The 72,089-nt window shown below is 40.9% G+C and overlaps 1 protein-coding gene across 3 annotated transcripts; it reads left to right on the top strand.

The window, feature by feature from the left end:
- The first annotated feature begins 19,549 nt into the window (after positions 1 to 19,549).
- CAB39 (calcium binding protein 39) lies at positions 19,550 to 66,240 on the top strand. 3 transcript variants are annotated; one of them, XM_081861638.1, is made up of 9 exons: positions 19,550 to 19,797; positions 46,144 to 46,299; positions 52,308 to 52,472; positions 56,744 to 56,862; positions 59,924 to 60,092; positions 61,410 to 61,469; positions 61,998 to 62,063; positions 62,969 to 63,112; positions 63,871 to 66,240. In XM_081861638.1, exons 2-9 carry the CDS (start codon positions 46,186 to 46,188, stop codon positions 64,057 to 64,059), a joined length of 1,026 nt encoding a protein of 341 aa, XP_081717764.1. In that variant the 5' UTR covers positions 19,550 to 19,797; positions 46,144 to 46,185; the 3' UTR covers positions 64,060 to 66,240. The 3 variants fall into 3 exon arrangements, with proteins under 3 accessions (XP_081717764.1, XP_081717765.1, XP_081717766.1); XM_081861639.1 differs by lacking the exon at positions 19,550 to 19,797 and adding an exon at positions 20,462 to 20,482; XM_081861640.1 differs by lacking the exon at positions 19,550 to 19,797 and adding an exon at positions 39,043 to 39,148.
- The last annotated feature ends 5,849 nt before the right edge of the window (positions 66,241 to 72,089 follow it).

Here is a 72,089-nt window from a genome sequence, read left to right as displayed (position 1 = left end):
CACTGTCCAACCATTTCGTCCTGTGTTGTCCCTGTCTCCTTGTGCCCTCCATCTTTCCCAACATCAGGGTCTTTTCCAGGGAGTCTTCTCTTTTCATGAGGTGGCCAAAGTATTGGAGCCTCAGCTTCAGGATCTGTCCTTCCAGTGAGCACTCAGGGCTGATTTCCTTTAGAATGGATACGTTTGATCTTCTTTTAGTCGTTTGATCTTCTTGCAGTCCCATCTTATTTAGTTTCACCTTATTATGGCGAAGCGGAGACACTGAAGTGCCTAAGGGGGAGCCGCCTCTTGCAGTTCTGCCGCCTGAGGCAGTTGCCTCAGACCACCTCATGGGCAGGCCGGCCCTGCACTCTACCTTGCAGTGTTGCTACTGCGATGAAGACCCTAAAGACTGCAAAGCACATTTAAAGTAATGTGCTATGCAAGCAATCATATGCCTGGGAACAGCCATGCATGATTAATACCTGAAATGTGCCATTGAACAATATCTATAGATTTTAAAGTACACACACACAGCTAAAGAGACACGCTGTCCAAGAATAAGCCATTAGGGTGTGGACTCTGGATGAAATCCTAATACCAAAACAACTGCAAAGGGGGCAAAGACGGACTCTGCTTACTTTATTACTCCAATGAACTTAGCCAAGACAGTGTAGCTGTTTTGTAGTAACACTGCAGCAGCCTTCACCTGATGCCATTTGGAAGTTTTGGACCCCCATCCAAAACAAGGGAAAGAATATTTCAGGCTTGCTTGATCTACTTTGGTCTGCCAGCCAGAGTTAGCTCCAAGGGCGGTTCCCTCACTGCAAGAAGTGAAGCTACAGGGAACCAGGCAGAGGGCCTTCTCGGTAGTGGCGCCCGCCCTGTGGAACACCCTCCCATCAGATGTCAAGCAAATAAACAACTATCTGACATCTGAAGGCAGCCATTTTTAGGGGAAAAATTAATGGTTGATGTTTTATCGCATTATATAACACACAAAATTGGGTGGGTGGGTGTGGACAGACTGACTGGAGCAGGCCCTGTGGTTGTCTGCTTCTGCCTCCCGCACACTTGAGGTTAGGGACGTCAGAAGGGAGCAATTTCTGTTCCAACTTTGTTTATCCCAATTTGTGCTATTTCTGTTCCGCTGCAGTTCACCCCCACAAAGTACTACATTATTCCTCTTGCTTTCCTCTATTTCTGTACCTGACATCACATACACTCATTTCAATGCAAATAAAACGTTAAAACATGCTTTTTAAAAGCCATCAATGATGCATCAACTGTGGGACTTGGAAAACCCCAACGAAGGCAATGAGAACGGATACCCATGCTTAACTGATTTCCATTTCTGGTAGCAGATGAATCCACAGACTGCAGCAGTTTCCACTTCCTTTTCGGTTTTCATCAGAATTCTCCAATCTTCCAGTTCCTGAACAAAAGTGGGTGGGGCAACAAATGTAAATATGACCTTTGTACAGGAGCCTATCTTCCATCAAAGCAAACCAGAGGGTCTGTTCAGTGACCTACTCCAGCCAGGCAAACATATTGGTAGAAGATACAGTGGTACCTCGGGTTACATACGCTTCAGGTTACATACGCTTCAGGTTACAGACTCCACTAACCCAGAAATAGTGCTTCAGGTTAAGAACTTTGCTTCAGGATGAGAACAGAAATCGTGTTAAGATTTGCAAAAATTGAGATCCAACCCAAGGTTTTATCCGACCACAACGCCATCCAAGGTATTCTGAAAGCGTATGAAGAAAAATCGTTCAGGTGGAGAATAAATGAGAATCTCTTCGATGACCAGAAGATTGTGGAAAGAGCACAGAAATGTTTAACTGACTATTTTGTGAATAATATAAATAAGGAAACAAAAATTAATATGGTCTGGGATGCTAGTAAAGCGGTCATGAGACGTTTCTTTATTCAGCAAAATGCAATAAAAAACAGATTGAGAGAAAGAGGGAAAAAAGAAATCTTAAGACAAATAATGGAGAATAAAAAAAAATGATTAACAGACCTAAGGATTAAAAAGTTAAGCAAAGTATAAAATTACTCCAGACACAATTCGCTATGATCATCAATAAAGAAGTAGAGTGGAATATAAAAAGAATGAAACAAAAGAATTTTGAATTTGCAAATAAATCCGGAAAATGGCTGGCGCGGCAACTTAAAAAAAGGAAAGAACAAAATATAATTAAAAAGATTAAAGTAGAAGACCAAGACATTGAGAACCCGAAAGGAATAAGGAAAGGATTTGTGGACTTTTATAGAGATCTATATAAAAGAAAAGAGAAATCTAAGATAAAGATGATAGAAGACTATTTAAAGAAGAAAGGGGTGCAAAAAATTTCAGTGACAAATAAAAATAAATTGAATGAACCAATTGGAATAGAAGACGTTAAAATGGCTATAAAAGAATTAAAAAGTGGGAAGACTCCGGGACCGGATGGATTTGGTGCAAGATATTATAAAGAAATGAAAGACATCTTACTTGTACCATTGGTAGAAGTTATGAACAACATTCTGAAAGAAGGACAAATACCAGAGACATGGAAAGAAGCATATATAACATTAATTCCCAAGCAGGACTCAGATTTAACTCAAGTTAAGAACTATAGGCCAATTTCGCTATTGAACAATGATTATAAAATATTTGCTAACATCTTGGCAAATAGAATGAAAAAGACATTAAAGGAATTGATCCATAAGGACCAAACAGGATTCCTGCCAGGGAGGCAGATGAAAGATAATATAAGAAACATAATAAATGTAATAGAATATCTGACTAATAAGAAAGATAAGCAAGCGATGTTGATATTTGTTGATGCGGAAAAGGCATTTGATAATATTTATTGGGAATTTATGTTAAAGAATCTGGAAGTTATGGAGATGGGTCATTCATTTGTGAATGGTGTAAAGGCAATATATTCTGAACAAAGAGCAAAATTAATTGTTAATAATGTACTGACAGATGATATTGCTAAGGGTAGAAGACAAGGGTGTCCCTTATCACCATTGTTATTCATATCGGTCTTGGAAGTCTTGTTGAGAGCGTTAAGAAGTAATGATTTGATAAAAGGTGTGACAGTTGGTTGTAAGGAATATAAGGTAAAAGCCTTCGCTGATGATTTGGTTATAACAATAGAAGACCCTATTAAAAGTGTTAAGGAAGTGTTAGAAGAGATAGAGCAATTCGGACAAGTTGCCGGATTCAAATTAAATAAGAGTAAAATGAAAATAATGGTTAAAAATATGGACCAAGAGATAATAGAAAGAATTCAGCAACAAACAGATATGGAAGTAGTTAAGAAAGTTAAATATCTTGGGATTATATTAACTCCCAAGTGTATTGATCTTTTTCAAAATAATTATGTACCAGTCTGGAACAAGATTAGGAAGGACCTGGAAGTGTGCGGAAGAATGAAGTTGTCATTTTGGGGAAGAATTGAAATGGTAAAAATGAATGTGCTACCAAAAATGTTGGTTTTATTTCAATCAATACCAATAATTAAAGGTGTTACGATATTTAAATAATGGCAAAGAGAATTATCAAGATATGTCTGGCAGGGCAAGAAGCCTAGAATAAAATTTAAGATTTTAACGGATGCAAAAGATAAAGGAGGCTTTGCCCTGCCAGACCTAAAGTTATATTTTGAGGCTGCATGTCTTTGCTGGGTGAAAGAATGGATAAAGTTGGAAAATTCAGAACTTTTGGATTTAGAAGGACATGATAATAGATTTGGTTGGCATGCATATTTATGGTATGAGAAAAAAAGAGTGCATAAAGGTTTTGAAAATCACATCTTCCGAGGTCTGCTGATTGAAGTATGGAATAGGTACAAAAATTTATTAGAGTTTAAAACTCCATTCTGGCTGTCGCCATTGGAGGTAATGAGTGTTAAGAAGATCAATATGACGGGGAGTTGGATTACATATGAGAATTTAATTATAAAAGAAGGAAATAAATGGAAATTGAAGCCATACGATGAAGTTAAAGAATATGTGTTTGATTGGTTACACTACTTCCAAGTGAATGTGATGTTTAAAAAAGAGATGCTGGAAAGAGGTTTTCAAGATGAAAAATCTAGATTTCAAAAAGAAATTGTGAATAATGATGTTAAAATTTTATCAAAAATGTATAAATTATTACTTGAGTGGCATACTAAGGATGAAGAGGTTAAAGTTGCAATGATTCAGTGGGCCAAAGACTTTGGTTATAATATTCAATTTGATGATTGGATAAGATTGTGGAAAGAAGGAATGAAATTTACTGCATGTACTACAATAAAAGAAAATGTTATGAAAATGTTATATAGATGGTATGTTACACCAGTAAAACTTGGAAAGATGTATAAAGTGAGTAATAAATGTTGGAAATGTCAGGAGAAAGAAGGAACATTCTATCATATGTGGTGGGAATGTAAAAAAATGAAAGGTTTCTGGGAAATGATTTATAATGAATTGAAAAAAATGTTGAAATATACCTTTGTTAAAAAACCAGAAACTTTTATGTTAGGAATACTAAGAAATGACATAAAAAAGAAGGATGGGAAGTTGTTTTTATATGCAGTAACAGTGGCAAGAATTTTGGTGGCACAAAAATGGAAACAGGAAGAAATCCCGACGAAAGAAGAATGGAGAATGAAGTTGATGGAATACGCAGAATTAGACAAGCTAACAGGGAGAATTCGGAACCGGCGAGACCAGAGATTTACCGAGGACTGGAATAAATTTACAGAGTATATTAAAAATATATGTGAAGGTCAATTAACGTTTGTAGGTTTTCAAGAAGCTCTGTGATAATAATGCAAAGAAATATTGTTTTATAATAATTGCTAAGATTAATTTGGTTTAAAAAAAACCAAAAACAATACAGATGCAAGAAATGTGAATAACTGTGAAAACATGAAAATTCCCAGATAGACTGAAGGAAGTCCGAAAGTGGAAAGATTAGAATTGGATGTATAATTCAAATGGAATGTTTTTCTTTTATTGTTATATTTGAAAATTTTATAAAAAAAATTTTTTAAAAAAAAGAGAACAGAAATCGTGTTCCAGCAGCGCGGCGACAGCAGGAGGCCCCATTAGCTAAAGTGGTGCTTCAGGTTAAGAACAGTTTCAGGTTAAGAACGGACCTCCGGAACGAATTAAGTACTTAACCCGAGGTACCACTGTTCTCCATAGGGCTGCTGAGGGGAGAGAGACTGGGGAGAGTCCTTAGGGCCAGATAGAGAGGCGTGGAAGACTGTGTTTGGCCCCCAGGGCCTGAGATTTCCTATCTCTGATGTAGGACATAAAAAGCTGCCTTATACTGAATCAAACCACTAGTCCACCTAGCTTAGTTTTGTCTATGTCAGGGTTGGCTAACCATTTCCAGGCTGAATTGATAGCCAAGCTCACCCCTCCAAAGGTTGCCAAAACACACTCAGGCATGTGCACACCCACTCCCATACCACACCCTCCAACATTTTGCTGATGAAAATAGGGACGTCCTAGTCAATAGTAATCATAATTTTTCATTTATACCCTGCCCATTTGACTGGGTACCTCCAGCCACTCTAGGCGGCTCCCAACATACTGTATATAAAATCATAACAAAACATTAAACATTTAAAAATGTCCCTATGCAGGCCTGCCTTCAGATGTCTTCTAAAGGATGTATGGTTGCTTATCTCCATGGCTCAGGGGTTGCATAACTCCGTACCCTCCAACACTTATCTGATGAAAATAGGGACATCCGGTGCTTTTTTTCTTTAAAAAAATGTTTAGGGGCACTCTCATTTCCCTACTCATATTGAAATACTGCCCCTCAATGAGGCCAAACTTAGATTCACAAAATGTTTAGGGGGTATGCGTCCCCCTGCATCCCCCCACCAAAAAAAGCACTGGGGATGTCCTAAGGAAAAGTGAGGCATTCTGGGATCAAATCAGAAACTGGGACTGCTTCTGTAAATCCGGGACTGTCCCTGGAAAAAAGGGAAACTTGGAGGGTCTGCTATGAAGGCCACTCACATCCACTCCCCATGCAGATAGACACGTACCCACTTAGCAGAATGGGAGGGGCAAGCAGACAGACCCAGACACTGGAAGCTGACTTAAGACTGAGTCAGACCATTGCCTCATCTAGTTCAGTATTGTCTATGGTGACTTCAGCGCTCCAGGGTTTCAGAAGCGAGACATTCCTCTCCTTACCTGGAGATGCCAGGGACTGAACCTGGGACCTTCTGAATAATATGAGCAGATGCTCTGCCACTCAGCTCTGGCCCTTCCTCTATATATGTACAGTGGTACCTCAGGTTACAGATGCTTCAGGTCACAGACGCTTCAGGTTACAGGCTCCGCTAACCCAGAAATAGTGCCTCGGGTTATGAACTTTGCTTCAGGACGAAAACAGAAATCATGTGCTGGCGGTGTGGCGGCAGTGGGAGGCCCCATTAGCTAAAGTGGTACCTCAGGTTAAGAACAGTTTCAGGTTAAGAATGGACCTCCAGAATGAATTAAGTTTTTAACCCAAGATACCACTGTATACGTACAGTAGTACCTCAGGTTACAGATGCTTCAGGTTACAGGCTCCGCTAACCCAAAAATAGTACCTCGGGTTAAGAACTTTGCTTCAGGATGAGAACAGAAATCGTGTGACGGTGGTCTGGTGGCAGCGGGAGGACCATTAGCTAAAGTGGTACCTCAGGTTAAGAACAGTTTCAGATTAAGAACGGACCTCCAGAACGAATTAAGTCCTTAACCCAAGGTACCACTGTATTAACATGCAGACAGGCAGGCATACTCTTAGCAGGGGAATATACAGGCAGGCAGGCAGGCAGGCAGACAGACAGACAGACACACTCAGCAGAGGAGGGCGTGCAGATAGACATGCACACACATTCAAGGAGCTTGCCTGATGTCAGCCGCTGCAAAATACTGCTAAATAAACAGCCAGTCACCACCACCACCACAGAATAGGAGCTTTCTTCACCTTCCTCCTTGCACAGTTCCCTCAACAAGAAAGATGCAGCTGGTTTGGGTCAGTAGAGGGTAGAGGTAGGTCGCCTTTGCAAAGCCTCACACTCGGAGATCTCTGCATCCATAAACCAACAGAAAAATCAGGTGATTGATGCAGCCCCCTAACTCAATGCACTAGGTAGTACTAAGTTTTACTTAGAGCACACCCATTGCAATGAATGGCTATGACTCAGTTTGGTTCATTAATTGCAGTAGGTCTGCAACGTAAGTGAATAGCACTCATAGATTGACTGACTGCAGCTTTCCAGGGTTTCAGCCAGGAGTCTTTCTTAGCCCTTCCTAGAGATGCTGAGGATTGAACCTCAGACCTTTTGCATGCAAAAAAGGCATGTGTTCCCCGCAAAGCTACAACCCTTTCCCAAACCACACATCAGCTGAGCGGCTCTTCTATTCCATTCAAAGCCTGGCATGGGCTGTGTAATCTGCATGGTTGGCCTTCTGCTTTGGGCACTGGGGTATCCTAGAAGGGGAGTGGGGAGAGAAGATACCTGCATTTTTGTATAAATACTTCCCATCCTCCTCTCTGAGCACTAGAGCGCTGACCGAGGAGTGCAAGAAACTGTCCTGGAGACATTCTCATGGTCTGTGTAGCTGGAACTTCTAAAGGCTGATGCTTTCCTCCAGGTTTCTTAAGTTCCTGGAAAACCGGTTTTGATAACAAAGTATGAACTATCTATTGGATGAGTAAGATGTTGTGTAAATGCTTCAGCGGCTGAGACAAGATACATCTCTGCTGTGGCCATGGTGCAACTTCCTCCACCTTCTTGGCTTGAGCACAGTCCAGTAATGCATGTGCCAATACCACATCCTGATCTCTAAAGCTGAGCGCCATGCATCACTTAGCATGTTCTCTTCCTTTGTCATGGCTTCTGGTTTTCTTGCTTTGCAAGGAAGGGTGGCATGTTTGCACGAATACCTTGAGCTCTCTCTGTGTTACTCAGCAGCAGCAACAAAAGGATTAGCAAAGCAATGTGCTTATAAATGAGCTTATTTTGAGCTTGCCCTTTCTCTCAAATGGTTCTAACAATGGTAGATTGATGAAGAAAATAAACATACTTAACGTTTCTGAGAATTCATCACACTGCTCCATTGATGTGTAACTCAAGTTCAGAGAAGCCTTTTGGCCCCACAGGCCAAATCTTTATGTCCCCTGCCCCACAGGCCAATCCAGATGTCAATCATCAGGTGTCATGATGATGTCAGGTGATAAATGGGTGGTCCCATCCAAAGTTGATACATGGGGAGGGTGCCTGCTTCACCAGCACCTCCCCCGCAGGGAACACCCTGGTGAAGCAGCACCCAGCAGGACTGAACTCTGCCCTCCTCCAGTACTGAATCAGATGGACCAATGGTCTGATTCAGCTTCCTGTGTTCCTTCCGAGGCCACACCCCTCAGGAAGCCTGCTCTACATCCCTTCAAGTGCTTTTGCATGGAGGAAATGTGTCCTTGAACTTTGATAATGGGGCAGGGCAGTTTGAGCATACAACACCGATCCTGGACTGACCAGTCAGTTTCCAGGCCTGCTTCAAAGTGCTGCTTTTGAGCTATAAAGCCTTAAATGGCTCAGGACTGCAATCCCTCAAGGACCATATGAACCAGCCCAGACCCTGTGATCATCTTCTGAGGCCCTTCTTTGTGTGCTCCCTCCACAAGAGGTCCGGGAGGTGGCAAGACAAGAGCAGGTATTTTCTGCATTCCACTTGTGGAATGCTCTCCCCAGTGAGGCTCACCTGGTGCCTTCATTGCATATCTTTAGGTACTAGACAAAAACCTTCCTCTTCACGCAGGCCTTTGGTTAATTGACCAACTGATGGTCTTTTAAACTCTGTATGGGGTGGGGGTTATTGTTTTGTTTGTTATTGTGGTTATGCACTTTTGTGTTTTATGTTGTAAACCACCCTGGATGAAGGGCAGTATATAAATTCAACAAATAAATAAAATAATGCCTGTTGCTTGCCTGAATGCAGTGTTTGCGCAGAAACATTCCTTAGAACATCTGGAGGAAAAGGGAGCAGAGGCTGGAGAAAGAACTGTAAGTGGCACCGTGTCCTTTCCCCATCCCTTTTTTTAAAAAAATCATTAGATTTTCCACAATTATAACAAAAACCACAAAGCAAAATGACACACAAAAACGGGGGGGCGGGGGGGAAATACATCAAGGAACGAAAGAAGAAAAAAGGAACAATAAACAGATAAACAATAACAACAAACTTAATTCTGTACATATCCAACCTTTTAAACATCTTGGTTGACTTCCTCTAGTCCCTCCCTTCTGAGTTTCCTTGTAGTTAAAAATCCGCTCCACTTCCCAGTGGGGAGGAATTGCGGTGGACCACGTGGCCACCCACTCCCCACTGGGGGCGGGGGACTCTGTCCCTCGTTGCCTGGGGGATCCTGGCCACGTCAGAGCCTGGCCAGCCAACCCACTGGCCAGGGCCATTTAAATGGAGGAGCGAAACAGAGGACTTCCTCTTTGGCTCACTTCCTCAATCACCCGCCCTCCCTCCCTATTTTGCAGGTTAGGCAATGGCCTTGTTATGGACTTCGGTTGGTCGCCTTGGTTGTCCGAGGGACCTGGTAGGAATTTTTCCACTTGGCAGATTGGCACTGGCCACTTGGTTTTCGCCTACCTCGTAGCAATCGTCACAACTTTGTTAGGGTTGCGGTTAGGCATTGTTTGACCTTGTGTGGGGGAGGGGAGGTGTGGCCATCACCTGCCCCTCCATGCTTAAGGGTATTCCGTTAAAGGAATCTGGGAGTGTTGATCTAGTCTGAAGCCCGGCTGGCGGGCTAAGGCCTTGACACAACTCCAACAGGAACACCAGGGGGAGCTTGAGTTGGTTCGCATCGACAGGGCTCCCCCTACCGGTGGCTTACCCTTACTGGGACTTCCTGCACAATGGGCAGGAATCAGATATAGTCAGGTCCAATCAATGCCTAAGCCAATACCGCTCACATTCTGTAATTTCAATAAAGTTGTGGCCAAAATTTGTCCAATAACATAAACCTAATATCCATGTCCTTGTGTGAGTTATTTCCAATGGGGGGGGCTGCGGGGTCTCGACACGCAAGTAACAGCCTTCCAGTATCATTATTAAACTAAAACAATTTCCAACTATAGTCCATCTTATTCACTTTTCTTAACATTCTAAATCCCATTTATTTAATTATAACTTAGTTTAATCCTAGGCCTATTTGTTTCTTTCAAGTAATTTCTAATTTTTTACATTACAATATTTATTCAAATAGTCCTTGAATTTCCTCCACTCCTCTTGAAACTCCTCTTCTTTCTGGTCGCGGATTCTTCCAGTCAGGTCAGCTAGCTCCGAAAAGTCCATCATCTTCATCTGCCAATCTTCCACTGTTGGTAGTTCTTGTGTGTCCTTTCCCCATCCTTTGGACCCCCCCTGCCAAACTCAAAAAACATATTGTACCTGGAACTGGATTTGGAGAGTGCAGCTGACAGCTTAATGGGACACAGCTGTTGGTAGCCTGAGACAACTCCACCCACCTTCCCATAGAAAAGCAAACATAGAGTAAGAGACTAGGGTGATGTCAGCAGCAACAGTTCCTTTGTGAGACTTTTGCAGGTGACCTGAGTTTGTTTGAGTCCTGGGTGAGAGCCAGGAAGCTTAGAGGGAGGGTGTGTCCAAAGGTGAAAGAATTGATACAGCAATTTGTTTATATTTATTAGTAATTTTATCTTAATATAACATTTTTATTCTGTAATTTTATGCAGTGAACCATCCTGAGATCTTCAGATGATGGGTGGTATACAAATGTAATAATAATAATAAGTAGTAGTAGTACAGTGGTACCTCAGTTTTCGAACGTCTCCGTTGTCAAATGTTTTGGTTTTCAAACGCCATAAACCCGGAAGTAAGTGCCTCGGTTTTTGAACCGCCTCAGAAGTTGAACCGCAAACATGGCTTCTGTTTTGAGCTTTCTGTATTGAGGCTTCTGTTTTGAGTTTTTGGTTTTTGAACGTTTTTGGAACTCCAACAGGCTTCCAGAACAGATTACGTTCAAAAACTGAGGTACTACTGTAGTAGTTAACTCTGTATTTTTTAAACATTTGTTGCAGACCCTCCAAGTGTCCCTCTTTTTCCAGGGACAGTCCTGGATTTACAGAAGCTGTTCTGGTTTCTGATTTGATTGTGGAATGTCCTGCTTTTCCTTAGGATGTTCCCTATTTTCATCAGAGAAATATTGGAGGGTATGTTGTTGTTTAAGTAGTCTGTTGTTGTTTTAGTTTTCTGTACACCACGCACACACGCACGCACACACACATATGTATCAGTATAGAAACGGTGTAAATAAATAAGATAAATAATAAATATAAACATAACATAATCCTGCCCCATTAATTTTAAGTGTCAGCAGGAATATGGTGGGTGAAAATTCTTCCCTTGCGTGTGTGTGGGGTGGGCAGAGAAGCTACTTGCAAGCTCAAGCTTCCCCCTTGGGATATATGATGCATCTTGTGCTACCCACTCAGACATCACTCTATTCAAAACAATAGAGCAACATGAGAGATGTGGGGAAGCCTGCAGATCCTGGTTACTCCCCTGCCCCCAAGCCCAGAAAAGCAATTTAAAAAAAAAAAAAGTAAATCGAGAACGTGCACAGAGTTTTGATGAGCTGCAACCCTGTAGTCCTGGTTCAAGCCTTTATCCGCAACAAGTCTTTCAATTTCATTTCTGTTGCTGTTCATCTATTTTTATTCCCTCACCCCTTTAAAATATTGTATGTGCATGGTTGTAAGCTGAAATATGAGGGTTTGGTGCTATTTCACACCCCCCCCCCAAGAAGCACAAAAACCCACATGGCACAGTTTGACTTTGTGCAAGGTGTCTTCTCATCTTTGCTATTACTCTTGAAATTTATTTCCCAGCCCCCCCCCCCATTCCTGGCTGATTTCTATAAAACCTATAAAAAGAAATCCCACAAAGCCCCCCTTCCTTCCTTTCTTCCTTCTTTCCATCCTTCCTCAAAACCGCTGAGGAATTAGCATACATTTGCATTGCATTATTCTTGTTGATCTGCCTTTTTGTGCCTCTCTTTCCCATCTAGAGTGGGGTTCCGATTGTCTTATTCCTCATTTCCCTGAAGTGGTGAGTACAATAGTTCTGCAGTACTTCAGCTGGTTGCTAAGCACAGCTGCAATAAACTCGCCCATAAACAACAGCCAGAACAATGAATCCAAGGTCTGCAGCAAATCATGTAGCTACATACATAGATGAGGTTTAAATGGCACACCAGAAGTGGATATTATCTTGGAACGTTAATGGACATTGCACATGGTTTCCTCTTGAGGCTGGATGCTTTGGGGGGTGTCGCAGTTATCCCATAATATTCTCCATGACTGCAGCATAAACATGGTGGCTGTGTAGTGCAGCTTTATCATAGCTTTCCTAAGAAATACATATGGATCTATTCTACTTATAGCAAAGCAGAGCGAGTTCTTCCATTTAACTCATCGGTTTGGCATTCCACTTGTTTGCCTCGGAAAAGCCCTGCTAGATGAGACAAACTGGTCCATCCCATTTCCCAAAGTAACCAATCAGATGCCTCTCGGAAGTCCACACAAATAGGGCAAGAGGACAATAGCCCTCTCCTGCTACTGCTCACCAGCAACTTAGTGGTGAATTGTCGCTGAACATAGTTGCTGCATATATCCACTGGGCTGGAGTGAAATTCCATTCATGGAACCTCTTGGTTATGGGATGAGGCAAACCATGTTCTCCTGTTGCTCTTTCCCCTTTCAGCTTGCAGCAAATCTGCCCTAGGAGATTGGAAAGCCCCTGGAACAGCATAGGAAGTGGGACAGGAGGCCAGAGTGGAAAGTGAGAATCAGTGAAAATAACATCCTCTCTGCCCTTTTTGTGGGCAGAAGCAGCCTTCACTGGATCACCAGCCCATCCACAAATGCAAGAAACCCTTCTGCATTTCTCTAGATCCAAGCCACAATGACTAATAGCTAGTGATAAGCATATCCTTTGCAGCCATCCAAGGCCCAGAAATGTCTGTGCCTGAAATGAAGGGTAGGCTGGTGTTTCTGTTCCACATACAATTGAATCTTACTGGCAATTGGACAGGGGTCTCCACTGCAAGCGAAGGCAACAGGCTAGCTTAGAAGAATCAGGAGGAATAGGGTGTTACTGCCACCCCACTCAATATCTGATGCCCAAGCCAGAAACCTCACTCTGCTTAACACTTGGACAGGCCCTGACATCATATAAATTAGCGAGTATCGCAGCGTCTTGCAGCGGTGAATTTTGTGAATAAACTATGAATTGTGTGAAGGAATGTTTTCTTTCATCTGCCTTGAATCTCATGCCCATCAGTTTCCTTGTGTAATGATACGCCAACTGACTACTGCAGAAATTGGAGGTGTATCCTTGAGGTGGTGGTGGGGGGGCATCAAATAATCACCCAAGGAATGAGTTACTCTTCTAAAGAACTCTTTCTTCTTTTCCTTTCTCGTAATGTGATCGCTCCTTGAGCATCAAAACATCAGAATGAAATTTGCTATACTCATGCTAGATTGCAAATTCAAATGCCAACTTGATCCCTGTGCCTGCTCTCAAATGGAGGAGTGAAATGAATGTAATCTCTCCTTTGGAAAATGTGAGATTGTCAGATTGGGATCATGCAAGTTCAGGACAGCATTGTGTATTCAGAGAACAAGCCAGCACCCATTTCCCTCAGGGACTAGAAGCACACAACACACAGTGCAATGCAATCCCCCTTGAAGACGATAAAAAATTGTGTGCATGTTCAGAATAATTCAGAATATGAGTCTATGGGGGCCAGACTCCCCTAAATTCCTGGATCCAGTAAAATGTTCGAATTTCATCAAGGACTGACGTGATAAACTAGGTGCCAGACCTTTCTAAAGTTTTAAAATATAAGCCAGGCTAGCTTCCTCATGAGGTAATGCGCCAGAGAGGTCAGCCATTAAAGGTAATGGCCCATTAAGAAAGCCAAGGAGAGGCGGTTGTGTTGCAAGATGGCAAATAACTGATAGAAGACAAAGCCAGAGTTCAACGCAGAGTTTTAGAGTTGGTTGTGGAGGGGGAAAAGGTTGCAGGAAGGTAAAGGCAGCAAGCTGGAGAGGGGTTCAAAGCATGAGGATTGATTTCTGTTTGAATCCGAGGCTGTGGTTATGGGAGAAACAAGCCCCTTTTGGGGTGTTTAATGTTGGTCTTCATGGAGTGTCCTCTCACTGGGGAATAAGGAGCACAGCCAGCTTAAACCAAAATCTAGCCTTCTCTTTCTTAATAATGGACATTTCTTGGTTTGTAAGCAAATGGCTGTTTATTTTAAATATTTGCTTTGTCATAGTTTAATGAAATTCACTTTCAAATGAATGGAATCTCAGGGTTCTGCGAATGTTCTCTAAAGGTTTATGTACACACTGGTATGATGAATGCTTTTTTGCTTTGCTGCCATAGGAAAGATCAGTCACATAGTTCAAGGCAACAAGTCTGACTTTCCTTCTGCTTTGTAGGTTATATTTACACTAAAAACTAGGAAGCTGAACAAGCTCAACCAGTCAGTCAAATAGCTTTTCCAGAGTACCTATTTACCGAGCATTCAAATTCCATCTGAAAATAATGATAGCCGAGAAGCAGAGTATGCTGTATGCACCACTGAATTTAGTAGGACTTCTGAGCAGACACAGTTAGGATTCTCAGGGTCACACGTTAATGAAGCTCTGTAGGAGTGCTTTCCTACAGAGTCATTTGATATGAACAATGCAGTCCTTTGCATCTTCTTCCCCACCACTACTGCACAAACTGGAGTTTTGCTTACCTGTGTTTTCAAATGAAAACAGTCTGTTAACGCTTTTTCTCTGGTTATTTCTTTAATGTTTTTGTGTAAGAAATATTTATGTGTGCATAATGTAAAATAACTGCTTCAGCTATTCTACTTTTGCTTAAACAGAAAAAAAGCTGTGCAAAATGGCCATTGCTGTGTGATAAATTGAGGTGTACTGACATGTATCTTTCAGAGGACTTTTCACTTGTTCTTTCAAGGCAGGCGTCACCTGCTGCTAGTCATATTTCAGTGTGACTTTGTCTAGGCTGCAAACCTGATTTTACATGGCACTTCATTCATGCAATTTCACAAAGCAACTGCTTCGGCTGAACAAAAACATCACTGTAATTTACACATTGTATTGCTCTGGGAATATTATTTAATTAAAACCAGCATGTGACAGAGGGAGTGTCTCGAAGAACAATTCCCCAACTGATGCTGTGGGATGGCAAAGCAGCAAGAATGTCATCTTGGCAAGAAAAAAGCACATGAAGAGTGGGGGGGGGGGAGCCTTCTGATTCAGTGTTTCCAGAGATCAGTCATTTTAGTGTATCTCTGGTTTTTATGGAAGCCGCCCAGAGTGGCTGGGGAAACCCAGCCAGATGGGCGGGGTACAAATAATAAATTATTATTATTATTATTATTCCTTTCTGGTCCTAGCTGACACCATTTCAATCTGTAGCTTTTCCCCAAAACCTAGTACAGAGAGCACATAATGATTCCACATAAGCATTAAAGCAGAAGCAGGGAAACATTTTGAGCCCATGGGCCACATTTCCTCATGGGCAACCTTCTGCAGGCAGCATGCCAGGTGTGTATGAAGCCAGATGCAGAAGTGGGTGGAACAGCAGGTGTGACTCTTACATATTTGCACAGAAGGCTATATTCCACCTATGCAAACAGAGGGTTTTCCATATAGTCACACACCTCTCCCTATCCTGCATCCAGAGAGAGCAGAGCAGAGCTGTGGAGCAGTGTAACCTGCTGATGGGTCTGGTCTGAGAAGAGTCCCAGAGGCCAGATTGGGAGACCTGGAGGTCCACAGTCACACCCACCACCTGTGCCAGAGGTTTAATACCCTGGCATTAAAATTGCTTGATCTGTTGCAGCAGCAGCACCACTCCTCCCTTGTGATTTGCATCGGTCTCTCTCAACTTTTGGGATAAATTTTAAAACATCCCCATTTCCCCAGGCATTAAATTATTTATTTAGAGCCTTCATTACCCCGCTCTTCAGCCAGGAAGCCTCCCAGAGTGGCTGGTCGTTCCTCTTAAGCCTTTCTTGTTTATTTCTTCATCCATCCATCCATTCATTCCACAGTGGTTTATGCACAATCTAAACAGGACAGTCCCCACCTACAGGCTTGCAGTCTTAAAAATTGCAACATGTAAGGGAAAAGGGACAGGCATGAAATCAAAGCTCAGGCACTGATTTTTGAACGGTTTTTAAGCAGATGTTGGGTGGCCATTTGTCATGTATGATCTAGTTGAGATTCCCACATTGCAGGAGGTTGGATCAGATAACCCTTAGGATCCCTCCTACTGTTCTAACGCATTTTTAATTCTTTTTAATAAACATGGGGAGAGGGCGATGACAGCTGAATGTTTGAAAGTCAAGACTCTGAAAATGAATCACCCCTGTTTCTCTTTGACTCTAGTACGTGCTTCACCCATTAAATTCCAAGTAAATTATCTGTTTAAACTTGAAAGTTTTAACATAATTACAAGCTAGTGTAGTTTTCAATCATGCATCCACACCCTTTGCAACGTTGCCTTTGAAAGCATTTGCCACTCTCTCACAAACAGAGCGAATAAAGTGGTAGGTTAAAAACAACAGTCTGAGCCCCACATGGCTTAAACACACCTGGTTAGTAATGTCCTCCTAGAGGCTAAAACGTATTTTTCACTTTATTTGGGGGGGCCATTGAAAGTGAACTCCCTAGTTGCCTTTTCTTTCAGCAAGGAAATCATTTAAATATATACATATATATATGGGCATTGTTATGTACTGAGTTGAATAGGATCCAAACTGCAGCAGTCTGATTGGTCCTAGAACAATAGGATCCAAATTGCAGCAGTCTGATTGGTCCTAGAACAATAGGATTCAGAATGCAGCAGTCTGATTGGTTCTAGAACAATGCAGCAGTATGACTGGTTGGCAGGAACCACCCAATCATGCTCCAGATATAAGTGAATCCACAACCTGATTGGCTTACAGTAGAATTCCAGAATTAGCCAATCACGTGCAGCCCATTGTGTAAATAATGTATATAAAGCAGATACTTTGAGGGGACTTTCATTCATTCCTCCTCACCACTATGAGCTGAATAAAGAGCATGAAATCACTTTGCGACTCTGAGTATATTTCAGGCATGATCCAAGCAATGTGAAGCCATAGCTCATTGTAGACTGCCTGCTGTGCATGTAGATGATCCCAGGTTCAATTGCTGCCATTTCCAGGTAGGGCTGGGAATGTCCCCTGATGAGCCTCTGACAGTCAGTGTAGACAATCTCCACTGAACCCTATGGGACTTACTTTCAAGTAGGCATGTATAGCATTGCACTGTTCGCCTTCCTGTTGAAACCAGTGGGATTTAAGAGGCTGGAACATGCCCTCTGGGGTTTGCCCTTGTATTCAGAAGCCAACAGTGAGAATGATAACAACCCACAAATCCAAATTTAGCACAAAGCAGTTTGAGCAGATGCAGGAAATGCAATCTCTTTGAAAACATGTATCTAGTTTGGCCCTGGTGTCCTTTGAGTTCTGCTGGCTCTCAGCAGGGGAACACAGACAGAATTAAAAAAAACATATTTCATGTGCTTTCATAAGGAGTTCCACAGTAGCCATGTGCTGCAAGGAATAACCCTTCCTTACAAAGACAACTCTACGTAGTTCCTTATAGATATCACAGTCTGCATACACACCATCCATTTAAAGTACACACACCCAAGAATCCTGGGAACTATCGTTGGTTAAAGGTACTGGGAAGTGAAGTTTATTACCGTATTTTTCGCTCTATAACACGCACCCGACCATAACACGCACGTAGTTTTTAGAGGAGGAAAATCCGTAGGCATGCCACCCGTAGGCATTCCCTCCATAACACGCACAGACATTTCCCCTTACTTTTTAGGAGGAAAAAAGTGAGTGTTATGGTGCAAAAAATACGGTAACTGCTTTGGGTTTTGTTTTTTTACAATCAAGCAGAATTTAACTCTGTGAGGGTTAAACTACAGTTCCCAGGATTCTTTGGGGACATGGCAGATATGTCTTAAATGTACAGTGTGTGAGCAGTCATAGAATTTGTTGTGGACCATGACTGGTTTGCTTAAAAAACCACCACCCCAAAACAGTTTATATTGTCCTTCCCTGCTGCACATTAAATTGGTTACAAATCTGGGTGGGTGGGGGAGAATAGCTATAGGTGTAGGCTGTTAAAATAAAAGGAAGAGGGGTCTCCTAGACCAGTAAACACTCCCTTATGTGAGCTTCAGCAGGTTTTTAAACCCCTGTTCATTTCCCCCAAGCCTCTTTTGATTGTACCACACCTGTTCTTACATTCTGTGTGCTGGATAGCTTTTCAGAGACTGGAAGGCATTATGTTAGAACCGTCACTGCCTCAGGCACACAACTTAAAACTTCTGACCTAATGCAGGTTTCTGCAGCATTACTAAACCTGTAAAACAGATTTGTCCAGAGACCATAGATGGATAGAAATACGGGCGTACCATTGGTGAACATAGGGCTATCATGCTACTTTAAGTATCTGGAAACTCACCAGCCTCCTCCTTTCAGTCTTGGATTGAAGGAAAACCTCTCCCAAGTCACAAAAAGTATCTGCTCTTTCCTGCAACTGAATGCACATTTGACCTGGGAGTAAGACACTTCGAACGCAGTAGGGTTTACTTTCGCATTGGAGCAGACTGCACACACCGGGGGAAATGCTCTTTATATATGCTCAGAGGCCCTGCTATTTTTTTTCAAACAGGATGACGGGTTGAGATGTGTCACTGAAAATTGCTGCTGAATTTCCAGGGTCTGCTGCTGCTTTCTGAATTTTTATTGCAGATGCGATTTAACAGTTAAAGCATTGCTAATCGCTGATTAGAGACTAATGTGTCTAAGCCCGTACAGAAACTGTTCAATAAAGCCGTGTTCAGTGAGGGAGAGTTCTTTCGACTACGTAAACGCTAAGAATTTTGAAATCTGACGAAATCCCACCTAATCCAGCATTCTTTGCAAAGAGAGCCAGCAAGCACCAGGTAGAGCACCGTAAAATGTTCAACGATCTCACTGTGACCTAGAGCATGTGTAGATTTCAATCTCGCATAGCACATGTATCTTTGGGGATATTATTATTATTATTAGGTCAAGAGCCTGGAAAGGCTTTCACATAGCTTAACCACGCCCTACGATTTCCGAAGGAAAGGCCGCGCCCGCCCCCTCCCCCGGCGTCTGCCCATGCTCAGAGGCATTCCTTTCCCCCATTGTCCCCGATCTCCTTCGCGTTCCGAGAACATTGGCCGGCGTTGAAGGGCGCCTGGCAGGCCCGAGGGCTGCGGCGTCGGCTGCGCGGATCCCGCCAGGCCGCAGGGGGCAGCCGCGAGTCGCCTGCCGAGCTGGGCGCGGGGCTTTCTCCTGCTCCGCCGCAGCTGCTCGTCGGGTCAGTAGTATCCGCCGCCGGGCTGGGAAGGGAAGAGGAGAGCGAGAGCGAGCGAGAAGGGAAAGGAAGAGCAGGGGCCGCTGCGCAGCCAGGACCGCGGGGCGGGGGAGGGGCCAGCCAGGCCGACACCGAGCGAGCCGAAGGCCGCAGGCGAACCCAGCCGGGGAGAGGAGCGCCGGCCGAGGCCCACACCGAGAGCCGCCGAAGCACCACCACGACGCCGACTGGGTGGGGGTAGCCGCCGCTGCCGCCGCCGCCCGCCTGCTTGCCAGCCAGCCACCCGGCCCGCCGCGGAGCGAAGGTACTGCCGGGGCCTTGAGGGCCGCAGCTCGCCGTGTTGCGGCGCCTGAGGAGGCCTTTCCGAGGGAGCCTTGGCGCTTCGGCTTCCCGGGCGCGGGAGGCGTTGGCGGCCAGGAGGAGGGGGGGCGGGTCCTCTGCCTGTGGAGCTCGGGGCCCGGGGCCCTTGAGGCCTCCTCGGCCCCCGCTGGGTGGCTGCGGCCGCTTGACCCTCAGGGTGTGTCCTCGGGATGCCTCGACACGGGTTCGGCGGCCCCTGACGTGCCCTGCTGGATGGAGGCGGATTTCTTCCCCTCTCCGCCCCGCCTTCTTCCTCTCTCCTTTATTATACCTTCCGCGCCCGCGGCTGAAGTGCGCGGCTCCAGCCGACCTTTGTGACTGTGGCCGCCGAGCCGGGAGTCGGTTAGGGGAGGGACGGAGGGAGGGCGGAGGTCGGGGGTGGGAAGCAAAGGGGTCCCTGCGAGGCGCCTTGGCGGCTCCTGCTCGGGGGGGGGGGGCGGCGGCATTGTTGTCCTTGTGGGGCTCCAGGAAAACTTTGCTTCGCCTTGGGGATCCTCCATCGGCGCTGGGAGAGGGAGGAAAGGAGGGACCTCCTCGAATCCGGAACTGCTGCTAGTTTGTTCTCTTTCTTTCTTATTTTTTTTAAAGGCAGCCTTTTGGGGCTTTGAGCGGCCAGAGTCTGTCGTCAGGTTAGTTAAGCCGGTTTCTTGGTGGTGCAGGAATGAAAGCGTATTTGCTTTTCTCTTGCAAAATTGCCCTGTACGCAAAGGGCCCCGGTTCGCGTTCATGCAGCTACTACATAAATCAATTTAGCGCTTCTTGGTTGTTAGGTTGTTTTAATAAATACCGTAGATGAGTAGGCCTGTGCCTATTTTTTTAAAGCCGGAATATCGCAGTAGTAAATAATGAGATTGAGGGTGAATCACAAGGTTCTTTGTATACAGCAATTATCCTTCCTCTGGTAAACTGATTTGATCTGGTCTAATGCATCCCTCTTGAAAACTCGGACAAATGGTGCTAGCTGCTCTGCAAAAAATATGTACCTATATGTATCCTGTACATACAGGGTGTTTCTTTTTAAAGAATTTTTTTGAGTTTTGCACAGAGTGATATTTTTTATCTGTTTTGCAGTTTGTAAACCTGGAGTTTCTGAAAATATACTGCTAAGTAACATTGGGTCTAAAGTCCCATATAAGATTTGTTTCTGGAGAAAATGCAGCTACTTTAGACAACATTTCTGTTCCAAATGGTAATAAGAGAAATGAACCAATATGATGGACAGAAGTAGTATTTTAGGTTGGCATGTTCATAATCTGGTCTACAGCCAAATTGGTTTAAAGTACTTGGGTCAACTGATTCCATTTTATAGAAGAGTTCTCTGGATTGGGTTATACTATAAAATTTTAAAGACGTAAAATGCTCTTGTGGAAAAGTGTGAAGCATCAGATGCCTCCCATTAGGTCACCTGGAATATGTTTGGAATATGTTTCCTCTTTCGTTTTGAAGTGCATGAATCAACTTAAGAGTATAAACATGACTCAAACTCTCTAGTCCAGGTATCATCAACCTTTTCAGTTCCAGGGTCCGCTTTTAACATATACATGCATTTGGGGACCTATTTCTTAACCTTTTACCATATATTTGAATGGTAGCAGTGCTCCTGTTGTGACCCACATGATTAGGTCCCAGTCCACTGGTGGGTCCTGACCCACCAGTTGAAGACCAGTGCTGTAGACCCTGCAAAAGTGACCATAAGGCCCAGGAGTTGGGGACATTTTTTTGATACTGGCTGAGGGTCCAGCATGACAAATAATTGCACCTGGTAGTAATGAGAGACTGATAACATAGCTTGTTGAATGTTCATTATAATTACTTGGGGAGTGGACAAAAGCATTTCCAACACTGGGCTCTTATACATTTTTATCAATCAAGCTTATGTACTGGTTTATATTTATAGTAGAATAATGTTTTTTTAAATAATAATCCGTTAATGATGGAATTCATGCTCTGGAGAAAATTTAACTGAATTGTTGAGGAAATTGTTGCTTTTGGCTCTTCTTAAAAAAAACCTAAATTACTAATTTCTTTAATCTGTGGAATTTTAACAGAAGAGAACAGTTTCTGCACAGACAGATCAGTTGTTATAAACAGGTATATTTGAAACCACCTGTTTTTTTAACACAGTCCTATTAAGTTGTCCATAGCAGCTGTTGAGAATAGTAGCCTTAAATTTGACTCTGCTGAAATAATTTTATCAGGAACATCTTTTATACTGTACTTGGTTGAGGTTCATGTTGTCAGTCTTTGGGAAGAACACAATGTAATATTGTAGCTTTGGAATATAGGCTCCTAGTGTTACATTTATGGGTTCCATTTCTGCACAGAGTTAGGTGCTTAAATTTCTTTGACTTCAGCAAGATTCAGGCGAATCCATAGGATAGTAACTTTGCGAATTATAGCAGAACCACATAACAGTTGCTTGTTATTATTGAAGATGAATTTTGTCATTGTTTTTTTAGTGTTTGTATTTGAGTACAGATCCTGAAATGTTAAAGTGATGTCTTTCTGACGTGTTCAGTAAGTTCTCAAATTTGCTAAGTGGAAATGAAAAACATCCAACTTTATGTTCCTTTAACATTGGCTGGGATCTGTAGATCCCTATGTGTACACCCTTCTAGCCTCATGGAAAGCTGTTCTGGATAATCTGATGACCTTTTGGTGCAACTTTTCAGGGGATAGCCTTTGGATCTCAACCATTATTTGTTCTGTTTCTGTACATGTCTGTTTTCCAATATACACAAATTATACAGTGAACAACAGTTAAATGTTGTGCTTTGTTCAAAAGAAGTTTAACCTATATGTTCATTGGTTATTCCTGTGTTACATGAAAATACGGTTTCTTAAGAGTGTTTTTCTTATTATCACTTTCAAACCCAGGGCTACACCTTCTGTGAAGTTATGTCAAGAATGCCCCACCTCTGAAATGTCTAGATTCCTAATGTGTTTCATTGAAAGTGGAAATGCAGTTATTTTTCACATTATAAAATGGCTTACATTTTAAATGTTGGGTCCCTATTAAATTGTGCTAATAAAACTATTGCTTTACCTTTAAACTGACTGTGTAATAATTTCTGTTTTAGTTCTTTAAGAATCCTAGTAGCATCCTCACAAGCTTATTCATGATCCAAACATTACTACTGATTAAAAGGAGTAGTAAGGTTTGATTTTGTATGACATTATAAACTTGCTCAAGGGCTCTGGAAGATTCAAGTCCTGTGACAAATCAATTCTAATTTCAAGTCACATTGAAACTAGATCTCATTGATGTTGAGAGTACATGCTACTGCTGCAGGTATTAGTAATGATGGTTCATTACTTTAGGTTTTGTGGCCTGGTAGGGAAACACAAATCACATTTTTCAATAGAGAGAGATACCAGTATGGTTAAGATTGTATGATCAACTTTCCTTCAACCAAAGCAGTGTTATAAACTCAGGTACTGTATATAAGCTAGGCACTAAAAGGCTCCTTAAATAAAGGTTACATTTGCCAAAATGGAATGTCTAGTTGCCATTTGGGGGCAAGGCAGCTCTAAAGTTGTATTTTCCAATATGGCTTTTTGGTTCCTGAAATTCATTCTGATTGTGCAGATAAAAATATAACTGATAGAATTCTATAGGATGTGGTATTAGTGTGTGAAAACAGTCAAGGTCCAATGATCCCCAGGCATGCATATCCAGATGGTGGTGTCAGGCGCCATCCTGGCTCTCAGACATCTTCATTTGGTCACAAGTGGTCAGTAAGCCAGGTGCAAAATTATCCTGGCTCATTTCTAGAACTGATGCAGAGAACATCACCACTGAGGATTGTGGCATTTTAAAGACTAATAGTCGCATCCTATGTTAGCTGCCCGCAACCAAAATGGACTTCTGCTGGTGCAGGACTTCCTCACTTCCCTGCAGTCCCCTTCCCCCCAAATCTACTCTTAGGGCACTCACTGGAGCAGATATGGAGAGGGTCTCGGAAGCAAAGAGGGAATTTTGTTGCATGAGCACTAGTTTGCTTATTGAACGTTGGCTGTCACTCTAAAACAGTATTGAATAACTTGGTGCCTTGCAGATGTTTTGAACTGCAACTTTTACTAGCCCCATCCAGTATGGTTCTGCTGGTTAAGACTGATGGGAGTTGTAGTTCAAAACATCTGCAGGATACCTGGATGGCCATGTCCTACCCCAGGCATAAGCAAACTCGGCCCTCCAGATGTTTTGAGACTACAACTCCCACCACCCTAGCTAACAGGACCAGTGGTCGGGGATGATGGGAATTGTAGTCTCAAAACATCTGGAGGGCCGAGTTTGTCTATGCCTGTCCTACCCTAACAGATTCATTGTGGCATCGGATCAGATGACATATGATGCAGTGTCACAAGACTGTTTTTGCTCCCGTAGCTGAACACTGATACCTCTCAGGAATTTTTCCAGAAAATAGCTGTCCTGAGTTGTATGTGTGTGTGTTTTCTTCTTTGCTTATGTTCCCACTTGTTAGTGTTGTAACAAGATTAATAATTGTTGAAGAGCCAGAAATAACCTGCTGCTGTGCAGTAATTCTTTGATTTGTCTTTTAAAGGGGGGGAGCTTTAAAAAGAAAATCAAAGATAGCAACATTTAGAACTTATTTTAAAAACAGCACACATCTTTTGTTCAGGAAATAATTGCAGAATAAATAAAGCTGTCTTAAGTAGTTAGTAATGAATTCACTCATTGCTATTTTTCACAACTACTTAGGATACTTAAGCTGCCCCTTCTTAGAATCGGGCAACATTTGCTGCATCTATAAATAAGCGTGTTGAATACAATATGGCAAGTGCAGCCCTAGCACTAGGCCGCAGAGTATGAAGTTACAGGCAGACACACCAGTGCAAATGTTTAGGATATAGTTGCCAGTTTCCCTAACCATCCTTAAATAATTTTAAGACAGTCTTACTATGAATAGCACCACTCACTCCTTTTAGTAATTTCGTTTAAAACATCCATTGTGACCCTCAATCTCCTAGAAGGAGATTTTAAGCTTGGCAGTAGAATATCTTACTTGATTGCATAGAGCTGGCTGATGCAAGGTGTGCCATACTATTGTTGCTCTCTGGTTTATAACTGTAAAACGCAGATGTGCATGCAGTTTAAAATTGCCTCTGAATTCCTTGGGGCATGTCCTCAAACAGAACAGTTTTGAAAAGTTCCTCTCTAATTAGATTTCAAACTCAGTGTTAGACCTTGTATAATCTTGTTGTTGCACCAGAATGGATGAGGGTGTGGGTAGATTAATGTGCTGCACGTGCAGCATGCTTAAATTTATTAATAACAATAAATTTCCCTTGAGTGGGAAAGAGGCTGGCATTTATACCACAATAAAAGTGGAATGTGAAAAAGAATATAGGAAGTTGAGTTGGAAATGGCAAGTTATTTAATTTTTAAAAATTCATAGGTTAGGGCCTAAGAATTGCTCCCCTGCATCTTCTGGAAAGCCACTCTGTAAGAGCCAAGGGATAGTATTAAATATATGGAGGGGGTATATCTGGAAGTTTGAAACCACCATTCATTAAGTGCTAACAAAATTGTTGTTCTTTTATGCAAGCAACCCTTAGGATATTACTGAATTTTGACATTTCAGTCCTGGATGTGCTTATTGAAATGTTTGAGTAAGCACATTTAGGGGCTGTTTTACAATCTGAACCTCGAAGTCACTGCAGTAATGTAAGTTTGGGACTAGTAGTGCTATGTTGTAGTAGCTAACAGATGTGCCCTGTGTAAGAAGAGCAAAAGGATGGGGCTTTGCCACAGTTCCAGCAATATCCAGAAAAACTAATATGGGTGCTGTCGGTTAAGACTGGAAACAATTCAAATTACATACAGCCAACTATGTGAGTCCAGCCCCTTGTGAAGTATTAAAATGGGACAGAGCAAAGCAGGATAGATTCCCATTTGCATAGGATTCTATTATAAATATATCAGGAGTAAGCTATGTTTTTGCTGTCACAGAGGCACATAACTTGGTACTTTCTGTGAGTGACAAAGGCTGGCTCAGGTACTCTGAATTTCAGCACATTGCTATTCAGTAATTAATACAGTGGTACCTCGGGTTACATACGCTTCGGGTTACAGACTCCGCTAACCCAGAAATAGTGCTTCAGGTTAAGAACTTTGCTTCAGGACGAGGACAGAAATTGTGCTCTGGCGGCGTGGCAGCAGCAGGAGGCCCCATTAGCTAAATGGTGCTTCAGGTTAAGAACAGTTTCAGGTTAAGTACAGACCTCCAGAACGAATGAAGTACTTAAGTACACTACCACTGTAGTGTGTTACAGGGGACATGTGAATTGAATCACATTGTACAATACAAATATACATATTTATTTTCTCTTTTAAATCCTTATATTTAAATTTTTGTTCCATGACTTGTAGTACATTATTTTAAAGCTAGTTTCATGCATTGTGATATGAATATAATTTTAGTACAGGCAACTCCCGTTTTTCACACCTTCAAAGAATGTGTGACTGCACATGTGCGCATTGCCTGTATATCATCGAAATATGTTGCATCTCATGAGCATTATCAGGCAAAGAAAAGACTATTCTCTACATTTAAGTGTTGTCAGAAGAATCTCTCAACTACTCAGTGTCATGTCTATACTAACATTATGCAGCCCCATAAATCTTAATTGTTTTTTTGATTGGACTGGCTGTTATTGACAGTTATTGGGAATAGGTTTCCTCTTTTACCCTCACTAGCCAGCCGATACTTCTCTGGATTAGGATAATACTTCTCTGGATTAGGTTAATACTGACTAGATCTGAAACCAAAGATTGAAGCTGGTAAGCAAATCCTGATCATTTAAGAGGGAATCTGGTTAGAATTAACCAAAGTTAATGTTGCTGTAAGGGCATGGAAATGTTTTTCTTTTCTTTTCTGGAGGAGGAACGGGGGGAAAGGAGCATGTGATCTAGTGGCCCATTCTAGATCACTTAACTATGGGGCCATGCCGAGGCACACACACCAATACATAATATTTTAGGGCTTTGGTGCTATGCATCAGTTATTAAAAAGCTAAAATGCACGATAAATGAAATATTTCACGAATGTGTATATAGTTGGTGTGCCCTCCTAGTTAGCAAATATGAACAAAATATAGTGCAGAGGTCCTATTTAACTTGTAAATCAATGTTCTTTATTATCATTACTGAAGTATAAATAGAATGCTGGACCAACATCAACATTTTAAGCTGAGGTTTTCCACTTGGTGATTTAAATCTTGATTTATATTGCTAGCTTAAATCAGTCCCCCAATGTTGTATAAATGAACAGATTCAGAATTAAGCCCAAAGGGGAGCAGCCAACTAGTTCATACAGAAATAACTACAGCACTTTCTCAAACATATGTGATCTATTTTGGAGGCATCAAGATGTAATTTTCTCTCATACCAGTCATACCCTACTTCAGCTTTAAAATGTGAGGAAGCAGATTAAGCTTTGTAACCTACTGCATAATTTTAACAAAAACATATGTAACATTAAAAGTACTTGGGCTGTATATAAGCTAGCTAAGACTGCAATACTAAGCATAGTTTCTAAGGAGTAAACTCCACTGCGATTTACTTCTGAGCTAATATGCACAGGAATACTCTGCATAAAAAGGGCCTTTTCAGTCTTTAGACATCGCTAAAAAGTTGTAATAGAAAAGTATATATTGCACCATGAAAAGCAAAATATGTGGTAATTTAACTTACTCTTTCCAGGAGGAAAAGTAATTGATGTTGAAAACAAATGTATAGATTTGGGCTGTGCCCAAATTAAAGAAATTTAACGACTTAATCTTATGGGTTTCAGCCTATTCATTGATTAAACTTGCACAAGAGTAAAACATATCTGAGGTCAGAAATAATGGAGTTGTAGGAGGCATCATCTGATAATCTTACAGATTAATCTATTAAGCATTGCATCACTAATGCAGGTATGTTTTAGCACTACTGGGGGAGGAGTAGAGGGGATTCCTTTCCCCAAGAGTTCTTAAGTGATTCTTAAGGCTGCTACACTTTTTAAAAAAGAAGACTTAAGAAGCACTCTGCACATGTGCAGAACCTTCCATTCTGAACTGCAGAAAAATTTCTTAGCAAAACAACATCAATTTATCTTGCACCTGAACCTGGGAAAATTCATAATTTGAACCTGGTAATTACATGGTTGATACTGTCTCTAGTCGATTATTAGACTGTGGAATGGCAGCAGCACAACATAGCCAAGCCCAAGGGCCCTCCTTATCTCTGAGTGTCACAAACTTGGTCTTGCCTGTGCTACTTGTCCTGCAGGTTGGTCATCCATTCTTTGTGTCATATGACATACATCCACATTATTTTGCTGCTGTTAGAGCACTGTTTCATACTGTAATAAAGAATCTCTCTTGTGTGTCTTTGATGCTGTACAGGTGTTTTAAGAAACGAGGTAGATTATCAGAGAGAGACTGGGATGAGTGAAGAGATTCAGGCTGCAATCCTACCCCAATAATAAGTTCAATAGGACTTACTTTCTGGGCTGACAGGGATTGTCCTTTGAAATACAGTCATACCTTGGGTTACAGGTGCTTCAGGTTGCACGTTTTCGGGTTGCACACCGCTCCGAACCCAGAAGTGCCGGAACGGGTTACTTCCGGGTTTCGGTGCTTGTGCATGCGGAGAAGCGCTAAATTGCACTATGCGCAGAAGCGCTGAATTGCGACCCGCACGTGCGCAGACACAGCGCTGCGGGTTGCGAACGTGCCTCCCACCCGGATCACGTTCGCAACCTGAGCGTCCACTGTACACAAATCTTAACAGAAATGGAGAACCTTTGGACCCATTATCTCCAGCCATTGGCCATGCTACCTGGAGCTGATGGAAGCTGTAGTCTGGAGGGCCACATATTTTGCTTCAGAATGTAATATTTTTAAAGAACCCCCCCCCAGTGGATATTGTGCTTCGATCCATCTTTACATTTTGCACTAGTATTTCTATATATAGTGCCACTGAAAGCCTGTATGGCCAGTGTAGTGGAATGCCAGTTTGCCCAGTCAGGAAAACTGCCCTGTGGTTGGTTACATGTCTGAGTGATCCTGAGTTGTACCATATGATTCTGTTATGAGCCATTTGAGCAACTTCTCTAATGTGTTGGTTGGCTTGGATATTGATAATATAGTAGTTCTGAATACCGAACACTAACGGCTATAGTATTCAGCTTGGCAACAGACTTGGAGCTATTGTCCATCAGTTGCTTTGCTCGCCTGTATCTATTCTTCTGCTGTTACATTCCAGACAGACAGACAGACAGACAGACAGACAGACAGACAAACAGACAACCAGACAACAACAACAACAACAACAACAACAACAACAACAACAACAACAACAACAACGTTGTTACCTACTCCCCTCCTGAGGGGCTGTTGAAGGTGCCTGTCAAGCATGGGTGGCAGTGGAGCCACAGTGAGGATGTCAGCACTTCTGTAACACACATGGCAATGGCTTAATTTATGGTGTCAGTAATTGTGATATCAGTGTAGATACACCTGTAGCCTAGAGTCAATTGTTTGCCATAGGTAGTGAGAAAAATGCTGAATTATAAGGCAGTGTGACATAACTAAAGCAGTGATGTGTTGTTGGGATGGCAGTGTGTATTTCTTTGCTTTGAAATGAGCAGTGTTTGCAGTTTAGACATCTGGCTCCAGGATGTCTAAGGAAGCTGAGAAATTCTGCCTCATGTCCAAAACTTGAAAGATGCACTGTGTAACTCAACAACAGGGGGTACTTTTGAAGCAACCTGTCTAATTCTGGCACATAGACTTTTAAAAATAACAAATACTTGAAACAATGTGGAATTTGTGGCATCTTCTTTGGCACCAAAGACTCCCAAGTTGTCCTTTTGCTCCCTGAATGCAGAGAAAGATCAATTTGCATTTACCTATTTAGTTGGACTCTGGCCTCAGCAGTTACAAGGAAACTTTTCTTCTTGCATCCCTCCCCAACCCTGACATGTAGCTCCATTAGATCTTCATGGCACATCCATAACCTGAAAGAAAACAAACCAAAAAACTAACTCATTTTTCTTGTTTGTTTTAAGTTCTGTTTCCTTTGCCGTTACACAATAACCACTTGGGAGAATTCAAATTATTATGAAACTACATCTTGTACTTCCTTTCCACAATATTTCTGATATCAGGCATGTCAGTGGGAAACTGCCTCTTCTCTGTAGTTAATAGGGTTGGAAGAATGTCTTAGGAACTTGCAAAGTATTTCAATTTCTAGATAACATTCCATTTTTTCTGCCCCAGGGGAGTTCAATTTCTAATATTATTGAGGCAGTTTTACTAATATATTCTAAAAGGGATTTGGGGAATTGAAGACAGTAAGTGTTAGACCATTAATTCTACTATTTGGGGACTCTGGAATGCTTTTTCCTGTGAATGGGATAGCTTGAGTAGTCATATTATAGAAGAATCCCATTTCAAAGTTAGAATGATTTTTTTTTAATCTGCACTTTCTACAGTTGATAATGTGAGTGCTTAACCTTCATTGGCCAAGTGCATCTTTGCTTTTTCTTCCAAGTACACAACTGTCAGGTGTTAATTTCTGTTGGCCAAGGCATCTGGTACCTTCATTTTGCAACTTCTGGTGAATGCTGAAGATGCACCTTTTTGCCCTGGCTTTTGACACTTAAAGTGTATGTTTTTAGGATCCTCTGTAATTATAAGTTGTTTTAAACTGTTTTTAATGTTGTGCTTTAATGTTTTACCTGCCCTTGGACCTTGGTGTAAACGGTGGGCAATAAATTAAAAAATACTACTAGTAGTAGTCTCACCCTAGGGTTGAGCCTCATCATGGTGGTTATAAATTGAGAGGAGTTGGCACCCCTGGCCCCATTACTCCTCCAAGGGATGACTCTTTGGAGGTGGTGATGTGTCACCCATGGCAGGACTTACTCTTATGGGCAGATACCTGAAGAAGCTTCCTTAAACTGCCCCCTGCCATGTCTCATTCAGCAGTCAAACCAGCTTTATTTCAAACACCCAGTTCCAGGCTACATTGGCCTTAAAGTGTTTCCCAGAAGGACGAATGTCCGAAAGGGCTCCCTCAGCGCACAGTTCTTTCTGCGGCCTCTGCACACCTCTTCCAGCTGTGTAATGGGTGCTGGTTACCCAAATTGCAAGTGTGTAGGATGGCAGGGATAAAATATGTATATTTATAAGAATGCGCCTCATGATGATTCATAAAAAGGCTGTAGAATTTTTCATTCAGAAATTACCACACACCGCGTAACACACCTTGAGTTCACCTGACTGGATCTTCTAGATCCCCCTGGCTTTTTGATCTTACTGAGTGAGACCTATGCTATCCAGCATTTGAAAGATCAGAGCTAGTTCCTTGAATAGTGCTGGGAACCAAATTGGCACATGTAATTTCCGTAAGTTGAATGCTGTACTGCAAATGTCATTATCCCACAGATTACTTCCTTGTCTGCCAATATATGCTTGTGCTGCTTGTCTGTATCATATCAGTGGTGGGGTGGGTAGGGGGGAGAGAAACCTAATTTACAAAAGCTTCCTGAGTTGCCTAGAGTTGATTCTTGCATGCCACAGGCAAAGAAAGTGAATGGCTTTTACAGGCTAGAGCTGACTGTGTTGATTTGTCCTTACCTTGGGCATGTTGAAGCTTCTGAACAGGATGACAGCCCCGCATAGAATACACTCGGCTTCTAAGGTTACACATGTATGGGTGGTGGTTGGTAAACTGGCCGCATCCCTTCTTATCAGATGAAACTGATAGAATAAGTCGTGACTGTAGCTGCCACTTGAGCATTAATTGGCTGTGCCAGGTCTAAGCCCTTTCCCAGACTGTAAATCTGATATATCAAACAAAATGAAAGTAGTATGTTACTGGTTCAGGATCCAAATTGTTGCTTGTTGTTTGCTAAGGACTCTGTAAAGTACAGTAGTCTCATTTACGTACATCTCTTATGCATACATTTTTTTCTAGTTCAAAAAATAACCTTCCAAAGCTGGTATTCTGTGCTTGTACCTTATAATACTTTGCTTAGCACACCACCTGCTACTCCAAAAACAGCTGGAGATTTGGAAGATTTTGAAGGATAGGTGAGTTGAAAAGCTTAGAGGAGATTGCTTCACAGTGGTACCTCGGTTTATGATCTTACTCTGTTCCAGAAGTCCATTCTTAAACCGAAACCATTCAGGTGCGCTTTCCCTAATGAGGCCTCCCACTGCCAGTGCCCTTCCACCGTAAGGTTTCTGTTCTTAGACCGAGGTAAAGTTTGTAGACTGAGGTAAGCCTCCGGTTTTGTGGAAGTTTGTAACCCGAATCGTTCGTAAACAGGGCTGTTCTTAAACTGAGGTACCACTGTATTTGTAAATATGGATTCCAAATGCCAAGGCTTCTGCAACAGTAGCAGTGGCAAAAACAAAGCGGCAACACCCTATGCAATATTAGTAAATGCAGGTGTTATTTATTTTGTTAGAAAGAAGCCTTTTTTAAAGACACACACAGGGGTGCACATTTTGCTTCTGGTGTTTGCTGGATGAGAATGCAAATATAAATTGTTATAGGCAACATAAGTTTTTATCGCATCATGTCACTAGTTCTGCTTTTAAGATTAATTCTGCCATTTTACTATGTGTTTTTGTTGTTTTGATATAAATAAATCAAGATGCACAAGCTTAGGTGCATGTGGTAGGAGCATTCTTTTCTCAGCTTCCACTTTATGCAGAAGTGGTACAGTCCCTTTTGCCCTTGGGGAAAGATAATAATAATAATAATAATAAATTTTATTTATATCCCGCCCTCCCCAGCCGAAGCCGGGCTCAGGGCGGCTAACAATAATCAAGGACTCTATGCCTTAAGTTACAGTTCACCTTGTGGCGCATTCCAGTTCTGTGATCTTGCAGTTCTGTATTTCTGAGTTCCTTTGGACTAGTGTCTCTTGCTTTCTGTTCCTGATGCTTGACTGTATCATCCAAAATAGAACTTTTGCATCACTCCCTGTTGTGAGATATACAGGTTTCCCAAGTGAGGACAGCTTACGTGTCACGTGGGAACAGAGGCGGGGCAGGAAGAGAGATGTAAAAAATTATTTTAGGTGATAAGGGAAGTGGGGGGGAACAAAAAGCATAAAAATAAGGCTGTGAAGTGATCCTAACAGTTCTAAGCTTTGTTCCGTGCTTGAGTACCCATTTTCCCCTGAATGTCAGATTCTCCTTTTTTATTGGCACCAATCCCCATTTTGCTCCTACCTAAGCAAGGTCAGTCTCTCAGATTAGTTAGAAATGTTGTGTAACTGGAAGAACTTGCAAGTTATCAGTGAATTGCACCTGCTTGCAATTCCATCACCAAAAAACAAAAAGCATGTAAGATTTCGGTAAATGTTTCCTAGTCCATGTCCAGTGCAAATGAATATTTGTGAACATTTCTGCTGGTTGGTCTTTTTAGCTGGTAAAACGAGTTCTGGACCTGGGCACGAGGTAGCAAGGTACCCAGAGGTTGATCTGAACTCTCCTTACAGTTAGAATGGGCTATATCTGTCATTGGGACTACTCTTCAACCAAAGAAAGGACCGGTATCTATCATTTAACTTCTTTCAGTAGAAACAAACTCAGATTTGTCAATGGCCTGGTTAAATGATTAATGATTATTCCACAACTGGTTCTAGCAGTAATGGTTTGGTTGCAATTTGTGCTAGAGCCTTCATGTCTGATTCCTTAGTTCTTAAGTAAAAAATAAACAAACATCAATTTTTTTTAATAGCCTGCCTCTCAAAGCTATTTTTTACTCTGTAGTGGTTGAAGTACTAAACGCAACCTAATGAAATACACATGTATAATTAAGAAGTTTAACACCCCCATTTGCTCTAGATTAGAGTGTGATCATCTAGTTCACTGCACTATGTATGCTTACCTAGGAGTAAGTCATAGTGAACTTAATGCTGCTTACTTCTGAGTAGACTTGCACTGTGAATTAGTGTTTAAACCTGAGAAATTATTTTTACTTGCATTCAGAACCCAAGGAGAGATTGACATGGTATAGTTCCTTAGGGAAAGAATTCCAGAGAACCACCATCTTATGGACAGCCTCTTAATGTACCTCTGCAAGATCTTGGTAGTTCAGACAAGTTTGAGACATTAAAAGTTAATCCATATTTGTGATTTGTTCATAGTTTTCAACTTCACATTTTGAAGTAGGTCTACAGCTCTCAAGCTACTATCTAGTAATGCTTTTTAAAGAGATATTTTTGGTCATACCAAGGCCAATATAATCAGTATATTATGTATTTCAATTTAGTTGTCCTTTAAGTATTAGTTATTGGATTACTTTAAAATATTGTTTTCTACAGTTTCATTCAGTTTACATTTTGAGCCAATTAAGATATTGAGTTTGAAACTTGTAGTTGACAGTCTGCTTTTAATTAGTCGTGTGAAGAATTTGATAAGATCACATGAATGTCTATACCATTTTGTGAAGATTGAAAAACATATGGGAGAAGTCATGATAAGATACTGAGTCATAATAGTACAATAGACCTGTCAAACTTTGGGTCAGATTATGCACATAATTTTTATACAGCTGATGACTTATATATGTCACAAAATGTTCTTATCATACTAAAATCCCATTAAATCTAAATGGTGCTTCCACCATTATGCCCATGATATTACATTTATGTCATGTATTTGTTAGATCCTTAGTTCATACATGTTTTTTTCTGTTCCGAAATGTCATATTCACTGGTCAAGTAAAAGTAGACTAGAAGCTGCTCTAACTTCAAATGCTATAAAAGCCAAAGCAGATTCAATGCAAAAGATGGTAATTCACAAATGGCAGATTTTATTACATAAATAACTATGTCCTAAACAATATAATCTTTGATATATGGTTATCTTTCCACTGTTCAAATGGCCAATTTTGTTCTGTGCCCAGCACATAAATTTGATGCCATCAAATGAGGGTTAGGCTATCATTTGATGTAGAAAATTATGGCTCTGTAACTTCTAGCAAGGTCAAAGTGATCTTGTCATAGTCTAGATTAGTTGGCTCAATGCAGCTATGGTTGTTAGTCACCAGTCTTTGCATTATTTGCATTCCTGCATGACAGGTGCCACATCAGTTCACACTTCCTGATGAGAATATCAGGTAGGTGTGCTTTGTGACAACCACAGGCTATGGTACATGTGGGAAGTATACCCAGAGCTACCTAATTTGAGAGCAGAACTTCTTGGAAGCATCTGGTTTATGTGTTGGCAGGAGCAGTGTTAACTTGCATTTCCACTAGCTTGGTTGCAGAGTCACCACAGATTACAGCTGCACTTGAAGACGAACCCTGAATATGTGCTGTGCAGTTATCAGAAGTTGTGTTAGGATTCTCATGTCAAACATGGATATTTCTTGTTTACTGTTGGGAGGCAGCATGCTTCTGAACACCAGTTGTTGAAAACCACTGAGGGGAGAGTTCTTTTGCACTCAGGTCTGCTTGTAGGCTTTCCGTAGGCATTGCATTGACCACTGTGAGAACAGGATGCTGGACTAAATGGGCCACTAGGCCTTATCCAGCAGACTCTTCTTATGTTCAAACTTCACATATTGGAAGTCGCTTGTTAGGCAGTTTCTGAATTTATTTAAGCACTCTTGACTGTGCACTGATGTTGTATCACACTTGGTGAGTGGGAACACTTTCTCCCTATTCCTATTTTTTGTGATTAAAAGCTACACATGGCAGTCTGGCATTTTGTTTCTTTCAGGCTTCAATAGGAAAGTTCCTTGTTTTGGACCTGCATGTGTTAACTGCATGCAAAACAATGCAAGTGGGTCTGTATCCTCGCCAACAATGGCCACATGATAACCATGACCAGCAATCTCAAAGGCACTGAATACCATCATTGTGTCAGCATCACCATCTGCCAGCTTAACATTTGAAGCTGAATGAGTAGCTGCTGTAGTTGTTCAGTGGTGTTGTGCGTGCATTTTTCTTCAGCAGTGCCACTTTGTTTTAACTTTGATCACCACTTCGGTGATCAGTCATTACGTGTTGGCAACAGTGCGAGTGCTGCCAATCCACATTTCCTCACCTGGTCACTTACTGTAAATACGTACAAAGGTCCACAAATTTTGTGTGGCTCCCAAGGGGAATGATGGGTCTCAGTTGTGAGTTTGGGGGATGCTTGAAGTGCCTCTGCAGCTCAGTGCAGCCGTGAGGCAAGTGCTGCTTTCTGCCCCCGTCCTAAACTGATAGGTGGAAAACCAGCAAGTTCTCCGATTCATTATGAAGTTAGTGTGAGGTCTTTGCTGTTTTCCAGGCTGGATAGGAGTGAGATGAAACTCACCAGAAGTAAAACTGTTCACCAGTGGCAAGCCCATTTGTAGCCCCTGAATATATACTATTGATTATGTGAAGGAATAGCATATCACAGCTGCAGTTTAACACTTTTGTGGCATGAAATATATTAAAAAATTGTCCAGTAGCACCTTAGAGACCAACTAAGTTTGTTCTTGGTATAAGCTTTCATGTGCATGCACACTTCTTCAGATACACAAATTGGTTCATTCTGGCAACAAAGTTGATCAAACAATTTTGGCACCTGTACTTGCTTCTTGTAAAATCATACAGCAAGGGGAAAGCATCTTATTTGTCAGGCTCTTGCAGATGACCAGATGGGAGTGTAATGGGGACTGGTACTCTCTTGTTTATTCTGAGTCCTTTTCGAGAGACAGTAGAGAGCGCCTCTAGGGTGAAGTCAAACCACTGTGTTAGTAGCACCAAAGTGACCTCCTTGGGGCACAAGCCATGGCAGTGTGTATGAATGACGAGACCCCCCTCTTGGCCTCACTGTGGTCCAAAGGAAAGCAGAGCAATCGTTTGGCACCAGATTGGCTGCAGGAGTTCCAGAAGGAGGTGTACAAGGCACCATCCAACTGTCTTAGGGACTCTACTTAGATTTGTGTAGGGTTTGCTCCTTAGCTTTTTCTTCTCCTGAAGATATCCTGCAAGGCAGCAGAGGTTTAGGACCAGAGTTTTTCTTCTCCTAGATGGACTACCTTTCCAGGTTGACGAGCCCCATCTGCCCCTCATTTCCCTCTACAGCACATGCTGTAACTGCATCCTTGACCATTGTACCCACTATATCTTCGCATTCAGGGGAAGTTCCTAACTCACCAAGGGTTTGAGACCCATCTGCAACCTTCACCTTGGTTTAGCCCAGTGTATGGGGTGTTAGGGAACACATGCTCCTTCTGGGATAGTTTTTCACCTTTGGTTTCCACCCTGCACTCAGCTCTCACCTGTGGCTCCTAAAGGCTGTCAGCATGTGACAGAGGCCACAATCCTGTGTACATACTATTATAAGAATAATGCTATAGAAAATAGAAGCTCTCAAGTGTAAGTAATTGTTATCTTAAAGTTTCCCATGGATTTAGTTGTTGGTACTTTATTTGTATGCCATGTTTCCATTTTATAATAATTACTTGAATCTTCTTTTAACCATTCTACTGGGCTTGAAGAAAGGATTCTAGGTTTAGATTTAACTGTATTATTTTGTTTAGATGGAATGTAATGTGGAGTTGCTTCCCACAATGTCATTCTTAGAACTAAAAATAAAGCAGTTGGAGACAGATTATTTAAAATTTAGCCCAGCACTAAGAATTAGTCACACTCAGTGTACTTACACTTCAGGTGTAAAAATGTTTAGAAATGAAAAATGTTAGAACTAGCAATGCTGAATGGGAGTTAGTTTTCTGTTTCATTGTTACCTAGAATATGGGTTTCAAAGTAGGGTTTATGCAGTCAAATGCCATAGTCTAGTGAATACAATCACCAACTATTCCTGAGATTAACAGTACTTTTTTCCAGTATGCCATTGTCCATTGCATTAAAAAAATTACTCTGAGCTAATATTTCATTGGGGGCTAATTTAAATAGTGTTGTATGGGAGTAAAATGCATTACTTGCCATAACAGGTTTCAGTATAACTGAGTTGCTTTATGATGTACTGCAGTAAAGCCATGATCCTGCAAAGGCTTAAATCACATGCTTCACTGTGATCACACTAGCTCCTCTGGCTTCAATTACTGGATGAGTCATTCCTGAAAAAAGTACTGAATCCCACCAAGGCTGTTGCTAGCAATCTTGAATATATTGCTGTCATGTTAACATGTTTAAGCAGGGATGGAGAGCCCGTGGCCCTCCATATATTGTTATGAATCCAGTATGCATCAGCCCTAGCCAGCACAGCTAATGGTCATTGATGATGGGAGCTGTAGTTGGCAACACACTTGGAAGACCAAGGTCCCCATCCCTATTTTTTTAAAGGATGAAAGGGGCCCTCCTAGTGACAGAACTTTAAAAATCGTAACCAGCATTCAAAGACATGCACAAGTAGTTATGCATAGTCAAATGTTATTTGGGTTTCTGTTTCTCAGGTAGCAGTCCTCATGTAACATGACAGGCTGCCTTAAAATGGAGAGTTTGAAAAGCAATTTTGGACTGGGTTGAGGACATAAATCAATCCCCTTCACACAATTAAGAAGCAGGATCATACCTGCCACCGTACCACACACTGAGGTAATGTTTGAACAGTGGTACCTCGGGTTAAGTACTTAATTCATTCCGGAGGTCCGTTCTTAACCTGAAACTGTTCTTAACCTGAAGCACCACTTTAGCTAATGGGGCCTCCTGCTGCCGCCATGTTGCTGGAGCACGATTTCTTATCCTGAAGCAAAGTTCTTAACCTGAAGCACTATTTCTGGGTTAGTGGAGTCTGTAACCTGAAGCGTATGTAAGCTTAAGTGTATGTAACCCGAGGTACGTAGAGCCTGCTCTGCACGTGTAGGCTCACCCTGTGATGTGGCTCCTCTCTGACACTGTCACTTCCACGCAGGGAGGGTATAATGCATGAAGGTGACTGTAGGGTCTCCTGTACCAAGAGGACAAGTAGCAATTCCACTGTGGAAGTCCTTGGGTACAACTATAACAAATTCTTTAAAATCCAGGATCTTATCAAGAAATTTCTGTGTGCTCTTTCATAGTTATCCACAAATTTTTGAATGGCCTTTTTAGACAAAATATTTGGTAGTTAGGACACTGCATGTCTCACAATAAGGTAGGGGAGTGTTTGCTGATGTCACACTGAGTTGCATGAGAAAAGTCAGCATGAGCTCAGGAATTATCCCCTTCCCCATCAGGATGACACTTAAAGGGCAGTTGCAGCAATGAGCCATGAATCTCTGAGCCCCTGCTCATTTGAGAACTTACCCGTTGGAGTTGATCAGTCATGAATTCAGGGTTTGGATAGTATTGTCCTTCAAAATGTTGAAATGTGAATGAGGGTGTCTGATTCAAGTGCTGTATTGGCTTGAACATGAACTCTCTGTGGCTTTTTGCAGATTTATGGCTTTATGTGACTTTATGACTGTCTGCTAGCTTTACCCTCTTCTAACAAAACCAGGCAGGGGCAATGGAGGGATGGAAACTGTAGTTTAGAAGTTCTGTTTGGAACCCTGGCTGAAGCTTTTGGTGCTCAACATTTCAAGGTCTCTGGGCCAGGATTGTTGACATTTTTCAGTTACTCTAACACACTGTTGCTCTTTCCTAACTTAACATTTGGATGCAAGTGGGGAAAAGTACATTGTTTTCATGCTTGATGAAACCAGTTTTGAAACCCATTTAGGAGGGCACTCCCAACTTTCAGTGTTCTTATGTTCTGCTGTGAGCTAAGGCAAACCTTTTGTGTGTTTAATTTTTGAAATCTTTGCAGACGAACACTTTTCCAACACTTGTCCCTTGCCACATTGATCTACTAGGTGATGGTCCCAGGAGAAGTTTTAGTTTTGATATTTTACCCATGAGATTGCCATTAAGTTTGTAAAACTCAATACCACCTTACAGATGGGTATGTCATTTCATTTCTGTGCAGCTGCCTTTGGGTACCTATAGCCTGCCACATTATAAACAACCATTGTAGGACAACCATGTCTAACATGGTTGATGAAAATGGGTCAGTAGATAAAAATATACCAGTGTGTAAAATTCCAGCAGCACAAGAGAAACAGCTGCATAAGCCCTGTGTCTAGCTAATCTATGTTAAGCATTAAAGTTAGCTGTTGAACATTTTTAGTTTTCAGTGTCTCAGCACTTGTTTACCTTCTCATTTGTCTCTGCTGACATTGTGAAAAAGTTACTACTTAAATGGGGAATAAAAGAGAGAGCCCCATTAGTGATAGGATAGCTTTGAGAGCCTGTGCATACTGACTCTATTTTAGCTATATCAGTGCTACCACTTTCCCCACCCCCCCGACTGAATGTGCTAATTATTCATCTGAGGATTGAATATCAGATCTGTTCTTTTCTTTTCTTTTTACTTTGGATTTGCAGGTCAACCACAAGTTTATGTACAATAATCTTAAGATATTGGATAAATCACTATTTCAGAGGTTAAAAATAAATTTAAAATATTTTACTGATTGGTTTACAGGTCACCTTGTAATGGAGTTTTCAGAGTGTTTTGCAACAAGAAGATAGACAATAGACATAGTGTTCTTGCATTGGCAACAAATTTCCTTTTTGTAATTTGATTTACGTCAACAATAGAGCCAATAAGATGTAATGATACAATATGTGTGTTGAACTAGTTTGTAATAAGAATGCCAAAATACAAACAGTGCTTTGGAAAGTCAATTTATTGTTTAAATGTAATGGAATTTTAAAATTTAAAAATTTTAAAATTGCCTATCTACACCAGATAATCTTAAAAAGGCATATCAAAGTTTTTAAAACAAACAAATCAGGTGGAGACCAGTGTTGTGATAAACATGGACCAAGGATTTTGTCACATGAACCAGTGACTTGGCTTTTTATGGGTTAGTAGAAAATATTTACCCAAGTCAAATGTTTAATTGAACTTTGTTATCCTTAGTGTATCAAGCATTGTGGAATCCCAAGGCTTCTGTCTGGTATGACTGTTTTTATAAGATGTGATTTTTATGTAACATTCTTTCTCTCAACCCGTTTCATTTTTATTCATGGAGTTAGAAAAGACAGTGTAATACTGCAGGTAGGTTGGCATTTCACATACCGTATTTTTCGCTCTATAAGACACACCAGACCATAAGACACACCAGACCATAAGACGCACCTAGTTTTGGGAGGAGGAAAACAAGAAAAAAAATATTCTGAATCTCAGAAGCCAGAACAGCAAGAGGGATCGCTGTGCGGCGAAAGCAGCGATCCCTCTTGCTGTTCTGGCTTCTGGGATAGCTGCACAGCCTGCATGCGCTCCATAAGACGCACACACACATTTCCCCTTACTTTTTAGGAGGGAAAAATTGAGTCTTATAGAGCAAAAAATACGGTAAGTACTACAGTACTTTTAAATACTGGCTTGGATCCCAAGATAAGTTAACCTAGATCAGGGGTGCCCAAACTTTTTTCAAAGAGGGCCAGATTTGATGAAGTGAACATGTGTCAGGGCCAACCAGAGTTGCTGAGCTTTTTAAAGGCTTTTACCCCATAATTAGTGACCAGATGACAGATCACCTAGAGACCCCATATGTTGAGTGGTGAAAGAAAGGCATGATATAAATGTACTAAATGATGAATGAGAAAGCCACTTCAAATACAATGGGTTAATACTTTTTTAAAAACCCACAACTTCTCTTAGTTTTCAAGATGATCGGTCAGTGCTGACTTGCATTCCATATAATCACACCCCAAACATTGTTCTGTACAAACAATTTACTACTTGTTAAAGAAAAAATGCTAGAACATGGATGAAGGACAGACCTGTTTTCCAGTTGTTGTTTTTTGGGGAATTTAGTACATGGTCGAAGATTTGATGTTCATATAATATGATTTTAATCCTCTTTTAGTGGGTTCATGACCTGTATGCTAAATTGTTCCAGAAGTATGTACTTTTCCTGGATAAGAGCCTTGATTTTATGTGAACAGGCCCTGGGGCAGAAGTAAGATAATGTGAAAGGGAATATTGACACAAGAAAAGAGACAGGAAGTGGTTGAAGGTTGGTTTACTAAACCAGGGATTAAGAGGATAAACAAGGGCCTTGTTCCAGGCAGTATTCCATTCCCCTGTGGTGCAGCTGAGGAATTTTCATCTTGATATGATTGGATGAAAAATTGAAGTTTCATTCCGTATAATTTTTTAACAAAAGGAATGGTAGGGAATGTTCCTTCCCTCCATTTTTTAAATTGCAAGGTGATTTTGGATCAGGGAGGGCATCTGTCAGGCACCACCTTAGCAGGAGTTTACCCAAAGATAGTTACAATAGACTGCCACCATTAAGACTAAACGTCCTGACAAAAACTATGCTTTTTCAAAGCTCATAGGATGACTAACCTTAGCAGAACCCTGTGGACTATCATTAGAATATAAAGGGTAGCGTAACCATTTAGTTCAACACCTGTGGAAGATATTTGATGGGGACCGAAGCATTTTGATAGACTAGCACGTTCCTAAAAATGGTCGTGTTGCCTACACACACACACTCTGTCCTTACAGTGTTTAGTCTTAAGGATCTGAGTGAACAGTTTCCTGTCCCCAGTAAGACATCACTTGGTGTGGGTTGCTTGTCATTATCTCTTCGTAGATCATGATTTGGCATTTTCCACCTGCAGCAAAGGTAGTAGCAATCTGCTAAATAGGTATTTCCCCCTATTCCCCCCCACCCTATCATTCACAATTCCAGCTACAGAGAACTAAGCAGTCTTTTGAAGTTGAAATCTTTTCAACTGCTTCATCAGATGAAAAACGTTTGCAAACATCCCAGTTTAGCGCATGTGGAGTTACCTAGCATGCATATCTGAGAAATTCATAATGGCAGCTGGCTTGGAATAGAAGTATTTCTCCAGCTCTGGAAAAATTGCATTTTAATTAAAACACTAAACCGCTTACTATTCTGAGAAAAGGAGGACAGGGACAGTCCTTCACCTTATTTTTATATATTTTCTTCCTGCTGCTATACTTATTTGTACTATAAACTAGTTTCTATAGGTGGCCTAAATTGCCTTAATGACAGAGGGTGGAAGCCAACATGGTGCAAGCAGGCCGGCTCATGCATTGAGACACCTCCCTCTTCTCCCCTGCATCCATCTGTATGCACCTAAAATGTGCTTTGCAGGGTCCATCAACCCTACAGAAATGTTCTTGTGGAATTGTGGGTGACAGAAAGAGTGACCCCCTATTGCACGAGTAGAAGTCTGTTCCACTTGTGCATGGACAGTTTTGGATACAACTGAAATATTTACTGGTTTTACTGTGCATTGTAGGAAGATAAGTACTGTAGTACATGGGAATAGTGGATCTATACTTTTATTTTATTTTATTCTACTATTCTGTTTGTAACAAATGGATTAATATAGTCCAATTGATGGCTGAAGCGTATTGATTATCTCAATGTTTATAGAATTATAGAGTTGGAAGGGACTCCGAGGGTCATCTAGTCCAACCCCCTGCAATTCAGGAATATCAACTAAAGCATCCATGACAGATGGGCCTCCAAACTCTGCTTAAAAACCTCAAAGGAAGGAGAGCCCACCACCTCCTGAGGGAGTCTGTTCCATTGTCTAACAGCTCTTACTGTCAAAAGTTCTTCCTGATGTTTAGTCGGAATCTCCTTTATTGTAAATTGAATCCATTGGTTCAGGTTCCGCCTTCTGGAGCAGGAGAAAACAAATTTACTTCAGTTTCCATGTGACAGCCCTTAAGATACTTGAAAATGTCTATCATATCTCCACTCAGACTCCTCTTTTCCCGGCTAAACATTCTCAACTCCCTCAACCCTTAGTTTCCATGTAAATTATGTTGGTGTTTTACTCAGTTTTGTTGTGGTGGTGGTGGTGGTGTGTGTGTGTGTGTGCGCGCGCGCACATTCATTTTAGTGATAAAATGTCAAAAGTGCCATCACTAACTCCTTGAGCCATCAGATGTAGAAATAATGAAATCATGCAGCTCTAAGTAGAGAATTAGCCATTCTAACATCTTCTCTAAGATTCTGAGCATAAATATATCCTTCAGGTTTTTTATGTATCAGACTGATAGGACTAGTGGTGATATTATTGTGAATTGCAACCCAAAACTTGTGGATTGTATCTAACATAAGTCATTCTTGGAGTAGGCTCTTTGAAATTAATGAACATAACTAACATGGCTCCAATAATTTCAAGGGGTGTTATCTTGATATGACTAATATTGGCTACAACCCTATGTTTATTTGTAGGCTGTGGCCCAGATCCAAAGATAACATTGTTCCTTGAGCCCAAATCAAGAGTGACTTGCACTTGATTTTCTTGAACAGCAGCCCTCTGCCATTGTAAACTGCTTATGTATTGCTGGGGGTTTTAAATTCATGATATGGCATAGTAGTCTGCTGCTCCAAGTAAAAGGGAAAAAATGAGCTGGGTGCAGGCCCCCTCCATTTGTCTATGTAGCTTTTAGAATCCTGGCCAGAGTTTCAGGAGTAAATAAAAACTTCAAAAAAACCAGATATTTCGGTGTATAGATTAATTTGTTCTCCTTTCAGTTCACTTCATATTCACAAAAAGCAGGCACACTTCTTGTATTATTGGTGTAACATCTGAAAGGACAACATGCACATCTCCGCTGTGACAGACTGTGCACATTCCAAATGTGTGTGTTTATGTGCATTGCCTCCCACAGGTGAGATGTGCAATTTTCCCATGCTACATACAACATGCAGTAAGAATAGAGGCATAAGTAAGCCTTGCCTCCTTGCACACTGTGCTGTAATGTCTAAAGCATAGGTCACCAACCTAAGGCCCATGGGCCGGAAGCAGCCCGGCCCATGAGCTGCCCCCTAACTGAGCATAGTTTGTGGTGATTCTCAGGCCTTTTTAAAAAAAAATACCTGTAGCTTCTACTGCCTAACTTGTTTCCAGTTATATATTTGCATTATTTGCAGATTAAAGCCACTGCTGGCTGTAATTTGCAGATAATGGCGTTAGAACAGCTGAAATCTATGAATGGCCTGACTGATGGAAATATTCAGGCTTGAAGTTGTGAGCCCATAGAATTGTGCCAAGTTTCACTGTCCATCCCCACATTGTTCCAATGAAGGTTTTTATTTACGTTTGTTGTAAACTGAGCAGTAGCGATTTGCTTCCTGACCCAGACTGTGGGCTATTTTCATTTGTGTCAGGTGGGGACAGGCATTCTTTGTCATGACATTGTGACCTCTGCTCTGTCAGCTTCAACTGTCCTTTTGTTTGCGGCAGGAGTAACCAACCCATCAGCATTTTTTAAGCACAGGCTTTTCTGTTGTATCCTATCGAGAACGCTGGAAGTCCAGTCATGAAGTAATTTAAGGAAACATTTATTAATTAGCACATACATATTTGATGGCTAGGCTGCTAAAGCATTTGTTGTTACCCCGTTTTGTATTTGAATAAGTAAACTGTAAATATTGCTTGAAAAGGTTTACTGAGTTACAGAATGCTACTCATATTTTAAATACCTTCAGGTCTGTACCTCAAGCACTTTACCTACAGGTGGCTTGTGTTACTTCTATCAGAGGTTGTTGACCAAACTACTAATGAGAGTTGGATCCTTTTTAAAACCATAGAGTATTCATCATAGAACTACTGGAAAAATACAATGTAAAAATAAACTGATCCTAATCTCTGGAGTTCAGTTGTGCACTGAGATCCCACATGAGTACTGTTAACTTCAGTGTGGGGGGCCAAAAGATAAGAGAATGTTTCCTCTGCATGGTTAGATCTCTCTTTATCATTTGTAATTACATATACATGACAGTTTAGTTTTACCAGGACAAGCTTCAACAAGGCTACATTCTGCCTCTCCTGTGGCCCAATGGCAATGAAAAGTTTCAAAGTGGCTCCATTTTTTATTAGCCGCAGACCAAAAACTCACTAATTTTCACTATTGTTAGCAAAAATGAGCCATTTTCATAAACTATGATATGAACTTGGCTTGCTTCCACTAATTACAGTTTGTCTTGGGTTTATACATCACAGCAACCTGCACTTTGTCTAAAATGGAAGCAGATACTTCTGACCTCCTCACAGCAGTGTCAGAGGCAGACATGAGTGGCTCAGGAACAGGATTTTGACTCTGAATACAAGTTGCAAAGTTTCTTGCTAAAAAAAGTGAGATGATAGTAGGAAGTAGGATAGTAGAAAGCACTGTAAAGTCTTGTTCAATTGTGGTGCCTGCTTGCTTAGGCTAAGCAGTCCTAAGCTTTGTTTTATTGCTCCTAACTACAGACTCTCTCTTTTAAACTTTTTTACAGGTGAAGGAATTGTAGAAGAAGAGGCGTGCTTAGGTTGCAACCATGCCATTTCCTTTTGGCAAATCACACAAGTCTCCTGCAGACATAGTGAAGAATCTGAAGGAGAGTATGGCAGTGCTAGAAAAGCAAGATATTTCTGACAAGAAAGTAGAAAAGGTATGTTTTTGCATTTGCTTCTTTGGGGATCTGTTTTAATACAAATATGTGCTCTTCATGCTGGAGAATAATGTACTGGCTATGTATTAGTTTTGTAGAGAGCTTGTGTCTTCTCTCCCTTTTCTAGAGTAACGTTTCCATGAACCCATTACCATTCCTCTTTGTTGATGCTGGCACCCAAATGCTTCAAATCTTTGTAAGCAGCCTATGTGGACATGGACAACTCCCCAGTGCTGATGCTGTTTCCAACCTACACTAATTTATTTTCTGTCACTACTACCATCATGCCATCTCAAACCTACTCTTTCCTGAGCCTAGCCTGTATTCTCACCTGATTCTTTCCTATCTCTGACCCACTACTCAGTAATCAGTCGCTTGAGATTGCCCACCGGTATGAGATGTAAGTCTACAGTGGTGCCTCGCAAGACGAAATTAATCCGTTCCGCGAGTCTCTTCGTCTTGCAGTTTTTTCGTCTTGCGAAGCACCCCTATTAGCGGCTTAGCGGCTTAGAAAAAGGGGGGGGAGGGGAAAAACTCGCAAGACGTTTTCGTCTTGCAAAGCAAGCCCATAGGGAAATTCGTCTTGCGAAGCACCTTGAAAAACGGAAAACCCTTTCGTCTAGCGAGTTTTTCGTCTTGCGGGGCACCACTGTATTAACAACTTTGATGAGTGTAGTCATCTTCTCAAGCCATCAGACTATAGGACATCTCAGCATAAATGTTCTTGAAATTGCTTAGTGCAAGTGTTAGTCTGAAGTTTCTCCCTTATGTTGAATGCAGTACTTGAAAAACTTAGAAGTCCTTAGTCTGTGCAACAGTTAAAGGAATGGCCGAAACATGGATCTTCACAACCCGGTTTGTAAATATGTATATTCAGTTGCTGAAAAATACCCATAGTCTCACTGATGCAGAGGAGAAACTAGTTATAGCATAGTTAAGGGATGAAAGGTTTCTCTCCAAAACATTTTCAGTTAACTTCAAATATATGTAGTGTCTTATCCACCCCCACTGCAAAAATAATAATAAATTCATTGTGTCTCCCTTGGAGAGATGGACAGATAGTTTTGAAACAGGTGCTTAAGCCAGAAATACTCCCATGCCGGATGACTGAATCAGAGGAAACATTACTTTGAAATTAGCTGTATGGCACAACTTTTTGAAGACCAACTTGGGGACACCAACTAGGAACATGAAAGCACCAAAAGTCTCTTTGGTAATAAGCATAAAGAGCCACATTTAACATTTCCCAAAGTCAAAGGAGTCAAGATCTGGACAGCTTGGAGCCCAGTTACACCAGGGGAGAGGAAGTAGTATATATTCAGGCAACTGTAGAGAACTGGGGTGCCAATGGTGGATGCATTCAGGAACTTAAGTAACTGTTCTGGAAGGAGTGGCACAGAAAATGTAGCAGCTATAGAAGTATATCAAATGAAACACTGCTTTTTTGTTGGGGAGGGGATAAGGGGTGTGTGGCAGAAATAAGAATGATGATGGTGATGTTTTAATATACAGTGGTACCTCAGGTTAAGTACTTAATTTGTACCGGAGGTCTGTACTTAACCTGAAACTGTTCTTAACCTGAAGACCACTTTAGCTAATGGGGCCTCCTGCTTCTGCCGCGCCGCTGGAGCACGATTTCTGTTCTCAACCTGAAGCAAAGTACTTAACCCGAGGTAATATTTCTGGGTTAGCGGAGTCTCCCAACTCCATTAGTCCCAGCTGGCATGTTAGTGGTAAGGGTGTTAGGAATTGTAGTCCAAAACATCTGGAGGGCACCATGTTGGGGAAGGCTGATAGTAAATCAAAGCAAACTTTAAATAATTTGTGGTCAATCATTGAGGATGGGTTGGAAAAGCTATTTTTAAAATGCAGAATTAAAAAGGCACATCAGAGACCAGCCTTTTAGCAATCACAGCCCAATCTGCAGTCCTGTCACATAATTATGGGCTGAGCTGTTAGTTTTATTTTAATTTGTTTGCTTTAGAAGGCTTTTAAATGTGGCCCAGTTGGTTAAATAGCTGTTTTCTGGGATGTTGTAGGAAAATATTTACACAGCAATGTTCACGCGCAGGTCAGTTTTCTCTCAGTCAACCAGTACAGTTTATAAGCCTAAAATCCCACTTTTCTACACCTTGTTGTGGTGTTCTATACTTCCAAATCTACAGGGAAACGTGGCTCTGGTTTGCACAACAGAATGTGTGGAACTTTGTTGCCCAGATAGCACTGCAGGTTGTGCCTGCAAAAAGAAATTGTAACACCCTACAAAATAATATGCCTCTTATAAGTAGTATTGGGGGTTGGGGATGCACAGACTGCAATAAATTAAAAGACTGGTGTTAATATAGCCATGCAAGTATAAACATGAATGGCATTTCCCTTTATAATGTGCCTATTCCCTAGTGCTCTTAACTTCTTGGAGTTTACCGTGTGAAGCTGTTGGATGAAAGTTACTACCCTAGCGGCGGCTAATTGTTTTATCTCTTGGGTGGTTGGAGCAAATTAAATTATCTTGAAGCTGATGTCACTTGCTTCTGGAACCAGAACTAAAATCACTGTGGGAATTAGGCATTCAGATTCAGGCAAGGGTTTAGTCCGTTGGTTGTTTATTCTCTTCACAATAGGATAACTATTGTTCCACCTGGAATTTTAATTAGTAATGGTGGGAAGAGTGTTGTGCCATTCCTTTCTGGCTGCAAGGAGCTTGATCTTTCTAGCTGCTGCCTTGGGAATCCAAAAAACAATATGGACTTATTTGTCTGGGTGGCAGAAGCTTCTGTGGAAAAGAATTGAGCTAACTACACAGTTCCTTCTATTTCTAACGAAGCTATAACTCTTCTCATTACAATTTTTCCTCTCTTCTCAATTGGCAAAATACGATATAATTTTCAGTGTATCTAAAGTACTACTCTTAGAAATAAGCTGTGCTATTGAGAAGATAGATACCATGTTTAAAGTTTTGAAGCAGATGTAAATCATCCATTTTATGGAGGATCATGTTAAGGAAACAATCTTCATGGTTGTGTCGTGTTTTATAAATGGTACTGTCTACCGCACTACCTGATATGCTGCCTCTTAAGCTTCCTTTCATTTTTTTTATAAAGAAGGGTATTCTGTTTCACATTTTATATACGCCTTAATATGTGAAATGTGATACACAAATGCACTTAAAGATTTCATATACAATCTTCTGATCATCTTCTGAGGCCCTTCTTCGTGTGCTTCCTCCATGAGACGTCTGGAGGCTGGCAACACAAGAACTGTCCTTTTTTCAGTGGCTCCCCACTTGTGGAATGCTCTCCCCAGGGGGGTTCACCTGGCGCCTTCATTATACACCCATAGGTGCCAGGCAAAAACTTTTTTCTTTAACCAGACCTTTGGTTTATTGTCATCCAGTGCCCTTTTAAAATGTGTGTGTGTGTGTGGATTTTTTTTGGGGGGGGGTGTTATTCGGTGGTTTCTGTTTTTATTTTGATTATATATTTTGTGTTTTTATATTGTGATTTTATCTTGTGAACCACCCCAAGACCTGCAGGTGTAGGGCAGTATATTATTATTATTAATAATAATAATAATAAGCATTTTCCATAAGAATTATTTATTAACTTGGGTGTCACAAGAAAACTGTCACTGGAAAGTAACATGTGGTAGATAGTGGCTTCAAATTTTTAAAAGTTCTCTCTTTCCTATATGGTTGATACACACAGCTTCCAGTTTTTTACTCAAGGGGTACAATAAGTACTCAAAATAACAAATGAGCAGCTGTTTCTGGTGTTACCCCATTCTTCTTTTCACCAGAGTAGCATATTGTTGCCTCCCCACTGACCTCAGTGAATGTGTATTGCAGAAGTTTGTAGCACTGAAACTCACACGAATTGCTCAGTTTAGGATTCTCCATATATGTGCATATCTTCTGTACAGTGTGCAACCCTGCACATTGACGTGCACATATGCAACGGAACTACTTCAGATTTGCAGTGATCTCAAAACTACTATTTACCTGGCAAGAGGTTGAACAACCCTTCTGTAAGCTAAGCATTTTTGATTGAATAGAGACCAAATGCTCTCCACCCTGCAGTGCTCACAAAGTTCCCGTTTATAAGCCCTGTGCATTAAACAGCCCTGGTCCCAATTGGGGCTGGAAAGCAAGATTGTGCAGCCTGTAGAACTGATTGCTATTTGTAACAGGGCAGGCAAGAGGGATTTGACGGTTTCTTAAATACCTGTTTTTCCTGCTTAATATAGCGCTGCTTATGGTCTTTAACAGCTGTTTTTCATGTTATGCCAAAGAACCTGTTGAAACAATAGGAAATGCCAGATCATTAATCCTACGTCCTCTTAACCAATTTGATGCTGACAGCATATGTAAGTGTGCACTAAATCTTTTCAAATGTGAGTTGCAATTTCCTACTCATTGGCAGCCTCCCTGCTGTATCAGAAATCCTTTTGACCAGATCAACTCCTGTTTTGAGTTTCTGGAAAGGCTGATAATCTCATGGCTTAAAAATACTGTGGGTATTTGAATTTTGGGACAGTTCAGTATTGAATTCTCCCTATTTTTGAGCTCAGAATGACATTTCTTCCACAACTTTACCCTTCCAAAGCAAACAAACCTTGTTTTTTGTTTTTGTGTGTGTGGTTGTTTTTTAGAAGAGAGAGTGATTAATCAGCATGAAGGCAATGATTCTCCTAAATATCCTCAGGAATATCACTTCCTCCTAGGGAGCATGGAATGAATAGTTTTCTCTACCTAGAGCTATTATTATAGAAAAAGAGGTGCCAGAACTCACCATGAACACCTCCCTTTTTCTCTTATGATGGCAATGCCATCCATCTGAGAGGTGCCAGAACTGAGTTCTGGCAAGCTCCAGCTGAAAAAAAAGTCCTGCTTCCTGATTGAGTTCTAGGAACAGAGAACACCTCAAATTTCATGTTTCTCGATGAAATGATGCCATTACAAATAGTGAGAGATTGGAAAGCCCTTTCTCTCACTTGCAAGCTGTCCCTACTGGCCCATCTCTCCTCTCCTCAAACAGATGGCCTTGGGAGGCGGCATGCTTCACCTATTCGTTTAGGGTGGCATTTTCTTGTGATATTGATTGCAGGTAAATTTGGCAATGGTGGTTTCTTGGGTGAGGTTGGAAAAACAATCAACATCCTTAGGTTTTAGATGTCTTCCCTGCATGGTGTGGATTTTACTTGCAATAATGTAGGAGTGAGGAAATAATATTAGGGTTTTTTTGTTCTTCAGCATGTCACTTTGTGTTAGGCTATCTCTGGACAATTTTGTGTATGTTGATCTATTTCCAGCTTCTTGGTTTACCTCAGCTTTATTTTTAAACTGCCACTGTGCTGGTTTGTGGCATATATAATTGCTCTTGGTGCAGTAAATATTTACTTAGTCATAGAACAGACCTTGTTAGCACTCTGACTCCCTCCCCCCCCCCTTTCTCTCTCTAACCTTTATTCAGTGTGTAACATCCTTGACTTTCAGCTAAAGTATGGCATTCATGGTCCTTTTGTGGAATATGTTCAAATGACAGCTAGCTTCCCCCACCCCAACTAAATCGTCCCAATTTCCCCCCATTGTAGAGTGTCATGGGATTACCAGATATTCTGTAGCTTAGTCACTCTCCCCTGGTTGTGGGAATGTGGCACACTGAACTCTCATCACCACCCCAGGATTTTGTGATCTGGCTGAACTACACCAGTGAAATTGTGTATTTAAAAAATGTATTGCACTTTAGCCATCTGAAGCTCTCTGTGTTTTCAGCACATAACAAACACCACTTAACCAATTAGGAATAATTTTATTCTTTCAGTGTATAACCAGGAGGTAGGTATGCATAGGTGGGCAGAAGTTGGGGCTGTAATTGTATCAGTGAAATATGTGTTGATGTTCATTGTTCATTTTGATATCTGTTGCATGTTTTGGTCTCAAGCACATACTAATGAGTAGCTTGGTTTTGGCATTTGAAACAATTACAGCTTTTATGTTTTTCCATGCTCAGGCTACTGAAGAAGTTTCCAAAAATTTAGTTGCCATGAAAGAAATCTTGTATGGCACAAATGAGAAGGAGCCTCAGACAGAAGCTGTTGCTCAGCTTGCTCAGGAGCTATACAACAGTGGTCTTCTTAGCACCCTAGTAGCTGACCTACAACTCATTGATTTTGAGGTAAGAAAATGTTACACAGACTCATTGCAGCTTCCGTTTCAAATTCATGTTGCTTTAGAAAACCATGTTCCCCAAAGAGATCTTCCTAATCTGTAGTTTGGAAAGTGATGGAGAATATATGCTCACACATAAAATTTCTGGATTTATTAATTATTAAGGAACATTTAATACTTTGACAGTTGTTTGACTGTAACATCAAAAGAACTATATTGTCATAGCACATTTTATACCCAACCTATTACTGCAGTTTAACTCCTAGTCCTGGAAAGGTAAAGCACACAGGATCCCTCATGTTCAAAGAGAAGTAAAACCGCTCAAGGCATCCTGGGTCATGATCCTGGGGCCACAGTTTTGTGGATCCACTCCTAATTTTTGCTGCTGCCCTAGATCAGGGATGGGAAAATATGCTATGTGATTGGTAGGATTTAGAAGAACATCAGAAGAGCCTTACTTATCTAGTTCAGGATACTGTTTTCACAGTGTCCAACCAGATGTCTATGCAAAGCCTGAAATTCATGATTCTAAATGAGACAAACTTCGTAGAGGGAGGGGGACACCCAGCTCATCACATGCCTGCAGACTTTTGCGGAGAGGTAGTATTGAGCCTGGTGATCTGGGGAGAGTGAAATTTCAGCAGTAATTTCTGTAAAAGGAGAAGCTGTGTGTGCATTGTAATGTTTCACTTGAGCAAAATGGCTCCTTTTTTAATGGCATTGCAACAGAAGCCCTGCAGGTGGTGTATCTGCATGTGTGCATTTGGAACCTTTGTGGCTGCAAAGGATTGCTAGATTTTGGTGAACTTGCTCAAGGCACGTTAGCTATGCTTATTGGTACTGAGGTGACAACTCTTTTGTCATTTTGATTATCTGAATAGTGCATGAATGTAAATTGGATAAAGGCTTCTGGTATTCCAAGAATTTTCCTTTTAATTCTCTGTGAAACAGAGTTGTTTGTCCTTTCAATGGATCCTGGTATGATGAATTTACTTTGGAATGTCAACTCTCTCTGGTCTCTTCTGCTTATTGTCATACCTGACACTGTTATGAATGATATTTTCCCCTTGGAGGTGCATTCCAGAATAGATTAATCAGGAAGTCCACAAAGCCACTGTGATGTCTTATAAAACTAGATCCTTGTGATCTGTTAAGGGAAATTTTAAAGTCGAAATTACATTGTATAAAGTTCTAGAAAACACTCATATGCTACAAAACCTTATTTCTTTTTAAACAAATGACTTTCTTAAACTACATTCATTCTGTTAACCAGTTATTTCTGTACTGTCTCCTTTGAGATTGCCTTTTCCATATATGCTTACTGAGAAACCCAGGTATAGCATAGCAAGAGTTTTTGTTTGTTTGTTGTTTTATTTTAATTTTTGTAAGTCCCCCGTGTGTCCAGGTTCTGAGGAAAAGGTGGGATATAAATTGTTTTTGTTTATTAAACTTATATTCCGAAGGGCAGTTTACAATACAAAAAACACAAAATTCACAACATAAAAGCACAACAACAACATCAACAACATTTTAAGGCCATAGATTGTTTAATCATCCCAAGGCATGGTCAAAGAGGAATGATTTTGCCTGGCATGTCTGCCTGGGGAGAGAGTGTGTTCACAAACAGGGACTTACTGCAGAAAAGGCATATTCTTGTTTTCCTACTCCCCAGACATCTCATGGAAGAGGCACACAAATAAGGGCCTCAGATGATGATCACAGGGTCAGGGTCTGTTCATATGGGGAGATGTTGTCTTGAAGTATTGCAGTCCTGAGCTGTTTAAGGCTTTATAGGTCAAAACCATCACTTAGAATTGGACCTTGAAACCAACTGGAGGCCAATGCTGTCAGGCCAGAATTGGCATTACATGCTCAGACCATCTTGCTGCACCCTCTGAAGTTTCTGAACTGTTCACAGGCAGCGCCACGTATAACGCATTGCAGTCATTTAACCTAGAGGTTAGCAGAGCATAGACAACAGAAGTTAGGCTATCCCTGTCCAGATAGGTGTGTAGCTGGGCCACCAGCCAAACTGTTGGAAAGCACTTTGCACCACCAAGGTGGTCTAAGCCTCCTGTGATACGAATGGATCCAGAAGTACCCCTAAGCTGCATACTTGGTCCTTCAGAGGCAGTGTAACTGCATCAAGAGCAAACCACCTCCCATCCATCCACTAACAGTGCCTCAATCTTACCTACAATAAGCTTCAGCTTGTTGGCTCTCATCCAGTCCACTAATAATAAACATAATTACTTTCCAGAGGTATTGTTTGCTTATGGAAGGGATATTAGGTGTTCTAGGTTTGAGGTGTGCATTTACTCTTCTTCAATAGATGTCCAGTGGTTTGTGGGCAGACAGATCTTCAGGGTGTTGCGTGTGGACCACAAAATACCTTTCATATCTATTAAAACAAATGCCCCCAGGGAGTTACTTCAATTACTGGAGTGCTTTTTTTTTCTTGGTTTCTTCTGAAAACTGTTTGTTAAATGCCTTCTTCTGCTTGGGTCAGTACTAGTAGCTTTTAGTCTTCACCTCTGCCTGTGAAGGACGTGTGTTTATCATCATAGTGACAAAGTTACATCATTGGAAGTGGTAAATAGTTCAAACAATGATGTAATTGTGTATTATTGTGAACCATCACCAAGTTCATTATGCAGCTAACAAGGAAATACTGTTACTAATGGCAAGTCCGGAAAGAATAATGAGACCCTAGGCAAAATTGGCTGAGCTGGTGAATGACGCTTGACTGTTGTGATACGTGGGGTTTGGGTGAGGCTGCTTCCAGAAACACTGTCCTACTCATTGCCAGAACAAAGAGCTCTGGTGCTGCTTTGGGCCAGCTTACAATGGAATTGGAATTTAGAAAATCTTTTGTCTTTTAAATACTTAGCATTTATATTCAGCAGCTCAACATCCAACTATTCGTGCAGGTGGGTGGGTAGAAAACTTCAAGCACCCCCCCCCCCTTTGCAGCTTCCATTTGGTGTGGATAATGTTTACAGACAGGTGGCATGGGCATCTTTCCATGATAACAGCACTTCTGCCTTGGCTGGATGCCATTTCTCCAGTTTGAGCCCATGTGATTGTTCTCACCCATATTGTTTGAGACTCAGCTGCATGGGAGCTTCTCATAGTAAAATGGCTCCCTTATACTCCAGAGTAACATTGAAAGCGAAGGTAGCCAACACACTGCCTCCAGGTGTTGTTGAACTACAGCATGGGTAGGCAAACTAAGGCCCGGGGGCCGGATCCAGCCCAGTCACCTTCTCAATACAGACCGCAGACTATCCGGGAATCAGCATGTTTTTACATGAGTAGAATGTGTCCTTTTATTTGAAATGCATCTCTGGGTTATTTGTGGGGCCTGCCTGGTGTTTTAACATGAGTAGAATGTGTGCTTTTATTTAAAATGCATCTCTGGGTTATTTGTGGGGCATAGGAATTCGTTGATATTTTTTTTCAAAATATAGTCCAGCCCCCCCTCCCCGGAGGTCTGAGGGACAGTAGACTGGCCCCCTGCTGTAAAAGCTTCAATCATCCCTCACCATTGGCCATGTTGGCTGGTGCTAATGTAGTTCAGCAACAACCGGAAGACAGTATGTTGGTTACCCCTGGTTTAAACCACCTTGAATTAGCAAAGAAACACTGTCAACAACATGATCTTCCTAGATAAATGTTTTAAGGCATTGCTTGTGGCCTTTTTCCTGCTGCTTGTAGTAATATCTACTAACTACAAGCAAATGAATTAACAGTTCTGAGGAAATTGATATAAAGAAAGGAGTAGTCATGAACACAAGTGTAACTCATCTTGAGGTACATGAAACAAGATACTGTTCCTTTTTCAAATGCCTCATAGTCAATTCAGAACATGAAGTTTACCTGCTAAGAGTGTGTCACAGATTAAGTCAAACTTCACATGGGATGGAAACTTCAGGTATGGTAGTTTGGTTTCATTCTTAAAGTACACAAATCATGACTGGATAAGGGGGATTCCTAGCAGCAACCAGTGATATATATAACTGTGATAAATTTTATTCTAGGACTAAATAAAACCATAACTCCTAAACTTGTGTCATTGGTTAAACTGTACTCTGTGCTTTATATATTAAAATTGGCATCGCAATAGCAAATGTTTTGGGAATTCTTGGGCAATAATAAGTGCAAGTCTTGGACAATTCAGTTTGCAGCTTTAAAGGCATGAAGTTATGGTCTCTTCATGTTATCCCTTTTTATATTCACCACTGATTCTCTATGCTGTATGGCTTGTGTTTTTTTCAGGGCAAAAAGGATGTGGCTCAGATATTCAACAACATTCTGAGGAGGCAAATTGGTACAAGAACCCCCACAGTCGAATACATCTGCACTCAGCAAAATATACTGTTCATGCTGTTAAAAGGGTGTGTATAGTATGTTGTATAAACAAACATAAACTGCTGTAATTCCAGCTTAAGACTAGGTCACCCCCCACCCCCTTTCTCCTGCTCTCTTCAGTCAGGTACGCTATCGGTGATTGGAAGTCGAACTGAGCTGTGAAAAACAGACGGCTGAAGTTGCTTGCATGGTCATAGGTCTTTGCTAGAAAAAGTCAACCAAAATTATGAAAGTGACTGCTGACTGTATGTGGAAGAGACCTTAAAGGGCAATGGAGACACTTTTTGAAGCTCATGCGTTCATAAAGGATATGAATTCCATGTTTGGTTTCTCTTTGAATGAACTGAATCATTACTCTTCCAAGGGAGTAACTAATACTTAAAACACATTGGACAGCAAATCACCTCCTGTGTTCCTTTGAGATCATCTCTCCTTTTGTTCTTGCATTTGGTGCCTTCCCTTCTTTCCTCAGTTGTATTTGACCTGGTTCACACTTAATGCTAAGCCATACCATGGTTTAACACAAATGTGTAGGCTACTGAAAAGGAGATTGCAGCCGTTTTTCTACTCTTCTGGTCCCCACTGCTGTGACTTAAGGCATGGTTTGGCTTAGCATAGAGGTGACTAACCTTTTAAAAGGACATACTTTGGCATCACAACAAGGAACCTACAGGAGTTTTCAGTCATTATATTTTAAAATAGTAGCAAGACTACAGGAGAAATGATGCAGTCACAATCTCCCTATCATGCCTTCATACTAAGCCATAGTTTGCCTTAGTGCTATGCGATAACTGAGCCTTTTTGCTTAGAAATGTTCACCTTAAAGTTTCCCTATAGGATCGCAGTTTGGCAGCAGTTTTGCACATAGAATTATCTGACTTTGCAAACTGGGCCAAGACATTTGACCCTGTGCCTTTTGTTCACAGAGCAGAACTTCAAACTGAAGTCATGCGCCACAATTCACCCTGTGGCTTGTGATACACAATCCATATCCTTGTAATTAGGATACACCGTTGGCTCAGGCTTGCCCAGACAAGGGCTAATTCATTATGTGCACTCCCTGCCATATTGCTGTTTCCGCTTCTTATATTAATTGCATTGTTTCATTGAAGCATCATGCTTGGTTTTTTTAACATTCTAACAATGAAACAAATGTGACACTTTACACCAAATTAATGCGTAATGTAAGTGTTGGTGCTGTTTGAAACAGAGGGGTATTTGAGATTGTTTTCTTCCGTACTTAAGGAAATGACATCTCTTCCTTTTTTAAAAAAGAAAAAAAACCTATGAAAACGGTTAATTGAGAGCTTGCCAACCTTAAAACACTTTGGAAGCCTTTCACACAACAGAACCCAGTTATTTTTCTTTGCTATTTTTTCTCCTGATGATGATCTCAATTGCATTTGGCCAAATGTTTAGGGTAGCTTCTGTTTTCCTTTCTTACACCAGCTAGTACTTGGGGGAAAGCAGTATAGCATATTTTTGAGGTGCTTAGTTTTGCATGCATAAATAGCTTGATGTTCTCAGAATGAGATGCTGTGTTCCTTAACTAGGAAGATAGATAATCTTAAAATATTAGGGAGGCCACATTCATCCCACATTTCCAGACCAATCCACTCTGTACATCACCGAATGCAGCAGGAAATCCCAAACAAGCAATGTGTTCTGAACACATTAAACTATACTTACTTATTCCAATCTTGCCCATCCAAGTGTAGGTAACAGTGCATTAATCGCCACTAAATGTTAAGATCACTTTAATAGCTAAGGTGCAGTCTAGGTAAGTTAAAGTTCGAACTATTGAGAGCTTTTTCAGTCAAACCAACACAAATATGGTAAGAAGCCTTTGCAGATACTAGAGTATCAGTGTAAATGCTCCTGACATTCCATCTCCATGAGGAAGCTTTGAAACCCCTTTCTACTTTATTTGGCGCTTCCAAACAATTAAATTCAGCTTTGTGTTCAGTGCATTTTAAAGGTGTGAATGAGGGTCATTAAGTCTGAAAGACTAAAGGGACACAGCTTTCTAATCATAAGAAGTTTGTGATAAGTATTCCTGACCTCTGTTGCAACCTAAGCCTTTGGAGATTAGCAGCATTTGAGGTTATGAACCTGACTGTCATAGAGAGGGGAAAGTAGTTCCAGAGCCAAATTATCTGAAGAATCAATCTCTCATACCAGTGGGCATATATGTTATGATTGTCTGCAGAGGCCTTGCTAGAAATGCCTCTAGCATCAGAAGGTAAACAAGGAGTGACAGAGGCCTTCTCTGGAATGCAGACTTATCCTTTTGAACTACCTCCCAGACTAGATTCACGCAGCATCCTTTCTTGGCTATTTCATTATTTGCTGTTGCTGCTGCCACCACCGCAACGTAGTATCTTTAAAAAATATTTGCCAATATAATCTACAAACAGAGATGGTGAGGAGGTTCAATATTTGTATTAGTGAATGTTGCTGCATCAATCCCTTCAAAGGTATTAGAGTGTAATCCATTGAAAGAGCAAAATTCTAATCTAGAATCTAGAATCTGCTATTTCCATAGGCCAAGATCTAACTCGCATCACTGTGTACAAGTGGAAAGCCAACCTGTGCATGTAAAAGGAGGAAGGAGATTGGCAGTGTTCAGTTGCTGCTCTATCTCTTCACATTGCTCCAGGGGATCTCCACACCTTTTGGATGTATCCTGACAACCATATATTAAATGGCAGTTCAGCTATTTGTGGTAGATCTTCCTGACGGCCAGGCAATTTGAAAAAATTGAACTGGTGCACAATATTGAATATAAAATTAATAGGACATTGATCAGTGTAGTTGTAGATAGATGAACTGTGAAAGTGTTTTGAAAGTGCAGATGTCGATTCCTAGATTACTTATCAAGATCAGAGAGCATCAGTGCCACCCTAGTGAGAGTGTTGCCATTGAAGAGTGGCACAGAAAATGTTAAAATAGTTTCACTGAAATTGTAGTATTTATTTTACTAATAAATATTATATACAGTAGTTGCTGAAACTTTAAGGAGGTAAAAAGTTTGCTGTGATCATATTTCTCTTTCTGAGTTAATTATGTTGATGTCTCACTTTGCAGTTACGAATCCCCAGAAATTGCTCTGAATTGTGGAATCATGTTAAGAGAGTGCATCAGACATGAACCACTGGCGAAAATAATCTTGTGGTCAGAGCAGTTTTACGACTTCTTCAGATATGTGGAAATGTCAACATTTGACATCGCTTCAGATGCTTTTGCAACTTTCAAGGTAACACATTCTGAATTTTGACAGCTACTTCATATCTAGCTATCTATCTCACACCTTCCCCATGAAATTTCAGAAAAACATACAACACATAACAAATATATAAAATCTCATTACAACAATCTGATATCAGCAGCTAACAACCATAGAACAGCATTAACGAAATCACAACAATATCAGCAGTAAAAATACCCTTTAATTTTTTTTAACTGCTGCAGGAGCAGACGAGCCTTGCATAACTTCCTGAAAGCAAATATAAACTGTTGCATTCTTCACATTAATTGTGTGACTTCAAAATATCTGCAGAGGTGGTAGGTTGTATCCACCTGCTACTCAGAGTAGACCCATCAAAATTAATGGACCTTAATCATGTCAAACCTAGCTGGCTATGTAGCATACAGACAAAATTCCTTCCGTTATGTGATCTATAATTGGCTGTAGTAACCCATATACAGTCATACCTCGGGTTGCGAACATGATCCATGCAGGAGGCATGTTCGCAACCCACAGCGCCGCATCTGTGCACGTGTGTGATGTGATTCGGCGCATGCGCGTGATGTCATTTTGTGGTTTTGCGCATGTGCGAGCACCGGAACCCGGAAGTAACCCATTACAGTACTTCCTGGTTCGGCACAGTCTGCAACCCAAAAACCCGCAACCCGCAACGTTCATAACCCAAGGTATGACTGTAAATAATTGAGGAAGATTACATAGTATGGTTATGATAAAGTAATTAGCACCAAACAGAAAGGAAAAGGTGAATATTTTCAAGACTACAGGATTTTTAAGGAAAGCATTTTCCCAGAGCCAAAAACACTACTTCTGACCTGAAACAAAATGGCAGAACATTGGGTACTGTCCAAAAGCAAGTGAATTCATTGTTCCACATTGAATTAAAGTGTGAGGGCCTCTGTCATTGAAAGACAGAGAATTGCAATCAATGTTAGTCCTACTCAAAATAGATCCATTTAAATTGACATGACTAAGGTCCATGAGTCTGACCAAACTGCGGGAGGCAGTGGAAGACAGAAGTGCCTGGCGTGCTCTGGTTCGTGGGGTCACGAAGAGTCGGACACGACTAAACGACTAAACAACAACAACAAGGTCCATCTTGGCTGCCATTTAGGAGAGGAATTGCCCCAAAAGAGTGAAATATTGTCATTTCTAAAAGTGTGGCTTAAGAAAACCAGAGAAGCATATGAAAAAAGCTGCATATAACAACCGGGGTAAAGGGGAATACAGTGAAGAACTGTTGCACCCTGAACTATAGGGTAGGAATGGAAATGCCATTTAAATAACCGTGTAATCTCTTGTTTTCAGGACTTACTAACAAGGCACAAGTTGCTCAGTGCAGAGTTCTTGGAACAGCATTATGATAGGGTATGTACTTTTTTATTTTTATTTTTAATTATGTTGCTACTTAATAATGCTAATTATATCCTAATAGAATTTTCAAGCTGTCCCTTCACAATGTTGCCCAACTGCTATCTGTTCAGTTTTTATTATTATTATTTCCATATCAATGCAAGTTCAATGTTTGACAGCAAACTCTTGCAACTGCACAGTTCTAAAAACGCTGGGAATGAAATTGTATATTAAGAAACCTGTTTCCTTGGTGTGGCAGAATAATCACAAGGGCATGTGTGACAACCGTGCTCCATCTGCTGGTCACATCTGATAATGAAAATGTAAATCTGCTTGTGTTCCCTGTCATGTTGTTGCCTAAAGAATTGCCTGAAAATTTCCTTCAGCCTTTCCACTTGATCATACAGAAATTGGAGCAAAATACTTGAAATGTTTAAATCTTTACATTATTTCTGTGTTTTATATTTGTGCTTCCAGTTCATTGAAATCATTTGGAATCAGAGTGCTTGTGATAGTTAGATTTTTCTTTCTTTCTCCATTCAGTTCTTCAGTGAATACGAGAAGTTACTCCATTCAGAAAACTACGTGACAAAACGACAGTCGCTTAAGGTAGAGAGACCTTACTGACTTTAATTATTTTGACATTAGAAAATATTATGAAGAACTTAATTTCAGCAGGTAGGACCAAGCTAGCTATTCATTCTATGTTGTCTCCTGATCAGTTAAGAAAGTTTTGAAGCATGAGGTTATATGCTTTAGGAAACCAATATTCTAACATTTAATGGTTAGTACAGGTTCTATAACTGCAAGACTCAAACATTTTGCAAATGTTGAGTAAAAACCTGGAAAGTTTTTGTTTCCTAAGGTGCCTCATCAGTATATCAATATATTAAAATACACATGGACACATACACAACCTTTTCCCCCAAACCTTGATTCATATCAACAGTTTCACTATAAAAACAAACAGCATGATCTAACATTCTGCACTCATGAAGTTCAAAGTGCAGAAATTTCTATGTACACTGGATGACCCCAAGGATCAAGTCTTTATGCCCCCCCTAGAGCTCATGCTTTGCCATAATAACCAATGCTGAACTTGACTAGCCCATTGAGGTCCTCAAAATCTTACAAGTGGCCGTAGTGTGTTTTCTCCTTGTGCTGTAAGTCAGAAGACTTGTCAGGATTTTGTTGGCCACACTCCCCATACAGTATCCTTTAAACTCTGGTTTAATTTGGCACAAGATTGCTTGCACATATTCTCCTGTGTTACCTGCAACATACAACAAATAACAATGGATTGCATCCAATTTTTCCTGAAGTCGTCCAAATTATGCAGACTCAGTAATGCTAGTTTAGGTAGCACTAGAATAGAGTTGTAATAGAATATAATACCAGAAATTCTGGCTCTTGAAAAAAATCATTGTGGCTAAAGAACAAAAAACAGTTGATTGAGTTTTATAGCCCTAATGGAAAACTTCACCATTTCCCTCCCCCCCCCCCTTGTTTTTTAGCTGCTTGGTGAACTACTGTTGGATAGGCACAACTTCACAATTATGACAAAATACATCAGTAAACCTGAAAATCTCAAACTTATGATGAACCTTCTAAGAGACAAGAGTCGCAACATTCAGTTTGAAGCCTTTCATGTCTTTAAGGTAGAAACAGCTTTTAAATGTTGTTGATAATGGTATTCAACACTTCCTGTAAACAGAAGGTATCTAATCTTACATTGATCTAATACCACACCAGAGTGGCTTGACATAACTGAATGAGAAGTATTGGATAAGTATTGGAAAGGGTGGGTGGGGTATGTTGTACAAAGCAAATTCTGTTTCAAAGTCAAATTTATTTTTTAATTGAATCCATCTCCGAGACTGGCTTATCATTTTTCCTAAAACATTCAAATAAATATATCACATGCAGCTATTTTGAAACAAACAGATCCCCTACATTTTTCGGAAAAGAAGCCCCTTAATTTTGCATGTAATATTTGTTTTTAATATCCTGTGACAAACAAAAGTTTCTGCATGAATTATTTCATTAATTGCACTAATGAGTATTTTTCAACCCAACCCTTTGTAAGCAGTTTTGCTTGGTGCTACTCGGATTGCGAATATGCATATTCAAATGCACTAAATCATTTTGAAAATAGTATCTAGGAACATTTGTTCCATTAATAGGTTAAACTAATGAATTCCAGGAGGGAATAATCCATTCTGTTGTTTTAAGTGATGCTTGGTCCTTGTCACTAAGAAGACAGATGCTAATAATTGCACAAACATTGCCTGTGGGCTTTTAGCACCTTGTAGACTTGGCTCATACTTTACATAAATGTAAATATTCCTTGGAGAGTTAATATTTTCTGATATATTAACTGAACTTTTCCTATACTGACCATCTTCTTTCATTGCAGGTGTTCGTAGCCAACCCTAACAAGACGCAGCCTATATTAGATATCCTCCTAAAGAACCAGACCAAACTTATTGAGTTCCTCAGCAAGTTTCAGAACGACAGGACCGAGGATGAACAATTTAATGATGAGAAGACCTATTTAGTTAAACAGATCAGGGATTTGAAAAGACCAGCACAGCAAGAAGCTTAATCTCCTATAAACCCCTAAAATATTAAATCCAAATTCAGCATTTGCTGTTAGATATTCAGCATCAGGCACTCTTATCAATTCATGAGGAACATTACTGCTAATCTGCTGTTCAGTGAACAGTGTTTGTTTTTCTCTCTTTTTTTTTAGTCCAAGTTGACAAACCTAGCTGCTGCTTTCTTGCACAATGTGGACTTTCTTGGTATTTGTGTCTGAATTCAAGCACACTGCTTGTTTTTAGAAGTTTGGGGGGCGGGGGGAGATTGTTGGTTCATGAAAGCAAACATATAGAAGATAGTTTGGGATAGGAAAAGAAGGTATTAGAGTAGTTTAAGTGACGGGGTGCATGCTTGCAAATCTGATTCAATCCGTACGTTTGCACTTAACCTTGTATGAGATGCGAGCACAATGTTATCTGTGCATACTTGGCACCATAGTATAAGATTGTATGCCTTGATTTAAAAAAAAATGTGCAGTGCTTTATGTGTAATCAAAGGGGAAATGTGAGCTTACTGGGATGAACAGTTGTCTTGCAAATAAAACTGATACTGAAACATAGCAACTTCTAAAGAGTGAAATCTCAGAGTTCATAAGGAAAATGTATATATGCCTTTCACTGCTTTGTAGGTTTTTTGTTTTATTTTTTGGAGAGAGAGTGTGTGTGTGATTTTGTTGAAAATTGAGTTGTAGACTTGGAAATACATTCTAAGGGTTTTTGTTAATTTTACTTTGAAGGTATTTCAGACCGTAGAGCTTAGCAGTGACACTTTGCATTTCATTTCAACAATGCTTGTTGGTTTCTTTTGTATATAACTCCTAGGCTGCTCATTTCTTTAAAAAGGATTTAATTTGTACAGCAGAGGAATGTTAATGTATTAGTCTGTATCTTTTACCTGATACTGAGTTTTGCAAAATGAAAGCTCATCTGTAATGAATACTTAGGATCACATGGAAATGCTCATTTCACATTTCTTAAATACAGCAGCATTAAAAAGAAGAAAATCCAATTTCTCTGTATTCACTGGTTTAATGGGGTGCCATCAGTTAGGGTAGACTAAAATATAGTTCTGGAACCCACTAACCTATATCCTTCAATGTCGGCCTTATCCATCTATATTAGTGCTGTGTTCAGCCAATTGCAAAATTATAAAGATTATGCTAAATTAATATCAATTTGTTTTTCCTTGTGGGTACATAGAGAATCTCTATTCCTTTCATATCGTTAACATTCGGTATGGTAGTTGTGATGGTAAATAACTAAATAATTCCCCTTTACTTCAAAAAGCATAATTTCATAACTGTCCTAGTGTCAATATCTTGTTTGTTAATGCTGCAAACTATCAGTATTTATTTTTTAAGAAAGACTGATGTTGCACCACTTTTTGTTACTGTGATCATAACAAAAAAAAAATCTGCTAAATATATCTCAACTATGTTATCAAAATACTATCTATTCATCTTAATAGTAGTACTGAGATCACAACCAGCCAGCCAACTTTATGGATTAGGAGTATGGAAGTTCAAATTCTGCATGATTGAACCTGAATGAGAATGCTCTAAAATTATTTATTGCTTTCTAGCTTCTTTCTGGTTAAATTATTTCACAAATGATTAAACTAATCTCCTGATTGACACCTTAGCTAATTTTTACAGCTTTCATGAAGGAAGTAGGAAAGTAAATCTAGCAAATAGGATTCTAGTAATATTGGCCATCTCAGCATTGTCATGCTTCCTTTAGTGGTCATAACCTGTCCTTTGCAAAGTGATTCATAATGTCTACTGAAAGAAGAAAAAGTAATCATTAAGCCTTTATTAAATCATTTATATAGACAGGCAAAACTGGCCACGAGATGATATTATAGTTCAGTACTCTGTCCTTTTTTATATTTTGGTTAATCGTAGTTAAGAAAAGGAAAATATTACTTGGCAAGTTATTCTCCATTATGCATAAGGCTTCCACTTTAGGGGGGAAATGTAGAAATGCTAAAAAGTTATGTACGTGTATATATAAAGAAGTTCAAAGATGGATTTGGATATTGGTTTTGCTTCTCTACTATTTGGCATGGGAGAAAGTGGCTCTAACTTTTTTCAAACATTAATCCTTGGAGTGTTGGCATTCAAAAAAAGTTGTATTTAAGACCATTTGATGTGCTATTCATATTAAAAAAAACTATTGTACTGGAAGTGGTTTCTTATCTGTGTGAAGGCTTAAAGATATTACTAAAAGTTATTTAATGTGAGAAGTGTTTTTAAACAAAAAAGATGTATACAATTGTAATTCTACTTCCACAAAAGCATTTCATTTCTTCAGATGAATGCATTTCTTAGAAGATCTGGCTGGCCCCATAATTTAAATAGAAATAAAATTTTGAAGAAACACAATTGTGTGTTTTATAATATTTATAGAGGGGGGAAGAACCCACCTGAATTGGATTATTTCTTTTAAGAGGTATATATTCTGCACTTCTTGTGAATGCAGTTGAAACCTTAATGCAATATATATACAGTATATATAAATAGCCATCTACACTTGCAACAACATATAATACTTCTCCAACCTTTGCATGTTAGGTTTATTTCTATCTTACGCAGAATTTAAATTTTGCTAATAGAAACTCTGTTTTTCCCACATATAGGTAACATCTCCTGGACTGATCTAAATCACAAACTTAACTACCCTGTCTTTCTTCAAAGTTCCATGGAAATTTATCATTTGGTGAACATGCATATTTGGGTGAAGATGCTGAGAATTCAGTTAAGACACTCAACTGCAGCTCCACGAGAGAGGAAATGACTTAAGCCCATTTTAATATGGATTTGTTCCCCAATTCCCACAAGCCACTTGGAGAGGTGGATGAGTTTGCCCACCTGTCAATCAACATGACATCTGATGCAATCATACCATGCAGGCAAAGGAAGAGCCCAGAGTATTATGCATAAGATACTATATTGCATCCTAGGTTGCCTTGGCTATTTCCAATCTAAGGGAGCTTCACACACCTAACTTTGGGGGTCCCCCCTCCCCATTAATCAGAGGTTCATTTACAACCTTAAAAAAGAGCAGTAAAGAGCAATTTTTTCCAGTCTCTTTATGTATATCATATTAAAACTAGCTATGGTCTTCCTCTTCCTTGTTATACACTTAAATTGTGTATCTTGAAGCCTGACTCAAAGATTAGAATGTAAAACTTAATGCACCTTTAAATAACATATTTGTTGAAGTACAGTTCTCATAATTTCTGCAAGATTCTTGACATCCCCTTGTATCTTTTACCGCTGCTCCCACCAGAATCAAACAGACTGCCAAAATAGCAGAGTGTCCTTTGGGCTTAGCTGCAAAGCAAGATAAGTCAGGTGTTAAGTTGATCCTCACCTCTGTACAAAGGTGCAAATTATATTTAAATCTTCTTAGCGGTAAACCAAATTGGGCTACTCTAGGAGGGAACATTTAAATTGCTTTAAATTAGGATCTTTCTGAGTGTTCTTAACTTCTTAACCTAGGAGTGGGTAAGGGGGTATCATTAGAAGTCATATATGGATATCTGGTTTTCCCAGCTTTACTCCTAACCTAAAATACCCTGTGAATCAGCAGGTGCCTTCATTTAGTGAATTATTTCAACACCTTGCCTTCATTTAGTGAATTGCCACTCCATTTTGGTAGGAATAGATCTTACTTGGGGTACTAAGTCATCATCTCTCAGTTCCCAATCTCTGCATATACAACTCCTTTCCCTGCTTCTCACCCTTTATTTATTTATATCCCGCCTTTCTTCCAGTACAGAACCCAAGGACTTTGTGGGCAATCTTAGAGGGCTGGGGCCATCATAACATGGCAGTGGTGGCCCAAGTGGACAGGGCAATGGTGGGCAGCTCTTAGCTTTAATTGTATGGTAGAACACATTCCACCCACACAAAGTCAGAGGTTTTTACACACAGACGCACCCCTACACCTTCTCCCATCTCATATCTAGGCAAGCATGAGGCATTATCGCAGTTCAATGACACAATCTGGTCAAGCCAAACCACTCAAGGGTGCAAAGAAGAACTGATGAGAAAATCCTGAGGCAAGAAAAAGTGCTGGAACCAAACTATACTTGACTATCACTGCTTGGTCTCCGCAGGCACCATCACATTTGTTTGTGGGTGTTACAGAGCCTGTAGGCACTGCACTGGTGACGTCCCCAATAGCACTTTGGTCCTGTTTCACACTAGTCATTTTCAATTACAAACAGCCTCACTATCTGTGGCATTGCACCTGCTTGGATAACAACTGAATAACCTTCGGGTACAGTTTGGCAGCAGTTCCCTTGATCATGGTGACATTTTGCCCAGTAGCTTTGAACATGAGAATTGTTTCTTGTTTCATCCATGATTGCCTAGTTCATACCTGGCAAGCTATACAGAAACAAATTCCTGTGTCAAGTGTCCTTTGAAGGAGAATGGACAGGGTGTATAAAATTTCTCCCTTTTTAGCCACTCCTCTTCTTCGCGACATAAATTCATCGTTAGTCTGCCCATCTCCTGAATCTTTGGGGTCTTGCAGCATTATTCTTTTCAAAAAGCTCAGCAATCTGGCAGGTGCTCTCAGCCATGTTTGAGTCTTATCCAACAGCCTCCTCAGACATGTTTTGTTAAAACATCCAGACATGTTTGTTTGTTTTTTAATATAATTTTTATTGATTTTTGCACAAATTTTCCAACATAACAACTCCAAAACATCCAGACATGTATTCTACAAAGTGCTTGACACTCATAGTGCGTTAGTGATGGAGTTAATTCTGTTTTATTAGTTCTGAAATGTTCCCCCAATGCTAACACATCATTTCCTTGCATCACTGCCAAACTTTTGGAGGCACAGACGGTGTTGAAAGCAGGATCGCACACAACCAATAGCATCATGAGTGCAAATAAACATGAATGCACAATAAAAAGGAGATCTGGAGGAGACCCAAAGCTGGCTCCTTGTCTTCCTTCAAGACCTTGTGAATTGTTACCCAATTACTGGCCCAGAGAAGAAAATGTATGTCTGACTAAAATCTGGGAAAATGGGCAACTGTGTAAAACATACAGTCTATGGCAGGCTTCCTCAACCTTGGCCCTCCAGGTGTTTTTGGCCTACAACTCCCATGATCCCTAGCTAGCAGGACCAGTGGTCAGGGATGATGGGAATTGTAGTCTCAAAACATTTGGAGGGCCGAGGTTGAGGAAGCCTGGTCTGTGATGTTACCTGGCCTAGCTGCTGCTGCTCTACCACTAAACTGCAAATCTAGCTGCCTACCTAGCAGAGGCAATAATTTCAGTTGCTAGCACCTCCAATCCAAGGAGCCATATCTCTTACAATCCTACTGTGTACACACGCTGGAGGTGTTCGCAGTTGCTGGGTGTCTGCTGTGCAGTTGAGATGTATTTCCTTCTAAGTTCACAGCTCTAACCTTCAAATGTTTCTTCTTTGCACTTTGGTGCCAAGAAAATCGCTAGGAAATGAGGCAACAATTTTATACCTCTGTGGCATTAGAATAAGCATGACCCTTGAGAGTTGGTTTTGGTTTTAACCCAGTGTCTCCCAAAGTACCCCCTGCTTTTTTTAAACACTGGTGGATATTAATTCAGCATATGAATGTACATCAATTATGCTATCTATATTTGAAAATAAAATAGGGTGGGAGGTGGACAACAAAATGCTAAGCAGTATGGGTAGATGTAGAACACTTAACAGACTATGAAGGAGGACTGGTACTGTGTTTGCAGTGATGTAGTGGTAAACTTTGAAGTCCAGGAGCTCATCCTAACAGTCGCCGTATCCACGCAGCCCCCCTCAAGAGTTCAAAACTGCAAGCCACAGTATCGACCAGCTTATTATACACACAAACCACACACCAAAGAAGGCAGAACCCACAGGGCCAGCAAGTTCAGCCTGTGATGCAATGATGATAATAATTAATAGCATAAGAAAATACAAAAGGACTTAACCGGTCACAGTCTCCTTGTGCTGATCTCACATCAACAGAGCGGCTGCATTCTTCACCACTTGCTTCTTTCCCAAATACCAGTGAACAACTATCAGGAAGGGATTGCGGCCCCATTTACAAATGTTAAAACTGCCGCATCTGCAACCCTCCCTTCATAGGCGAGTATTTTGGTGCAGGCTCATGTCTCCCATATCTGGGACCCAACTCTTGAGGGCACCCCCTGGGGCATGGTGCAGCTCTCAAATGACAATACTTTGTCGCTGGAAAAATACAGTTTCACTGTCCGGCAAAACCTGTGGTTGACTGGAATGCGGTGTGACAAGTGTCATGGGGCATGTATTGGTTAGCACTTATGAAATCAGTGGTGACCAGTGGTAGTCTTCCTGTGTCATTTTGCGAGCACATTTTAATATGCCTTAAGGTAATTTTTGAGAGCTTTCAGCTGAAGCATTCCAGCAGAAGCAGGATGTAGCATTTAAAAGAGATTGGAAATGGGGTGAGAGAGAAAAACAGGTGAGCATCATTGCTCTTTATTATTATGCTTACTAAGTCACTTATTAGTGTATTACACTATTTGAAATAGTGTAATATCCATTTAGGGACGCGGGTGGCACTGTGGGTTAAACCACACAGCCTAGGACTTGCCAATCAGAAGGTCGGCGGTTCGAATCCCCGCGACCGGGTGAGCTCCCATTGCTTGGTCCCTGCTCCTGCCAACTAGCAGTTCGAAAGCACCTCAAAGTGCAAGTAGATAAATAGGTACCGCTCCAGCGGGAAGGTAAATGGCGTTTCCGTGAGCTGCTCTGGTTCACCAGAAGCGGCTTAGTCATGCTGGCCACATGACCCGGAAGCTGTACGCTGGCTCCCTCGGCCAATAAAGCGAGATGAGCGCCGCAACCCCAGAGTCGGTCACGACTGGACCTAATGGTCAGGGGTCCCTTTACCTTTAATATTCATTTACATCCATCCATCCTCCCAAAGAGCTCAAGGCAATCTACAGCGTTCTCTGCTTTGCTCACCAGGGTATACTTACAGCAACCCTGTCAGGTACACTAGGCTGAAGTAGCCAACATGGTGACCTGCGTATGCTGTTGAACTACAACTCCCATTAGCCCCAACCAGCATGGGCAGCAGCGGTCTGGGATAATGGAAATTGTAGTTCAACAAAATCCAGAGGTTACCATGTCGGCTGCACCTGTACTCAGCTGAGAGATAGTGATTGGCCCCAGGTCACTAAGCAAGCTTCATGGCTAGGTAAAAGGTAAAGGTAAAGGACCCCTGGACGGTTTAGTCCAGTCAAAGGCGACTATGGGGTTGCTGCGCTCATCTCGCTTTCAGGCCAAAGGAGCCGGCATTTGTCCACAGACAGCTTTCTGGGTCGTGATCAGCATGACTAAACCACTTCTGGTGCAACAGGACACAGTGGCAGGAACCAGAGTGCAAGGAAACACCGTTTACCCTCCCGCCACAGAGGTACCTATTTATCTACTTGCACTGGCATGCTTTTGAACTGATAGGTTGGCAGGAGCTGGGTCAGAGCAATGGGATCTCATTCCATCCCGGGGATTCGAACCACCAGCTTTCTGATCGTGAAACCCAAGAGGCTCAGTGGTTTAGACCACAGCGCCACCCACATCATGGCTGGGAGGAGGGATCTGAACCCTGCTCTCCCAGATCACACTCCAGCTCTCCAACTACTGCATCACATTGTTGCATTATGAGTCTACCATTTCCTCACCTGAATTCTTTTCAAATGTGGGTGGGGGATTGGGCCCAGCAGGCACCCCACTGTTGCAACACAACTATTTCTCCCTAGAGACACGCTATTCCTTTCTCCATTGAGATGTGGGTAGGGGCAGTAATTATCAGTGTTACTGTAATGCTAATAGTCATATGGGGTCAGGAAGCTTATTAGTGACAACATATCTGATGCAAATTACACCAAATTTTATAATGGATTCTGGCTGCAGCGAGGAGGCCAACGCAGGCTGACAGTAAACCATTTTTGAGGGCAAAATGGCCACAAAACACCGCAAATTTCTCTCAAGGTCAGGAAGGAGCAAG

The sequence above is a fragment of the Podarcis erhardii genome (genome assembly GCF_964252035.2).
Source record: "Podarcis erhardii genome assembly, chromosome: 5".
NCBI classification, from domain to species: domain Eukaryota; kingdom Metazoa; phylum Chordata; class Lepidosauria; order Squamata; family Lacertidae; genus Podarcis; species Podarcis erhardii.
This window is presented reverse-complemented; position numbering and strand designations above follow the sequence as displayed.

What these genes read in the sequence shown, in the direction of transcription:
- CAB39 (XM_081861638.1), top strand. Translation starts at nt 46,186, where the DNA reads ATGCCATTTCCTTTTGGCAAATCACACAAGTCTCCTGCAGACATAGTG. An exon ending in CTGTTCATGCTGTTAAAAGG is followed by an intron (nt 56,863 to 59,923) that starts GTGTGTATAGTA and finishes CTCACTTTGCAG; the next exon opens with TTACGAATCCCCAGAAATTG. An exon ending in CAAAACGACAGTCGCTTAAG is followed by an intron (nt 62,064 to 62,968) that starts GTAGAGAGACCT and finishes CTTGTTTTTTAG; the next exon opens with CTGCTTGGTGAACTACTGTT.